The sequence below is a fragment of the Thunnus maccoyii genome, chromosome 6 (genome assembly GCF_910596095.1).
Source record: "Thunnus maccoyii chromosome 6, fThuMac1.1, whole genome shotgun sequence".
Classification (NCBI taxonomy): Eukaryota; Metazoa; Chordata; class Actinopteri; order Scombriformes; family Scombridae; genus Thunnus; species Thunnus maccoyii.
In genome coordinates, this window is record NC_056538.1 from 13,337,013 (window position 1) to 13,399,622 (window position 62,610).

The 62,610-nt window shown below is 38.5% G+C and overlaps 1 protein-coding gene and 1 non-coding gene across 4 annotated transcripts; both read left to right on the top strand.

The window, feature by feature from the left end:
* The first annotated feature begins 31,259 nt into the window (after window positions 1-31,259).
* scn2b (sodium channel, voltage-gated, type II, beta) lies at window positions 31,260-60,655 on the top strand. 3 transcript variants are annotated; one of them, XR_006096638.1, is made up of 7 exons: window positions 31,260-31,865; window positions 40,889-40,978; window positions 49,265-49,425; window positions 49,515-49,731; window positions 50,393-50,585; window positions 56,723-56,790; window positions 57,156-60,655. XR_006096638.1 is itself a non-coding variant. In XM_042414812.1 (4 exons), exons 1-4 carry the CDS (start codon window positions 40,897-40,899, stop codon window positions 50,587-50,589), a joined length of 657 nt encoding a protein of 218 aa, XP_042270746.1. In that variant the 5' UTR covers window positions 40,701-40,896. The 3 variants fall into 3 exon arrangements, 1 of the variants encoding a protein (XP_042270746.1); XR_006096637.1 differs by lacking the exon at window positions 31,260-31,865 and having other exon boundaries at window positions 40,701-40,978; XM_042414812.1 differs by lacking the exons at window positions 31,260-31,865; window positions 56,723-56,790; window positions 57,156-60,655 and having other exon boundaries at window positions 40,701-40,978; window positions 50,393-50,589.
* trnat-agu lies at window positions 43,707-43,780 on the top strand. Its single transcript has one exon. It is a non-coding gene; the product is annotated as a tRNA-Thr (tRNA).
* Window positions 60,656-62,610: the final 1,955 nt, after the last annotated feature.

Sequence of the window (62,610 nt, forward strand, 5' to 3'; positions counted from 1 at the left end):
TAATGAACGTCGAAACCTCTATGCACCACAAGAAGCACATGTTCAGAAACAACACAAGTAAAGTTTTCAGGCTTACTCTGACTTTTCAGAGGAGCAGCTTGCTCATAAGAGGTGTTTAATTAGACTGCGGTTGAATAAAAGATAGGGAAAAGGGCATGATTGTACTTTTTTTTAATGAAAAGCTCACTTTGCTGTTAAAGGTATATGTTGATAACATAATTAGAGCATGGTATTCTGATATATTTGTAGAGTTTATTAGCTTGAGTAGATTTTCCTAGACTGTGCATGACATTTGCCTTCATGGTTCCTTCTCCTATTTTGATCTCTTCAACTCATAAAGAGGTATCTTAATTGGAGCTTTTAGTAAACAGACAACACCCACAGTCTGACTTTTTCTCTTTAGTTTGGTGTAATGCTTTAGAACTGGAATATATCAGTTATTTCATACACATTATATGACTTGCACAACCTCTTCTTTTATATACACACTGGGAATGTATTCATGTATTTCAAGTTTTTTTTTAAAAGATGTGCTGCTGGTGACTTGGGCTATAGTTTCACTATTTCTCAGTGCAGCCTTTTGATTTCTCAAAATCTGATGCTGAATGGATTTTTATGGGGCAGCCTAAGTGAATGTCTGGTTTAAAACATCTTTTGAACCACGTTACAAGAACAGCAAAGTTTTCTGCTCATGGGCATGACATGACAAAGCTCTCTCCCCTAAATGTGTCGAACATTAAGTAAAGAACAAAGACAAAAAGGCTTTTTTTTTATTTGTAGAAGGTTTTAGAATGTTTATCATTTATGATAACAGGGAAGTGTTGCCTGAGAGAGGCTTCTCCTTCACCCTTTAAGCTAAATTTCAAGACAATAGATCAAGGTAGTAGATCAAGGGGGGGGGGGACAAGTTTGGGGCGCTGAAATATACTTTGAAAGCTCAAAGCACATTCCTTGCAAAATAACCTGGAGCCTCCAGAGGACAGCTCTGCTGACGGAGACCTGAGCACCTGCAAACACGCTGTTTGTCATCAATTATTATCGGCATATGTGTAAAATGGGGAAACGACTGATTGTCGAACTTCTGAGGTGGTGGCAGTGCAGTGTTAGATGTATTGAACTTATATTGACACATGCCATTTGCTGGCGCAAAGCTGTTGAGTTTTGTAGACATTCCATTTGTGTGATTCCCTATATGGGATCTTTAAGCTTGCTGTTTTGGTGAGGGCACAAACATAAATAAATAATTTAAGAATGTTTGTGTGTAGCTTTGTGTGCATGTGTCTGTGTGTGTGTGTGTGTGTGTGTGTGTGTGTGTGTGTGTGTGTGTGTGTGTGTGAGTGTGTGTGTGTGTGTGTGCATGTGCACACATTACAAGGTCTTGCATCAGTTTTTATGCCTTTGCAGTACTACAAAACAGACCACTTGAATTTGACTCTCACTCCTATATTTTTCCTGCCTTAAAAGTATCTTTCTCCTAGCTTGTGTAGCCCACACTTTAGCTTACTCTCTCAGTCCCACATGTCTCTGCTTCATTCCTCCAAAACTTGCTTTCTTCACTGTTCTTACATTACTAGTTTGATAAACCGACTCAAGACCTCATAATTCCTGAGCTCAGTAATTCTGTTAAAACAGGCACACCTGTCAAAGATGGCATTCACAAAATGTGGCTTACCCTCAGAGCAGATTTTGCTTCATTTTCAAACTCACAACTCCTGTATCTGACAGATAATGTTCTGCTTTAGTGCTTCATGTTTTTGTTTGGCAAAGTTGACAGAATGGTTGCCATATTTATGATTATATTTATAATTTGTGTGATAATAAATATATTTATAATAAAAATGTTGATCAAGAGTGGTTAAATTTGTCAAAAGTCACAGACTGGCTCACTGATCAAGCAAAGACAAATAATAAGAGACAAATTTGTAATAAACATGTAATTAATATTACACATTTGCAACACATGGATTCAACAGTTTCGACAGACATAAACAGGTCTGGTAAAAGGAGTCACACGTGCACATAATTGTGGCAGACTCAAAACAAAATACATCCAGTCTTTTTGCTGCGCAGAAGCAAAAGGGAACACCCTCTCTGGCAGGCAAAAATGGAAAAGCCTGAGTTCATGAGGAGGATACCACCACAGCGTCTTCAGCGATGGGAAACATTGCATCAGGATTGAGATAAAAGATCCAAACAGCCTCTCAAAGGCAAGCAGGGCACAAAATCCAGGAAAAAAAAGTTTATCTTAAGCTAATATGAAGCTGTCCAAATCAGTCAAATCATGTAGATATCTTTCAACAATACAGTCTTTTTAGTGCAAAAAATCCCTCTTTTTGTTACTATACTTCCACCACAGCTCAACAGGGAAACACTGTCTGAGGAAACACAAAGAGGGAATGTAATGCTAAGAAGCCTGTAAATGTGGCAGATATCCACTTGATATGACTAGCTCAGACTGCTGAAGCCTCATATAAGCTTCAGATAAACTTTTAAATGCATTTTTGAACAAAATGACTGTGTGGACACACTGTGGATTTTGGCTCCCATCACTTACATTTAAAGTGCATTTGAAGGGGAACTTTTTATAGTCAGTATGAACAGGAGGGATGATTACAGCGAGGAAAACCTCTTTCAGTGTTCATATGGGCACATGACTTGAAAATTTGTGAACCTGTCCTTTAACTGCATAACCAACTGTGATACAAGGTACATTTTATTTAGGTATTGTACCTTCTCCTTGGGACTTGTCATACTAGCACAGTGATTGGCTTTCAGACCTTGCTAAACGAGGAACACTAGCTTCTTTGCCATAACCTGTCTATGGGTCTCATATAAGAGTTAATTGGGCAGACTCTTGCTGACTGAACTCTGAACTGTGTATTCTCTTGTTTTTCCAGGTCTCTGTAAAACACAATACAAAGCAGTCCCCAAAGTCTTGTCTGTCTTGTTTTCATTCAACACAGATCATCAGAGTGGGCAAGTTAAGGTAATGCTGTATGGTGTTGTCACTGCCTAAGCCAAATGAAAACTCATGCTCCCCTTTCTCTGTTGCTTTGTATAATTTTGTTGGTAGTGGTGACTGTGCATCAGAGCACTCTTCACAATAAAATCTTCAGAGCAGAAAATTAAGTTTGGCTAAAACTCGTTCACACCATCCTGAGTATACAAAAGTTTTAGACTTTCATACATCCACTGGACTAACCTTGATACAAGTAAAAAACAAACAAAGAGAGGGAAAACAGAGGAACGATGTGTCACCAGAAGACAGCACCGTATTTAAAGGACCACATTGTGTATACTACATATGTCTGTGTAAACGTTTAGACAGTATGTGTGTATGGATGTTTTCGCCAGTGTAGGCAAACAAGTATGTCATTTGTATGCACCAGCAAGGCTACAATCACGGTTTCAGTTTTCCCACCACAGTAGCAGCGTTTTTATTACCTATCAATATTTCACAGAATCAATTTAAAGCAACTTCTACTCCATTATGCAGTCCTGCCTCACTGTTCAGATTTAACTCCATTTAGCATGATCAGGTATGTTTTCAATCGTTTAGCATGATCATGTATGTTTTCAATCAGCGATTGATGTTGTATTATGCAAAACAGGGGGATCAGGGAGCCTGGGGTTGCCAATTCTACCGTCATCCCTCTTCCTGGGGAATCCAATTCTGCTCTCTGTCTGTGCCAGCAGCATGCATTATAGATCAATATGCAATACAGCATAGCCCACAACCCAGTTAGGAAGTGCAGTATTGATATGGCTGTTATCTGTCAGCAGAGTCACTGCCTGTTGATGCTGTAACCAACAGGTTTCCATTTCAACAAAATGCTTAATCTATCAGGAAAAGATTCACTTTTTTTTTTTTTTTTGTCCAATTAGTGCACATGCAGTTGGTAAAGAGTATAATTTACTGACCTCAGGAAATATCTACTTTGCTTGCATTTCACATAATACAACTAAAAGAATATTGAACTGTTTTCTTCAGCCAGTAATGCTTAATACATTTTGATCTGCAGCCAAAATCAACGTATCCCATAAGCATCAAGGTTAATTAAAAGGCCAGCTAAGTCCATTTTTTAGAAATATTGTTGGCTTTGTCCATGCGGGGCCTTAAGCTGAATTTGAAATCCTCCACCTGCCCTAATACAAAACTGTAGATTGAAACCAGTATTCCACTCAAAATCTATCATTTAAGTTTTAAACACTCACTCCCAAAGACTGGAGGGCTTCTTTGATCTTTACACATGTTCCTCTTGAGCAGGCAAGTGCATGTTTTTTGGAGTGTGGGAGAACACCGGGGACCCAGAGCAAACATTCATACACTGGCATAAAGAAGGTGCTGGCCTGGTCTGAAGTTTGTCTTGCTTCAGTTCCTCCAGAGGACAATATATAGGTTATCCTTCTCTTTCACCACTACTTTCATTCAGTTCACCTTCTCTTGCCCTTTTCTCCTTTGGTTTTGTGGCTTTTGGCCTCCTCTCACATGATCCACAAGCTCTTGCATTCTTTTTTGATTGCTACCAGGTTGTTTTCAGATGCCGCTCTGATATCATTGATGTCCTCTCTCCAGGCAGCATTGTTTATCTCACTCTGATCAAGAAGAGTTTCCCAAAGGAAAATTTCCTTTTATTTGTCTTGATGTATCTCTTCCTTCTACTTGTGTTTGATGTCAAATTAGTCCTGTTTGCATTCTTTGTTCTCCAAAGCCTTCTCTAAGTTTTTGACATTTTGTTTAGCCAGTGTTCTCTAGACTCTTATTTTCAATCTCCAGTTTCTTTTTTTTTTCATCCTCCCTATTAAGCTCTTTGCTGGTTGCCAATTTGCACCCCTCAGGGATTCACTTTCAGAGACCAACTTCTTGTTTTTGGCTATAGGACTTCCTCAGTCCCTACATGACTATACTGGAGCCTGCTGGTCAGTGTGCATGAAAGCTGCTCTTGCCCAAATAACTGAAACACATGCCAACATCCTAACATTGGTTACACATAATAAGACAGCAGTTCTGTACATTTACCATTAAATCTAAGGTAACAATCACATCTGCTGTCAAAGACAAGGACAACATTTGGGGTCCTACTTTTGTAGTGGTGCAGAAACCAGTGCAAGCAGCACTCCAATATTTTGGTATTTTCCTGAGTTTAAAATGCACTTCACCCATCAATGTGGTATACCAGTGCCCAGCACTGCATGCATGGTACACAGATGGGAGGAGAGGCGCAAACAGGTGGGACGTTCATTCATGTGAGGTAGAGCAAAGAAAGTTGTTGGTATTTTGGCGGAAAATGGTACTTAGAAATACATTTTTATTATTTATTTCTATCCTCATTGTACTAATTAACTGCAAAAACCCACACCATCTGCCTTTGGCTGCTGATTTCTGGTGATGCGTGCTCTCATTGTGACGCTCTGCACCTTCCAGACAACAACAATTTCCTTTTATCTTTCCATTTGTTGAGCTATTGTTGTCATGTTTCACTTTGATTGGCTCAGCTGTGTCAGAGCTATGAAACCAGTGATTATACTAGCTGAGATTGTATTTATCAATCACTACACCCTCTGATTTATATTCCACTTTACCCAGCCCTTTTTCACTTTGCGTTGCTGCAAAAAACATGAACTAGCACTAGCATGATTAAAATAAGGTCCCTTGGAGTGCTCCTAAATAACAAGCGACATGTTGTTACAACTGTTAATTCTACCTCATACAAGAGTCATAAAAACCCATAGAGCTGAGCGTTGTCAGGCTACTGGCTTTACCAACAACACTAGTTCTTGAAACAACTGCTTATGTTGCTGATGATGCAGTTACCACCATTAAGGGAGAGGTCATGTTGTTTTTAATGACCAGAGAAAGTAGAAAAAGATGAAAACTGTAGACAAAGTAAACAAAAGAAGTAAGAACATGCACTAACAGATTTGAAACTATGCATCCATCGGTTACTACAACCCTTCATGTCACCTATCACTGTATTAACATAAAACCACTGCGTGTTACTAGTTGTCTTAGTACCATTATGTTTGGTGGCGGATACAATTTCATAAATGAAACACATTATATTACATTACATTTTTGGAGACCAGGCTTGAAAGAGCAAGGTGTAGAAAGGGAGACAGAGAGAGAGGAAGAGGAATCAATACTTAACCTGGAGGCGCAACAGAAGGCCTGTTCCTCTTCTAAGTGAACAGCACTGCTCATGATGTTACATGCACATCAAACCGTCAAGGAGAGTTTTGAGCTAGTGTGTGCGTGTGTGTGTAATGCTCTGCAATGCTCCTGGTGGATGGACCAGGTGGCCATCCAGGTGTGTGGGAGGAAGTAAGCCTTGGCAGACAGATACGATGGGCACACAGATACACAAACACACTTACATGCACACAATATCGTAGTCTATTGCTGATGAGGGGTACAAGTTCTTTAACCAGTTTATCAGCAGAGCCTTTAAAGGGACAGTCATGATATGTTTGTGACCAAAAAAACTGGAGAGCCTTTGAAGAGGAAAAGGAGATGGAGCATAGCCACAAAAAGCCAAATCTCAGGGCCTACTATATTTGTGTAACCAACTCTCAGAAACATTCTGCACATGTTCTTGCTGTCAGTAAACATTTTGCTTGCATGCAGTTTATTTTGTAGATAAAGCATTATGCTGGACTAGGAATAGAAAAATGTGTTTTCTTTTTGCCTTGTTATCCTGTGTAGCACTTGGTTTTTGTACTTCTTTTACTGGAAAAGACAGTAGACTTGAACAGGAGGTAGCAATGGCAGTTTTTGGTTTTATCTTACAACCATGGCAAGAAGAGCATAAAGTTGACTGTTCATGGCTCTGGGTTTTAGAAACCGGGTTGGCTTGCCATCGACTTCAAAAAACCTGACCGATGCGGGAGTTCCACTCTTCCACTCAACAGGATTCAGTGAGCATGGTCTCTCCAGCACAGCTCCTCAAGTGCTCAGCAGCAGGTCCTCTCCCTACAGTGTCACTCAGCATCTGACTAGCAGATGCTGTCTAGCCTGCTTACAGTACTATGGATATGCATTCTCATTGTATATAATCAAATATATCTATAATATTGTGTATGCTGTGTTGTGCATTAGGGCTGGACAGTAATTCCATGCTATCATTTACTGTAGAACACAGCCACAACAGAAATGTAAAATACCCCCAGGTTTCAAAACCCCAACATTCCTAGAAAAATGTCATATCATATTGTTACTTTATAAAATTGTGTTTCAGGTTTCAAAATTGCAGACTAACAAAATCAGTTTTTCGTTTTACATGCAAGAAACATTTCTCTGATGTAATGCAACAGTGGAACACCAAAACATCAATTGTATTATTTTAAATGTTAAAACATATTATCATAGTGTGTTATATACATAGACCGTAATAAAATATGGACGTAGTTACCGTGACGTCACCCATTGGTTTGTGGACTGCTGTTCCCTCGAGTTTAGTGATTTGACCATCAACATCTTGGATTTGAGCATTGCCGTCTTTGATTTTTGGAGCCAGAAGTGACCATATTTCGAGAGGGTGGAGCTGACTGCTAGCTTGGTTAGCACAGTGCATTTACATTCTATAGTAAACCATGATAATGCTAATCTTCACTAGCGAAAAACAGGCCTAAAATCATTAAAACAAAATTAACTTTCATGGGTTAGGCCATGGTTACATTACGTAATCAACATTGTCGCCAAGGTAGCAATTTGTCAATCACAAGCTAGCCATGCCCCAAAGCATACACTGCTTTATCACCTATTTTACTTTAAATGGGACCATAATTTACAAAATCATCATGTTGAACATGAACAATCATCATGAACATCATGTTGTGCTGAAGAAGACTTGAAACTAGTGATTGAGACCATTTTCTCATAGACTTCCATACAATCAGACTTCTTTTTGCATCCAGTGCTGGCCATTAGAAAGAGTGCAGGTTTAAGTCATTTCCGCACTGGCTTCACTTTTAATATCAGGAACTATCTGCTTGGTTATATATCAACAATGGATAAGTATTAATGTCAGGATATTGATTTCAACCACACTGCCCAGCTCTATTGCAGATGCAGTATGCAGAAAGGTCCTTTAGATTTTAATTGTACATGGACATGTTCATTTAGAAAGAGAAGTACATGTGTGAGACAGGCTTAACATGAAAGAAACACATGATAAATAGATATCATTTTCCATAATCAGACAGTTAACAGTCAGACATATAGTTCCCATTGCTGCCTCTTGATGTAATAACTGTTAGTGTTGCACTTAAGGAAAGAAAATACAATGATTTTATTGCACAAGGAGCTATATACTGGTACACAAACAAACATGATCTGATGACACAGTATATAAGCATCATTTTAAAAGTTAAAAATGTTTCAAAAGATTTCACCACTCATATACAAAGGCAAATGTTAATCTGCACATACAGACTTACAGTACATGTATTTTTAAGACAGATGTACAGTAAACACACACAAATGCAGCATAGTAGAATCATACAACTTGCTCAGAGCAAAGAAAGTACACAAGAACACTTTCCCTCTGTTTCTCTCTCTTTCATGCGCTCAACTGAAAATATCTGCAGGGCTTCCTCTTCCACTATCAAACAATTGTTTGTTCTCATTATCATAACTCATTAATCTTGATCAGACTCAATCCCACTATCTTTTTCACTGTCTATTTTTTTCTCCCTCTTTCTCGCTCTCTCTCACACACACACACACACACACACGCACACACACACACACACACACACACACATTTATTTGTAGCTCTATTCATAATTCATAAGTTTTGATCAGACAGAATGTTTGATAAGGTTTACAGTCTGGGCTTGCCCAGGCAGAGAAGGAGACAACAAAAATAAACAGTCATAAATATATACATGATAATACCCACCGGATGATGTAGGAGGCAAAGTTAATATAATGATACAGTTGGAGAGGGAGAGAGTGAATTTCGAGTGAGAGAGACAACTGGATCAGGGACTGTGTTCTTAAAACCTTTTCCAAAACAATTTAAAAAAAAACAATTTAAAAAAAAAAAAACTAAAGAAAAAAAAAAATCCACCTACATGAATATCTTAAGAACTGATTAAAGCAAGTGCACTGAATAATATACAGTAAAGTTAGGTTAACAATTGTTATGTTGCTTTTGATCAAAACTGAATTTACATATGGCTCATATGGCATACGTAATGATTTTCAATTTTTTTTTTTTTAGTCTACCGGCTGTGCACACACACACACACACACACACACACACACACATACAAACAGGTATATGTGCATCTAAATCATCTTCCAGTGTTTGATATCATTCCAATAATACACTGCATTTAATATTTGAAATTTGCCTGGGCTGCATATTTTTTAACTATTATCCTTAAACTACATTTTCATTACAAAGCAAATATATAGGGTTAATTTGATTAGTCAATAACATTGTGGCTGCAGTAGGACACAAAGGTCAGGCTAAATCTTCCTCCCCAAATGAGATGGTCAAGCCTAAACTCACTGCATTTTGGCCAGAAGTTAGAAGGGTTTCCAGGTTTACCAGCAGGTAGTTGCCCTCTAACTGTCAACTGAGGGACTTCAGCTCTGTTCATACTATTATAGCTAAGCACACACTTATACATACATACTGTACATTATGGCACCGATACATAGGTCAGAGGTTAGGGGATGTAATCATCGAATAAATTAAACCAATCAAAGGTTGCGTTTATCTCCATGTTTTGGTAGAATTGTTTGCGAACATTCTTCCAAATGAAAACATTAACGCTGAACACAGACATTGAGAGAGAGAGAGAGATGTGTATGAGTATGTGACAGCACAAGACAGAGATTGATAGAAAAAGTAAATCCATCCCCCAAAATAAAGACTAATCCAAACTGAGTCTGATGGATAAGTTGGTAAATTGAGTAAACAAACTCATCCCTCTCTTCATTATGAGGTGCCGGGAAATATCTTGTCATACAAATGGAATCCAGAACAAGTCGGTTAGGTTCAGATAGGGATAATGTTGGATAAATACGGGCTACAGAGAGAAGGAGCGAGGAAAGAAAGAAAAAAAAAGACTAGAGCAACAAGAAATCTCCCCGATAAATGATGATCCCAACTCAATTTGACAGACTTGTAGACAGGAGGTAGCAACAAAAAACAAGCCTGAAGTGTTTAGTTTACACCAGATAATGTACGAGAGAGAGAAAGAGATGATGAGAAAAGAAAAAGAATTAAATAAGAAAAGAAAAAAAAAAGAGTGTGCATGTTAAGAAGGTACAGTATGTTTTCAACATTTTGTCATATAAATAAATGTCCTTTCTCGTAATTCAGTGATTGTTTCGGTTTGTGTGAGTTTTATGACTGCATATTGTGTCTACACTCACTTTCTGCTCTGAAAATAATAACCAACTGTCTCACTGTGGAGCTTGAAAACACACAATCGCTGTCTGTCACCGACAGGTGTGATAAAGTTTGCCTTTAAAAAGAAATAGAGACAGAATTGCTAGAATGTGTGTCTTTGTGTTGGGAAACTAAATTAACATTCTCTGTCACCTTTATCAAAAGAAAAACTGAAAAAAGGAAAACAGGTGAACGAGGAAGGTAGAAGCTGGTTAAATGTTTGCATTTTTTTTGTTTGTTTCACAGCAAACAATTTTTAACTTGTTTTGTGGCTTTTTCTCTCTCCATTTTATAGCATCTCTTTCTATCTAACATACACACACATTGACATACCTGTATACCAACACTTGATCCGGAATATACACTGCATCACAAAAAGTTTCATCCCTTCAGTATGAGTAAGGATCATGATACATGCCTAAAATCATTTGCCTTATGGAAAAAAGGCAAATATGAAGCTAGGAAGCAAGTGTAAAAACAGGGTGCTTCACTATGAAGGGAAAAAAAAGAATGGTGATTTTTCTTCTTATTTATTTATTTCTGTCAAGACTGTTCTTTCCTAACTGTGCTGGCTTTTGAACACAGAAACACATTAGCAACAGAAAACTGAGGAAAAATCTGTTGATTTTTCCCTCATATACACTGGGTCCCTTTAAGGCGGAGTTGAAAGGGAAGGGGACATGTGGCTGCTGCAGAAAAGAACATATGGCATCTGCTCTAGTGGAAAACCTTAATACGGTTAGTATTGGCACCCATCGCCTCACTAGCATTAACATGCCGTCAGAGTTGTTCTGGCAGAACACTAAGTGGAGCACACTTGCCCAGCACAGTTCCCAAGAGTGTTGCAGTGTGTCCCCTTCCACTTGTCATCCATCCTAGACCATGTTATCAGAAAGGCAAGGATACAAACAGGCTGGAGGATCTCTGTTTATCAGATCTGCAGCCAAAGACTCAGTCGTAAGCAGTGCTCTTGTTAACTTGGTGAGAAGAAAAAGAAAAAATGGAAATCTTGTGAAAATGAGAGGCCTGACTATAAGATTCCAGAGAAGTGGCACTATAAGTAACAGGCACTATAGCAATATTAGTCACATTCACACTGTAATAGCCTATTTAACTACTCCTTTTTCAGTAAAGAGTAGTGTAAGGAATTACAATTTGGAATTCAGTAATTACATTATTGTTACTAATCCCAGTACTTTCACACTTGGGGGTTTTCATGCTCACTGTCCTAAGCCAGGATCAGATAACACAATATTTTTGTCTTCCATGATGGTCACCATGTCAGATTAGGCAATCATAGTGCCATAACTTCTTGCTGTCTTGGTTGGGAGACTGGCAACACACTGATCAATCATCATTCACAACTTTGCATGAGTTTATAGGTTGTTGGGGAGGAGGATCAGAAATTGTCAATCATGGCTGCAGAAGCATTATGTGTGATGCTGGTGGTCTTGTGTTCTGAAAAAAAAGAAAAGAAAGAAAAAAACAATTGTGGATCCGTTTTGGGGTGTCACAAAGAGGACAGTATGGGTTGTCTATCCTTCAAAGAGAACTTGAGATAAGGAATGTAGCTAGCATAAATATAGCTAGCTACCAGATTGGCTGTATGTACACGGAAGGTCTTGTGGAGGGAAAAATAATTAGGTTTTGGGAACTATATACTCTGGTAAATGAAGATACAATCAGTATAACTGAAGTGCTCTCTGGTGCACATTAGTAAACACCGACACAGAAAGTCAAAGCTGTCCAGCGGCTGTCCGGCTGAGCTGAGCCGTATTTAGTGGCTGACTCAAGCAGGAAAACCTGATCAAGAAAATGGTCACCAATGACTGATGGCAGGTTTTCCTGCCTGAATCAGCCTGTGGAGGAGGCAGAGATGAGCCTCTGCTCTCCCCGCGGCCTGAGATAGTAAATCTTGTTTGGGCACCACCTCCTATAAGGAACCTTTAATGTCCGCAGGAAACATTAAAGCTTGAATTTAATTCTCAATGTAGCTGGGTGGTAAATTGGTTCCGATGTAATTTTCCACTTAGGTATGATAGCTCTCAAAGTTGTTTAAATGTTAATACATGTGTTCTTTGTTTCTTTTGAGTGTAAAATTGTTTAAGTCTCATAAAAATGTGAAGTAAACTGTAAGTGGGCTGTGATAGTCTCAGTTGTTATTGCTGATTTTGGTCACAAGGTGGCAGCGTGGAGTAATATTATTTTCGCTCCGCCAAGTGCATCTTGGTCTTTTTTCCTGTTGACGTGCAAACAACCAGAGATTTGCAGAGTGAATGGTGCTGTAACTCTGTTGTGTAAAGTAGTAGGTAAACACATACATATCTTGTAAAATATTATTGTACAACTACTTGAAGGACGTTATCTGTCAATATTTTAACAAGATGGTTTGATTTAGACACTGCTGGAGTTCATGTCCTGGAATTTTGGCGCCAGACGTTGACTGCTGTGTTTTCAGTTGCATAGCAAGGTAATGTTAGTGTGTATAAAGCCACACCATGCTATTGTATTTTGTTAACAGAGAAATTGTGCAGGTTTTACATTAATTTGAACTCTGTTTGAAGGTAAACGACAGTGTGTTGAGTTATGCAGTCTCCAGGAAGTACCATGTAGGTTTGGTGAATCTTGAACATTGACAGGTTATTTTTGTGGGTTTACAGATGTTAAATATGTATTTATCTGGTTCTATTATATGTTTTCTGTCAATAGTCATAGCCCACTGCCGTATTTTGTTTTTGTTGTTTTTCTTTTAAATCATTTTTTGTGTTAAATCTGCCAAAAGCTGTGAAAGCACATGAGCTGCTCTCTAAAAGGACTCAGTAGCTTACACAGTCTCTTAAAATGCAAATGTGGCCAACAATAAAATTAGAGCTACAAGAACCCCTGAAGTAATTGTGTCCTGTCTGGCAACTAATTCCACGGGCTACATCAATTTTATCAATTAATCTGTCTTATAACCATGAGTCCTTTTCAAAACAGTGATCTCTGTCTGCTGCAGCCAAAGATAAAACAACAATGACATCTTAGAATAAATGAAAGCATTTATTAATAGCTAAACGTCTTAAGAGTACATGATAAAGCAGAATACTAAACAAAAATAATAATAAGGCCTTAAAATGATTATAGAAATAAAATTTAAAAAATCCTTCAGAAATAGTGGCTCAAAGTGCATGACTCAAGGCAACAGGAAATGCTAAGGGAAAGCTAACTCAACTTCTCTAAAGAAATTATCTTTTTAATTTTAACATTATTCGACATCAACCCTTGATCACAAAGCCTTGTGATGGCTTACTGTTGATGTAGATTTGTCGTAGTTGATGTCATCTCAGCAGGTCCGGGTTTGTGTTGGTTGAGCTGTAGTTGGCTGTAGTTAAACAGCTTGGGCATGTTGTAGATGAGTCTTTGTGGGTGCAGCGGTGACGAATCACTGGTGAAGCAGGTCCAACCTTGTCAGACTGACCACGAAACAGTCTTTGCTGTCAGCTTAATTCCCAGTTTGGCTGTACTGCTGTCAGCAAGCGCACCGAGATTCAGTTTAAGTGTCCCTGTCTTCTGCAAAGCGACATTTAAGTTTGAATTAAGGATTCAGGCTTTTGCTGGCTTCTTGTAATCTTAGTTTAATGCCAAATAAACTTTCCTGACTTCACTCAAATCTTTATTCAGTAGCAGCATAAACTTCAAAAATGAAATACTATATGTGGACACAAGAAACTTAATATTATAAATCAAATAAAAACAAACTGAATTTTTTTCAATAAAAGATTAAAATACAAGGTCAAAAAACAAAAAGAAAAGAGACGTCTTAATAGAAGAATTGTCTTAGCTCATGAGTCTTTTGGAGGCTCAGAGAAGATTCTCTTTTATCAGTTTGGACAAGACAAGTAGTTTGGATATGTTTAATCATTTTCATGCCAAAGTTTTGATGAATATTTAATTTCTTTATTTGGGACTTTAAGGTGTGGCTGACTTTGACTTGAGTTGGTAAATTACTTTTCTACACTGGGGAATTCAGTTTTGAGTTTTAAACACAAAATTCACACTTCAGAGATTGTCTGAACACTTCATGTCACATTGTAAACAATATATTGCAAAACCATTCAGAAAAAAAGTTCAGCATTGTACATTCATTTCATAATAAGTCAATCCTTCCTATCAACATACCAAACATTATCATTCATATTAACACTTCTCATGGTAATCAACAGGAGGAAAAAATGCAACTCACGGTAATTCTTAAATTGTCTTATTCAGATGTTGTGTGTTCTTAGCTGGCTTGCTAACGTTAGCCATGGGTACACCTACAGTCAGGAGACACCTGACACTAGTTTAGTTCAGAATTGGAGGGTATGTGAATCATGCAGCAGTCACTAAGGCTATGCTAATTCTAGCTGTTGGACGGTCAATCCAAATCATTCCAAACTATATCCTGCCTGCTTCTTAAACCACAAATGTCTCATTTTATATATCTACATGACTACAAAAGATGCATGAATTTTGAGTTGTTTAAAGGGAACTTTGACAGAACTGACGACTATAAAGTAAGAAGAATGTAACGCGTTAGTTTTGCTGCTGAGTAATGAGTAAAGTAATATAATTACATTTACAATGAGTAATGTGTAATCAGTAATTAATTACAGTTTTCAAGTAATTTGCCCAACACTTACGATCACAATGACAATGCTAACATGCTGGTGTTTAGCAGGTATAGTCTTTACCATTTTCACCATGGTAGTTTAGGGTGTTAGCATGCTAACATTTGCTAATTAGCACTAAAAACACCTAACCCCTAACCCCTAAAGTACATCAGAAGACATGTTTGAATGATGATGTCTGTAAAAGATGTTGCATCAACCCATGTCAGTATAGGCTTCCTCCTACTAAATGTCATGGCAATCCATCCAATGGTTTTTGAGATAGTGGACCAACTGACTGACAGACCGACATGACATGACCATCCATAAAGCCACACTTCTAGCTTGGCTAAAAAGGTAAACATGTATTTACATACAACTGTGCACAAATCCAAAAATATCCATATGTGGATGTTATACAACATGCAGAGAAGCAACATATGTTGAGCCAAGTATTTTTTTCTTAGCCAGTATTGAAGGGTAATGACGGAGGAGCCTGTAAAAAGGGGGAAACAGGACAAAAGTGACTTTAGCTCATCTCAGTCATGATATCAAAAGCCACTCGATATAGAAAGAACAAAGTATAGAAAAACAGAAAAAAAATGTAAGAAGCTATAATGAATATCATGTACAACAGTAATAGTATAATGGCAAGAGATGAACATTTGTATGTGGGTAAAACACAGAAGTAGCATGAATTGCAGAGCTCCTGCCTGCCATCTGGCTTGGCATTTCCTACAGTGTGGACAATTGGTCACAGAATTAATATTCTGGTCTGTACAGATGATCAGTCCCACAGTGTGAGGGGTAGAGAACACAACCTGTTCTGTTTGAAGGAAAAGCTGAATGGATTTTTGATCTGGCTGGTATTGTTCTAGAGGTACTGAATGAGGAATATGATCTGTCTTGGGGTTTCCATGCAAACTAATCAGTGTGTTTTGTAGTCTGCTCTTCCTCTTGGTTTCTTATTATTGTTATCATTATCATATCACTGCTGACAAAATGTTTGTGTGGGAGTAAAGTACTTAAGAGTCCTAATGCAATATTTGAACATTAGTCTGAAGTAAAATGATTGGTAAGAATGACAAAGCTAGCTTTCAGCTGCTCTACTTGGTGATAAAAAGGTAGAAAATGGAAAGAAGAATGCAGAACAATGAGCACTGGTGAGAGGCATTTTAGGTGCAATTTGGAAGTATGATGGAGGGTGATGAGGTGTTTTACAGAGTGTTAAAATGCAGAAGGCAAGTGAAGGTTAGACTGCTGTTATTTGGCTATCTTTGCCTCTCATTATATTTCTCAGGGTTGCAGACAACTGCAACCTTGGGACTCCAAGAACAGAGCACCTTTTTAATTACCGTCTGGCCCATGCCAGCATGTTGTGTATGTGTGTGTATAGAGGATTTGTGTGATTATGTCGACACCTCCCAGGTTCTTTGAATGTGCACATCTGCTTGTACATTTGTACATCTAAAAAGAAGAAGGGACACCCGCACACTGTCTTCACTTGCTCAATAAACATACTTTAATATATACAAAATGTCGGTCAACGATCTTCTTCAGGTATAATATATCATATTCCTGAAGAAGGTATAATATATCATATCATATAAAACATTGACTGAAACGTTATATTTATTAAAGTATCTTTATTATGCAAGTGAAGACAGCGTGCAGGTGTCCCTTCTTCCTTTTAGTACATGGCTACTCAATCAACACGTGTCACAAAGACTGCACAGGTATGCAAGAGATTTTTTGATTTAGATTTGTACATCTAACATAGATGTTTATGTGCAAGAACACACATCTTTAACAAGGTTATCTAGCCAAAGTAAACCAAAAGTCATTATCCAAATGACTGAGCCTGCTACCTCTACTTTCATGTAAGGCAGGAAAGCAATGAAAGGACATTAATAAGAAAAAGAAAAAAGCTTATTGCAAATAGTACATTGCAACAAATCTGGTCTATTCCAGAGCATTCACACCCTTATTTATTGAAAATTTGGAGTACATGGTTTCGAAGATCCACTGGAGGTAGCCATAACCATTTATTGGAGAAGCAAAAATTGTTTTGAACATACTGAACAAACAGAGATGTGTTTTATCCAGCAGGAGTGGTTGGATAAGTTTTTTATGGACAATATGTTTTGACAGGTCTTTTTTTTTCTTTTTTTTTCTCTCTCCATGACTCTGGGTCACCATTTGAATCTATTGCAGCTGTTGTGAATCCAAGAGGACTATAGCTGCTGTCCACTGCAAAATAGCAATCTATTTTCAGGGCCCCTTTTCAAGCCTACAGGTAGTGTGTATTTGATATTCAAATGACAGATTTTTGGTTAAGTATTCCTTGAGGAAAAGCCAGATTTTAATACTCAATAATAGTCTGAATGATTAACAGGCCAAATGGACATGGGGAGTTAAGGGAGAGACTGACATCCTTAAATAAATGATATTGCTTGAGTCTTGAATTCCACAGTGATGTCAGTATGATTGGTTGTAAATATAAAATACCTCAACAATTTGCTGATTTTGCTTTGGACTCTTTAACCCCCTACAACGGCTGAATGACGTGGCTCCCTAGGAAACAAATTGCATCTCTGCTTGTCATTATCACATTAACTCTGCATCAGCTGTCAACAAAGAGCCATAGTATACGCAGTACTTCTTCACACACATGCACACACACAATCGTCTTTCTTCTCCTTGACTAATCTCCAAACAAAGCTGTGAATGTTAGCTTCTAAAATCCTTTCACTTTGAATTTTGCTGAAAAAAAAATCCCTGGAGAAGAATAAAGAAGGACGATGGAGGCAAAGAAAGAGATGAAGAGACGAGAACCGGCCAACTCCTGCTGAGACCTCTTTGATAGATGCAGAGTTTTTCGAAGAGGGAGTTTGGTTCATTTGCAAATCTCTGCGCACGGGCTGTGGGCATTTTGTGTGTCTATTTGTATGTGACTGTATGTGTATGAGTCTATTTTTTCAGCCATTGTGTCTGTACTGTATGCATACAGTACATGCACAGGGCAGTGCAAAGCTTTCTTTGTATCTTGCATGCATCTTTATAAGGGATAAAAGGTACACAGTGCTCTTCTTTCATTTGCTTATTTTGGGTAGTCCTCATTATCTGAATGCTTGAGTCCTTATTGTGTAATCTGTCTTGTATCCTTTAAAGAGCCATTAGATTACCTTGATGTTTTACAATACAGCAAATGAGGCTTACTGGAACAACCACTAATAAGATTACGCTATCCTTTTCACTGTTAAAAAAGTGTAGAGAACGCGAGATTGTACAGGTCCTCTGCTAAACTGAGAAAGCTGGGGAGTCCTGGTTTTACCCTCACTTGCATGATAGAGAAGTAATTAGATCCCTCCACTTTGGGGACAGATTTAAAAGAATGGAGCACAAACATGGTGAGCTGCAGAGAGAAGAGAAAGAAGAGAAAAGACAAAATAAGAAAAGAAAAGAAAAGAAAAGCAGCAAAACTGTTAATTAGGGGAAAAATACAGCCATTAAAGGAGTTATGAAATTAGGAAATATGCATGAGGTGAAAAGAAATGGCAGTGAAGTTGGAAACAGAGAAAATGAAAGAAACTGGGTTTTATATTAGATACTTGTTCTGTCATGTTTGACCTCAGAAATTGTTTGGTGTAAGGCTATTATATATACTGTATAAGTATTTGAATGGTTCCATATTGTGTATTGAGTGGGTAACTATCACCATCCCTCTGCTTTGTTTTCACACCCACACAGGACCAGAAGTGCTGTCCTTGCATATTTTGCTGTAGCTTAATTACTTTCACACATTTGTACTAAAACAGTATCTAAATCTGAGGCAGACCACCTGAGCCTAGCTGAGGAAAAGGATCTTACATTATTACATTATTGCTGACTGGGCAAACTTCCCACACACACACACACACACACACACAAAATGAAGATTTTCTAAACTTGTCATGCTTACCCACCTGTTATGTGTCACCTTATTCTCGTGTTACGCCAATTAAAAATCTTTGAACTCACCTGAAATTATGGCAAGTTTAGTTTTCCTTTCAAATGACCCTTAGGGGTTCAGGTCTATAAATCTGTCACAGACACAAAGTCACAAGCATTTAAGCCTTGTGATGGAATGAGACATAACACATACCTTATGTGACTAAATTGACAAAGCTGGGGAGTCCTGGTTTACCTTCACTTGCATGAGAGAGAAGTAATTAGATCCCTCCACTTTGGGTACAGATTTAAAAGAATGGAGCACAAACGCGGTAAACTGCATATTTGATAACACCCTCTATCCCCTGCTCAACCCAGCACCACAGAGAAGAGAAAAGAAAAGAAAAGAACAGTAAAGAAAAGAAAAGAAAAGAAAAGAAAAGAAAAGAAAAGAAAAGAAAAGAAAAGAAAAACTGTTAATTAGGGGAAAAATACAGCCATTAAAGGAGTTGTGAAATTGTGAAATATGCAGGAGGTGAAAAGAAATGGCAGTGAAGTTTGAAACAGAGAAAATGAAAGAAACTGGGTTTTACGTGATATACTTGTTCTGTCATGTTTGACCTCAGATATGGTTTGGTGTAGGGATATTATATTATACATATAAGTATTTGAATGGTTTCGTATTGTGTATTGAGTAGGTAACTATCACCATCCCTCTGCTTTGTTTTCACACCCGCATGGGACCAGAAGTGCTGTCTTTGCATATTTTTCTGTAACTTAATTACTTTCACACATTTGTTACTAAAACAGTATTTAAATCTGAGGCAGACCACCTGAGCCTAGCTGAGAAAAAGGATCTTACATTATTACATTATTGCTGACAAGGCAAACTTAAAGTTTCCCCCCCCCACACACACACACACAAAATGAAGATTTTCTAAACTTGTCATGCCCACCCACCTGTTATGTGTCACCTTATTCTCGTGTTACGCCAATGAAAAATCTTTGAACTCACCTGAAATTATAGCAAGTTTAGCTTTCCTTTCAAATGACCCTAAAGGGTTTAGCTCTATAAATCTGTCACCGACATAAAGTTACAAGCATTTGAGCCTTGTGATGGGACGACACATAACACATACCTAATGTGACTACACAGCCAGGATTATCTAGGTCTACAGTAAAGACATAGGCTACAGAAATTATAAGTAGTGTTACAATGATGGCATCTGAGGTCTAATCACAAGGATGTCAAGCACTTAAACAAAGCTGACGAGACACAAGTTAGCAAAGGCTCAATGGCATGGCAGCCACAAAACATACAACTGAACTAGATAAAAAATCATGCAAATAAGAATGAATTGAACTTTTGTCTCACTCATAGTCCCTCCTTGCAAATTGTCTATGTGTTTTTGTCAATTGATGGATAGTTCTTAGCTATTATAGCAAGGTACACAGTATTGTTGTAAACTAAACTGTACAAGGTAGTCAATATTCAATATTATTATTATTACCACCACCATCTGGAGTAGAGTGGGGCCTCCCAGATTTGCATCTAGCAGGAAATGCAGACAATGTTCTATATTTTTCTTATTGTCAACGAATCTCATGTGCAGAGTCAAACCAACAATGAACTGATCTGACTTAGTATTGTGTGTGTATCCAAAGCCTGATATGTTATATTCCTCTCTGCTATAGATCTCTGTTGTTGTCCAAAAACTATTAAAGACACATCAACAAGGCACACCGTTGCACTGGTTGACATGTTCCTTCACCCCAAAGACAATGGCTACAGTAGTTTTCACCTTCCGGAGAGTAGGTCTGTGCAAGGCAGATGCGCCACTGCGCTGGAACGCTGTTACAGAAGTACTCTCCAAAGGGTGAAAATGAGATCGCTGTAATTAGTCTGTGGAGCCATTTCTAAACAAACTACCATACCCAAACTCTTTGTGGTGAAGGAACATGTGACCCAGTGCAGTGGTGTGGGTCATTGACATGTTTTTAATAGTTTTTGGACAATAAAGGAGGTCTACAGCACAGAGGAATAAGATATATCAGGCTTTGGATACAAACACAATACTTGTTAGTGGGATGAATTCATTGTTGGTTTGGCTCTGCACACAAGATTTGTTTACAATAAGAAAATCAGCAGCCATATCCTTTAAAATGATGAGTGTAAATGAGGCGTGAAAGATGGTCAAGACTGTTGTAAATCACAATAAGTTAGCACCATCATTTAAATGTGACAACTGGGAAATCGTTTACCGATACGGATAAAGGTAACACTTACTGTGCTTTTGTTAGCTTTCAGAGATGAGGGTGGAGATCTGGAGGTTTGGTGAAAAACAAAGCAGAAATTAGCATTCGAGCAATGGGAAATCATATGAAATATATGTATGTATGTAACTAACAACTGAAGGATGGGGTAATCTTTCTCTTCAATTGCATGAGTCAAACTACTCTCCTTCTCTCTTGTCATTCTTAGTTCACTCTTTACTAATGGATAAATGGATTTAGCTGTTTGTCCCTTATATTACTGTCAGGCCTAAGAGGTTGCTGTGTCATTGCAAGTAATTTGCACAGACACAATAAACATAGACAGGTATTAAGTTAAAATAAGGAATTTGTGGTGGTTCAAATGTAATTTTCCTAAAAAGCCTCAACAGTGTCATCCAGATAGGAATGTAGGAATGTACCACTTCAAACTCAGCAGTTAAACGCAATTTTAACCTTAGAAGACACACAGTCAACACACTGGCAGCAGTATCTTCTGTGAAGAAGACTGGCAGCTGTTCCTGTCACCTTGACAGATGAATGACACCTCTCCTTGTTATCACATTGAACATCTATACTTTTATCATTTGTTGACCTCTCTCTAATCCCCCCTTTACCTCTGCTCTCATTTGTCTTTATTTCTGTCCCTAGCAGTGTGTCTCACTTTACTATTTATCCAGCTCTAATGAATTCTTTCTTCTTTTACTTTTTGTAACTTTTTTCCTTCTCCTTTCTTTCTGTCACTTAAATCCCCTGTATTTCTCTTTCTCCCTTGGTTTTCCTCATTGTGTTTTTGTCCACACATCCCATTATTTGAGGGCAAGATATAGCATCATGTCTTAGGCCACTGGAGGTCTCTTAAAAGCCAATAGCTGTTTTTGGAGCAGAGGAACTTTTTCATAGTTCTAAGAACAGTTGGAGGACACCCTCCGCACCCCTTTTTTTATTGTGTCCACACTGCAGGAACTGGGAATGATCATAGTTCTTAGAACACTGTTTTGGGGGATTTTTTTAGCTCCTACTTCAGAGTAGGTACTCTTCCAGCATAAGAGGAAGCTTGAGTGATATAAGTGTATGGTGATTGGCCCAAACATGAGTGTACATTGATTGGTTGAACACATGAGCCAATGCAGCACTGGCAACCACCATTTTTAAAAACCTGTGTAACATGTTAGTCATGTAAACCATGGCTGGTAATGGTAGCCTTAAAAAATGGAACAAAACATAGACAAAAGGTTGACCAACTGGAGACAAAGCAGAAGGTATCGGAGCAGCTGGGCTCTCTCCTCTGTCCCCAGTAGCCTTCTCCTCACCAGCAGCAGCAGCAACACCAGTAGCAAAGCCAACGACATCACTGCCCTGGGAAGAGGCCCGTCCAGAGACAGGTCCACCACCAGCGTGAGTCATCCCAGAACTGTTCATGCCACTGCCTCCAACCAGAGACAGCACCAACCTTTTCAACGTTATTTCAATAAAGGGCGTAACTATTACATGGCCTCTGAGAGCGTTTTTCCCAGCACTACACACTCTGACACACAAGTTGTTTCAGGTATTAGTGCTACTAGCCATGGGAGAATAAGGCGAATAAGTGGAAGGTGGTGTGTGAGAACCACTCTTACATGGCCTCCACTTCATGAGCAGGGCCCCTACACTCCACTTCAGCAGCTAATAGGTTATTCATGTCCCACTGATTAACTAATTGCCGCTGTTTCATAGATGTGGACATTTCTTTTCTAACAATGCATTCTTTAAATAATTCCAATAAAGGACTTGATATCCCAAACATGTACATAAAATTCAACAGAAAGCCCATGGTGACTTCCCCTTTTTCATTGAGTGAATTACGTCCGAGATTTGGAGTTTTATAATGGATTGTTCACACTTATATGTATTACTTTAAAATGAACCAACATATTTTGAAATGTCTAAAGTGTTGGAAATGATTTTATTGTTAATTGTAAGAGCAGTAATATTGTTTCTCTTGCAGTTTTGTTTCTCTATATCAAAGAAGAGTTTCTTTCCCCTAGTTCCAACCATTTTGCTCTAGACCATATAAAGATGTCTATGTTCTATCTATGTTCTCCTTCAGTCTTCTCATTTTTATTTCTTCTTCCTCTAAAAGATTATCTTTAGTCATTAATGTGTTTAATTCATCCATAATACTAATTTCTTTAGCTATATTATGTTTTTTATTTTTTTGCTACATCTCATTCTAATTCCATAACCTTGAACTTGAAATATTCCCATTTCTGTGTGTGATTATCACCAAATATTCTTTTCACTGTTGTTTTCAACAAATTGCAAAATATATCATCATTTAATGAATTGTTATTTAATTTCCAAAATTCAAATAAATTACTTTTCTGTTGTTTGGTACCTACTAAATGGATTGTAATTAACTTGTGACCGTGGAGTGTACTTATATGAAGATTCTGAAACAAATTGTAGACAAGAGGGAGATATAAACTGTAAGTCAGTCCTGGATTGTAAAGATCTATTGGCATTGCTCCAAGTAAACTCTTTCAGAATTTAAGTACCGCCAAACATCTATAAGTGAAATTTGTCCGCAAATAAATGCAGTACTTTTGAATCTTGAGTGCTGGACTGGTGTTGCAGGTACTCTATCTATAAAGTCATCTAGAGCATTTTTATGATCTCCTCCGATGACCATGTGTGCTTCTTTATATTTGTTTTTAAGTGCTTCTAGTTTAATATAAAGTTGTGTAAACATAATCTTTGCCCGAGTTGTGTAATTATGGCTAAATAATTTACAAACTATAAAATATATATTATGTTATCTAATTTGAAAACCAGGATTATCCATCTATCCTAATCTGAAGTGAATGACTGAACAATGGCTCCTTAACTTGTTAAGGAGGATGGCGACACCTGCTGATTGTTGAGAGGCATCACAAAAATAACATAGGTCACCCAATTGTGCTTTCCAAAACTACATATCACTATCACCTGAACGAGTCTCTTGAGTAGAAATATCAGGTCAGCATTTTTTCGTCTACAGAACATAAAAACTGATTTCCTTGTAGTGCTGTCACGGATACTTCTGACATTAAGAGATAGATTATACAAATCTATCAATTATATAAAGCTCTGATATTTAAACTGTAAGAGAAAAAAAAAGATACTCTCAAGCTGAAAACTCTGAAAATTGAGTACCTAAAAATCATATCTATCTAATTTTTTAACCAATGACATGAACATATGGCTTATTCAAAAATGTAGGCATGAAAATAAAAAGTAGACCACCCAAAACGTAGGTTACCCAGTAAACCTAAAGTATTTGAAACACTATATGAATCAGATAACATTATCTTATGCAGTAAATATCACACCGTTGATAATGGCAACAGGGCCCTGCCATTTGGTCTTCTTTCCTTCAGTGGGCACTTGCTTGACAAGAGGCCAAAGTTTGTTTCTGTACTGTCTATTCGAATGATTTAAATCCTCTGCCATCTGAAGATTGTTTTTCTTCATGACATCAGCGTTGAGGGAAGCCCTCCATACCTTGTACGTGAAGGTGTGCATGGTAAACAATGCACAATGATGGGGCATGTACCTTTATCATCTGTTTGGCGCTGACTCAGTGCAAAGTTTCAACCATGAATCCAAGCTTGTTCTTCTCCTCCGCAATGATCTCCAGTACCTCCTTTCTCCCATCCTCCCATTTGCAAAGCTTTTTTTTACAAGCTAACAGTTTGTTGGCTATGTTCACTGACCCCAACGTGGTTAAACATTTGTTTTGTCTTTGTTTCGTAGTGCAAGCCTACTTTCTATACATAGGATGCAAATGCAATACGTCACTCCTCAAATTATAGTCAAATAAATCTTAATAAATCATTTTAAACATCTGGTGCCCTGTAATGTCTAAGAGCTTAAAATAAAGCCTCTGCACAGGTCGCCATTTTGCATGACCCCTGCCACCATTTCAGTTCAGCCACCTGCATGTTCACATGTGACATCAGAGGTGAGAGGGTGAGAGACGTGTGCAGGCTACGTCACTTCAGTGTTCCTACTGGCAATGCAAATGCAAACAGAAAAAAAAGCCCTTGAAGGTATGTAGTGCTCGGGGGAGCTCCCCAGTGGGCAGTTCCTCTCAGGGAGTCCCCAGAACTGTTTGGTCCAAAAACACCTAATAAGGGAAAGAGACTGTCATGGTCTCCCGGGTTCCTGCGCACACACACACACACACACACACACACACATACACCACTGTTAAGCTCTCAAATTCCCCTCAAAGAGCTTCACTCCCACAAGGCAAGATGCCACAGAGAGAAAAACAAAGAGATGGCATGTTTTTTCTCTATCCTCCTTCCCTTCTCTTTTTCTCCTCTCACTGTAGTCTTCAGCAGTTCTCTGCAGTGCAGTACAAACATGCAGAGTGATCAAAGAGTCTGGGGTGTCAGAAGCAAGTGACAAGAAGGACGTGTGTGGAAGACAAGATGAGAAAGGGAGGCAGAAGAACAGAGCTGTCAATCAAAAAATTCTAACATTCTAACTCAGCGGTGCCTGTATCCCAGTGGCATGCCAGTGGACTTCTGAGCTTACCCAGAGGACCAAGGACTATCAGTGTACTATCATACCTCCTGCTTTATCATTCCCAGACTTCTTTATGTCTACATTCTAATAAAGAATATGAAAAAATATTCATGAATAGTGGAAGATGTCAGCCTGATCATGCTTTGTCCTGAAAGATTACACTTCAGGAAATGTTGACATGCCTTATCTAGTTATCATTAGAATAAAAATGTCTTTAAGCTTACTCTAATGGGACAAATTTAAAGTGAAATGTTGGTTTAAAAAATGGCATGGTGCACTAAAAGTACATTCATTAGGAAAACTAGATCAGACAAATTTTATTCGACCATAACTATCTGACTCTGTAAAAAAACTTTTTCTTTCTAAAAGAGCATTTTATATTTGGCTTGAAAACTTATAGAGTGAGTTTGTTCAGAAAGAAGTCAAATTGTGGTGAAATTATGACAGATTTATTGCAAAGGATTGCTGTCTCATTCATGGAGTCACAGCACCCTCTTCTGGATCCAGAGAGAAATACATTTTACAGTAAAACTGTTTTTTTTGTTTGTTTGTTTTGTTGTTTTGTTTTGTTTTTTTTGTATTTGTGTGTGTTTTCTGCATGTGTGGATGCTGACTTTACATACATACTAAAATGTGAAAGTATCAAGTCTTACTCTTACTGAAGACAAAGTGTATTTTAATATCCATGTCAGAGTTTTGAATAATTAAGGTAGATTGAATCCAGGTAAAAATATCAATCAATTTTACTTGTGCAGTAGCCAAGGTACAAACTACATGAAACTTTTCAAAAATGATATATGTCTATTTACATGGAGTACTAACCTTAAATGCTATTCTTAGATTACAATTTTATACCAGTAATATAGAAAGCTATCCTTGGTTTCTCACTCAACATTTCTCTTAATTAATCTCTCTCTCTCTCTCCTTCCTAATTTCCCTCACTCCTATATCTTTCTTTAACCTTTATATCTCAACTCCTCAGCTGCAGTCAGTAGGGACAGTTATGGTGATGAAATACCAATATCTGTGATTGACCAGTCCATTTAGCCGTCCTGGTTTAGGTTGAACAGGAAACCTTTCAGTCCCAGCCACTGACTTTCATAGTAAATCTGTATTAATATCAGTATCTTCTTTGTCCTTGTCCTTTCCCCCATGGACAGAAAAACAATAACACAACAATGATAAGTGATAGCTTGTCAATACTTTATTATTAGTCATTCCACAATCTGTATGTACACGAGTAAAGAGCAAAATAAGTGGCAGTGATTGGCAACGATGTACAAATTCAGCAGGGCATTGTGTTTAAATTGAACACTCTAATAAGTGTGGTACAAAAAAATTCAATCATAGTCCATTATCAAAGTCAAGTATGAGGTGAGGCGCCATAAACTGACAATGATTGTTACCATACAACATAATGTTGAATTGTTACACTCTTTCTTTTCCATTGTAAGTGGGAGATTTTTTAAGTGCCTTTGTATGGGATTGGGCTTTAAGCCAGAGGGTTATACAGAGTAGCGTGGCTTGCCTCATATACTTACTGTATCTCAAAGCAGTCACTGGATCTGCCACCTTCTAAGATCAGTCAATGGAGATGAACCCTCCCCAAAGAATACAGTCTAAACACAAAGACCAAAACTAATTGTGCATTTAGTATGTTAGATGTTAACCTGTAGAGTCAAACACTTCCAAGTTTAAGCTGCCCTCAAACAGCTGATTGTAAATAACTAGGGCAAATTTCATGACACGAGTTTACAATAGGAATTGTGATGCTTTAAAAGTACATGGCAGGCAACTGAAAATTGGTGTACCAAGTTACTGTAATGTTAAATATAAATTCAGTTTATCTGTAAACTGCAGACTCAGACAGGCTGCTACAAGCAAAAAGTGGACTCTATGCCTACAACTTGTGGTGGGATTTTGACTGGTTTAGTTCAAATATAACATTCATTGATAGATGACTACTTGAACATACCGTAAATATCTGATGCAGTGGTCACATATTTCATGCCTTTACAAACTGAAACAGACTGTTCAACCAGTTGGTTTGTAATATGGGAATTCTGATGGCGACACAGGATACACTTGTTGTGATTTTCAAATTCAGGCAACATCAGGCTCCATTTTCCGGCCTGCTGAACCTTAAGTGACATGGGTGGTAAAAGCTTCTGTACAGCGTCTGTAACAAATCAAAAGAATTTTCTCTGGTTAAAATTTTATAATCAGCAGACCTACCTGACATAGTGGTTGATGGATGGTAATTTGTATATTCGTGGCTTGACATGGCATATACTTTAATGTGTGTTGATGGGTATGAGTAAGGAGATGCCCCTTTAACCTATCTATCTATCTATCTGAAACTGCCAAAAAAGTCCCACAAATAAAATAAATAAAAGTTCTTGGAGACCTTAGAAGTCTATTACCTCAATAGACCTCTTACCTCTGATTGTCTTTATAGAATCAGCTACAGTCAGTACAGCAGTGATGCACTCTTGTACAATATCCCTGCTGCCTAGCAACAAAGGTACACTCTCTATGGCAACATTTCTTCCATCTGCAGAGATATAGGGCAGAGAGACACAGAGAGAAAGAGAATAATTCTTGTGTTACTCTATTGATTTCCTTTACTCTAATAAGTGTTGGGTGTAGTTGATTTGGTTTCAAAAGTTCTTCACTAATTACATTTTGTCGGTAAACAAATGTGTGTGATCAATATTGAAAGCTGAATGCTTGTACGTGTAGTAAGAGTTTTCAAATTGATCAATATTCAGTGGTTGGGATTGTTTTACCCTATCATACAGAAGTGTTAGAAGGAACTTAAAATATATTGCTTTACCAGTAATGAGGCTATAAATATGATGTCTGCAGAGTGTCTAAAATAAAAGAGGATTCACTCACTGGTGAGCATGAAATTGATGAGTAAATTGCATGGCATGCTTGCCATGCCATGCAATTTACAACATTTAACTCTGTTAGTAATGAATTTCAGAGTCACTAAGTTGGCAAAGCAAAGTACAATATGCACCTTCTAGTGATGTGCTTGTGTGATGCTCTAAATAGTAATTAAAGCACAATAATATATCAATATAATAATATAGAATTGCTGCATATCATTGTGTCCTTTGCATAAATTTTAGTAAGAATAAGATTTGTTTAAAAAACTGTTGAGTAAACACACACACCCACGCACACAGTTTGGTTCACAAGTTTTGCTTCACAAGGAACAGCTGCTTCCTGACCAGCACATTCTGACAAGACTGTAGTTTTGTTTTGTGTGTTAACTTTGTTTTGCTCTTGCAGAATACACTGTCCAGTAACTGAGGGTGGGGGTGTTACATGCCACCCTCTGCTGGATATGATGTGCATAATGGCCTTGATCTGGCTTGATCGAGGGAGGACCAAGAAAGAGGAGGCAGGAATTTGGCTCGATCTCTCTTCTCCCAGCCTTGGCAGCAGCTGCTGGTTTTGTGTGCTTTTGCTATGCTTTAGTTTTTTTTGCCTCTATTAGTCTTTTGTTTGTTTGTTTGGTGGGTCCAGTAGTCCCGTTTTTGCAGCTTAATTTCTGTTAGGTTTAGTTTTCTTGTGGGTTTATGTTAGAGGGGAGAGCCCAGATCCTACAACTCTTTGTGGGTTGGTCTGGGTGTCTTCCCTTCTTTTTGTTCATTTTGGCCAGCCCATCAGATTTTGTTAGTAATTGTTGGTTTTTTGTTGATAAATTGATTTTACTTTGCTGACACTCCTGACTCTTTAATTATGTTGGGCCTTTAAAATGAGCTGTTTTAGAGGGTCGTAACATACACAAAACAAAGCACATACCATTGTGTGTGTATGTGTGTGTGTGTGACAGTTTCTTACTAAGAGTCTAGGTTGATTCCTTAGTTTTAGCCCTGTGGTACAATCCCACATCAGCTTCATTCTGGTATTATGAGGGGAAAGAGATGCTTAGGTCTGCATGCTACTTCGTAAAATTAAAAGTTGCTTTATATAGAATATCACTGCAATACCTTTCCCATCATGTATATAAGCTTCTGTTGTACTTGGTAGTATGAGTTTCCTTGTATGTTGATACAACAACTTATATAGTATAATTGTACACAGTTTGTCAACTAACGGTAGACATTGTTACATAAGGCATTGCTTTCAGACACTAAGGTTGACATATACAATATAATCTCTTATGCATTATCTAATTAGTTAATACAAAAACTGAATGTTGTAGTTTCATAATAAGTAATATTTGTTGCAGGGTTATTGGATTAGATTTGGTGTATTTCTATCGTTGTGTCTCATGCTTGCATGTTTTAGCCTGTAGACCTGCCAGTAGATGGTCTAAAAGCCTGTGACAGTGAATTTGGAAGCTCTCATGTAGTCAGGAGTGTTGTTATGCTAACTGGCAATCAACCCACCCTCTTCTTCTTCCTCCTTTTTACCCCTAATGGCTTAATGTCTTCAAACCACTCTTCTGAGGTCACGCTTGCCTCTTACTATCCCTCTCTTCCTGTCTACACATACCGCCTACTCCTCCCTCTAATTCTTTTTCAGTTCCTCTATCCTGACATCACCCATTTTTCTGAAAGCTGAGATTATCAGTCTGCTCAGAGGAATCACTACGTCTTCTCTTTTGCCTCTGACAGAAAAATCCATGTATTAGTTAAGTAGGTATGGTCATATGTATGTATATGTTTGGCGGCAGGGCCTTGAGGGGAACACTATAATAGACATATGGACATCATGGTCATCATGTGAACCGAGAGCTCTGTAAAGCTTTGTCTAGGTCTGTTAGAAGGAATCTGTAAATAACTAGAGGTGCCTCCCCAGGGCATCAAGGCCGTCAATATATACTAGTGACTTTCCTTTGTCTTGTCAGAATTCTCCACGGAGACTCTGTGTACTCTCCGTGTCTACAATATATGTTTGGTTTGGATTAAAGAGACGCTTGACTTCAACCAACCTCAGTCTATTTGGTAATTTTTACCTATCATTTTTGGTCCTTCGAGCCGGATTCCTGGATGTGCTTCTCGGCCCTCTTTCCAAGCCGGAGCGGAGTAGAGTGCACGACATAGGTTACAAAATCCTTTTCCTGCTACGTTCAGAGATAAAGGCGCTTGCGGGCTGGAGAGGGTCGGGAGCCCCACGGATTCCTTTGTGAGGTGAGAAGTTTGTCTCTTTAATCAACAATTGAGTTGTGTGAAAGGCCTGAATCTGTAAGTCCAGCCTCAAGCTATGTGGGAGAGAGTTTAGTGGTGATTTTAAACGGCTGTATAAGACTGGCAACCCTTGGGAGAGTGAAGGGAGAATAGGTGTGTCTACCTAGGTTAGAAGTGTGAAAAGTGTCAACCTAAAAAGACATATATAAAATATAAAATACAAAAAAAAAAAGAGGGGGGGGGAAATAAGTAGTAGCTTACATTAAAACAAAACAAACAAAAAAAACAACAAGAAACAAATAACAAAAAACAAATAAAAAATAAAATTAAAACAAAATGATTGGGCTGATTGATACTGTGGTACAGGAGGAAAAAGAGACAGTAGCACAATATGCTGCCAGGCTCACGGAAGCATTTAATGGACACAGTGGGCTGGAGCCGCGAATCGGAGGTGGGGTTAATCCACGCTACGAGTCACAGTTAACATCCCGCCTTCTGAAGGGTTTAAAACCACAGATTGCAAATTGGATAAAAAAAACATCTGGTCGGATGGGAAGGAGAGCAGAGAAGGGTTATTCTCGCACATGCTAAACACGCTGAAAAAGTTCTGGAAAATAGAGACAAGAAACATAAAAAAGTAGAGGTGTTTTATAATGACGGTGAGAATGATGATGGTTGCTTTTTCTCTTCTGATCCCCGCAGGAAGGAAATTATTTGCTATCGCTGTGGGAAAAGAGGCCACATCGCCAGAGAATGCAGAAGTCTCATGCCAGTTGCGGACACCGGGCGGGGCGGAGGTCAAGGCGGTGGACGGGGCAGGAGAGGACGCAGGGGCCGTGGAGGCGGTCGGAGAGAGAAAAGAGAACATGATGACAGAGAGAAGGATGAGGAGCAGGACTTCTGACTAGCTTCCCCTGCAGAATCAGGTCATGCAATCACACACGCACATACAGAACAGAAAACAAAACCTGAAGATGCAGCCTCTAATTATTTTGGCCTTCTTTCGTTGACTTCATGGTAATTTGTATTTGTAGCCAGGTGTACTGTGTGTTGCCTTTTATGTTTTTGGGTGACTTTGATTTTGACAGTTTTGTTGGTGTTGTGGAAATTTTCTCTCGAGAAAGAGGCACATGGAGACATAAAGAAAGCATTAAACATTGTTACTTGTTGAAGCAGTTGTAAACACTGTACAATCCATCACATCATCAGTAACAATTATACTGTAGCATACCCCACCGAAAGATGGTCTGACACTTGAACTGATGATTTTAGGTTTAATGACAATCCCAAAACCAACGTAAGAGCTGGGTACAAATCACAAAACAAACAATATATTAGCCACCTTACATAGCTTAACATTAGCTCGTATTAAGCTAAAGCTAACTCAATTAGTTAAATAAACAGTAATATAACGTTACGTAAATTACTTTAAGAACTAACCACACATTAATATTACACTAAATACTAACCTTGTGCCTCTTCGGGGGGTGCTAAAACATTGCATTTTTCCTTCTTAGTTCTTTCATCTTACTGTTTATCTTTACTGTTTATCTTTACTGTTGCGTGAAGCAGGAACTGGGCGAGTACCAGGATGCTGCCTTCAAAATAAAAGCCCTTCTAATCAAAATAGGAAATAAGGCACTACAAACCTGAAACAGATCAAATATGTAATAAAAACATATTGTAACAAAATGATGTTCAACAGGGCTATCTTTTCTTTAGAGCTAAGACATAAATTGGGTTATTTACATATACAAATGTCCAAACACAAACAAAAATACAATCATCTTGTATTTTTGGAGAGAAAGCATGTTGTTCAGCTGGCCCTTTCCCTAAAGCCAGCCCTTTCTCTAAAGATTGTGAACCCAAACTAGACAGCTTTATACCTCTCCAGGAGCAAAGCTAAAAACAGTCTGGTCCCTAAATGGACACTTCCACAAACCGTTACACCTTCTTACAAACAAGTATGGTCTCTAAAACAGTAGGCTTAAGACAAAGATATCTCTAGCTAACTCCAGAGGTCAGCAAGCAACCCTCAGATAGAAACAGGTTCAAGAGTTCAACTAGCCTAGGAGAAGGATTTCTTCACCAACATGTGTCCCCAAAATGACAATGACATTACATCACATTCAGTTGATAACAAACACCCACTGTTCCTGCGGAGCCATGCTCCGGTTAAAACTGTTCCTTGCAGTCCCGCACTTGTGTCCCACAAACTTTTCCCCACTGTCCAAACTCTTTTCTTCACGCTAGGCGTTCGAGGGTGCACACTCGGCGCTGGCGCGACACACACACACTTACCTGCTGCTGCTGCCTCTGGTTGCCTCCGGGCATGGGCCAAACTGAGGCACTTCCTGGACACACCATAAATAGCGCTTGGTGGCGCGCTTAAGAGGGCCATGTGACCGTGGACTATACCATCAACATTGTATGGACTGATATTTTATGATTTATTTTGGTTTGGGGGTATTTGGCCATAGCTGTATGGAGGGCGATTAGTGCCATTTTTCCTTTATGCGAAGTATATCATTGATTTTGTGTTGTCAAATTTGACTGTAGGATGCTATAATTTGGTAATTGGTTTGCCCGGGGGAGGGGCTAAGAATATATAAGGGGAGCTCTGCTCATTTATGGTTGGTTGGGTTTTTGGTCATGGCCGAGTAACAATGTGGGTGATGAGCTGCCAGTGTGAAACCTGTCGTGTAAATACTTTTTTTTGTTATTGGGTTTTTTCCACTCCTGCACTGTAAATATTTTTGCCACTCTTGTTTGGGGAACTTGGAATAAAAAATCACCACGCTGAAGTTTCTCGTTGTCTGAGCCATCATTGAAAGCGAACCCGCGACACAGGAGTTTACTGTTTGAGGCTGTATGCTGCAATGTTTGTGCTGTGGCTGGATTTTGTTGGCTCTACTGAAGATGGAGTTTAAATTGGAGCAGTTTGTTGAATCACTTACGATGGAGGGGTTTCATTGGTGTACTAATGATAATCTGCTGTTAATTGCCGATCGCTATAATGTAGCCATTTCTAAACAAACTAAGAAACAAGTGGTTAAGGCAGAGTTATACACTGCCTTGGTGGATAAGAATACTTTGCCGCAGTTGCAGAGTACTCCAAAAACTCCCAAGCAGTCAAGTCAAACTGTTGACAAAGCGGTAAGACTTAAAGAGCTGGAAGTTGTGTTATAGTGTTTGGCTTTAAAAGGGAAGGAACTGCAGTATTTGAATGATCTTGAAATGAAAAAGCTTGAACAGCAAATGAAAATTTGTTGTTTCTCGTGTTTCTGCTAAATCCACAGATTTTGATGTGAGCAGACACATTCGTTTGGTCCCTCCATTTGATGAAAGGATGTCAACAAAAAATTTCATCATGTTTGAGAGGGTGGCTTCTACACTTAGGTGGCCGAAACATGTGTGGACTTTATTATTGCAATGTGTCCTGAGTGGTAATGCGCAGAGGGTTGACTCATTGCTTCCGGCAGAAGACGGTCTTGATTTTGATGAAGTAAAAGCTGCTGTGCTTAGAGCATACGAGCTGGTACTGGAAGCATATCATCAAAAGTTTCGTAGGTTGAAAAAGCAAGGACATCAAACTTATGTTGAATATGCTCGCAAGAAGGAGGCTCATTTTGATCGCTGGTGTCCATCTAATGACGTTGATGATTTTGAACTACTTAAACAGTTAGTGCTGATGGAGGACTTTAAAAACTGTCTCCCAGAGAGGATGTCAACATATTTGAATGAACAAAAAGTTTGTGATGTTTTTAAGGCTCCTGTTTTGGTTGACGAGTATGTCCTCACTTATGAGGCTGTTTTTGTGGATCACCCTTTCAGTTCTGTTAATAACCGTTTTGAGAGCCTAAATGGTAATGGGAAGGATGGTGCTAAAGGTTTGGCTGGGGTGTCTCAGGGTGGCAGAAGTTCTGGTCTTAGAGCCCTTTTCTCTTAGAGCTTGATGTTAAGGCTGATAAGGAGGATTTGAAGAGAATAATGTAATGTGCTTCTACTGTAAGGAAAATGGGCATATTGTGGCAAGCTGCCCTGTGCTGAAAAAGCGAAATGTGTGAAGCCAGTGGCTTTAGTAAATAAACTTGACTCTCTGCTGCCTCCCAGTCTTTTATTCTGGAGGGAGTTTTGCCACTCAGTAATGAGTCTGCTGTGGGTTCTGATGTTCCGGTGTTGGGTTTGGGCATGGAGAACATAGGCATACCGTTGGAAAAAATCTTGATTGAGTTGGACCTGGTGTCTGGTGAAGTAGCTGTGGGAGTGTGTCCTGGTTTCCCGATTAAGGGGGTTGCCTTTCTAATGGGGAATGATTTGGAAAGCGGAAAAGTGCTTGTTACGCCTGAAGCGATGCCAGTCCCTGTTAGGCAGTCTCCGGAGTTTCCTAAGGTTTTTGCAGCTTGTGCTGTTACTCGATCTATGGGTAAAAAGGATCAGGAGGAGGTTGCTTGGAGTGATAGTTTCCTCTGTTATCCTGGTGATGGTCGCTGGTTTTCTCTAGACACTGCTGAGAGTAGTGGCACGAGTATAAAAACTTTCCCTGATGTTGAACATTTGTCCTTGTCCCTTGAGCAGTTAATTGCTGGGCAAAGAAATGATGCTATTGTGTCTTCTCTGTTTGAAGCTGTGGTAGCTGGAGATAAAATTGAATCTTTGTCAACAGGTTATTTTGTGAAGGACGGGTTGCTCATGCGTATGTGGGCACCATTGAATGCCTCTGCTATAGATGCCTGGAGTGTTGTGACTTAGATTGTAATTCCACTCCAAGATTTATAGTTATTTTCATGCCACACAAATAAAGATTATAATGGAATGGACCAATGATGACACAAAACCTAATAATATATATAGAATTATAATTATAATAGAAAAAGAGCTAGCTCCCCTTTCAATTTAAACCAAACAAAATGGATAATGTATTAAAGGTCTGGTCATCTAAAGGACTGCTCACAAATGCTAAAAATGATGTCAGTTCCTTCAAAGTTATATCAAAGAGATTTGATTTAGCCCAGTCAAATTTTTATAAATACTTACAACTTAGAAACTATGTCAACAATTTTCACAAAAGAGAAGGAAACCAATATGGACACCAAGAATACTCTTTCCAAAATATATAAAATACAAGATAATATTGAAACACAAGATACAATAAGAACAAAGTGGAACTTAGAACTAGGTGGACAGTTAATAGAGGAGGACTGGGGAAATGCTTATAAAGCAACAACAAATTCCAGATATTGGAGGGAGTACTCATGGAAAATATACACAAGATTTTTTATTACACCAAAACTACAATCAAAATTCACAGTATCCATTAAAACAGACTGTTGGAGAGGGTGCAGAGAAAATAAAGCCAATCATTCACATGTTTTCTTTTTCTGCCCATTACTAAAAACATTTTGGCAACATATCATAACATCTATCATGAAAATTCTCCAAATTAAGCAGGTACCTGAACCAAAATATATTATTTTAGGTATATCATCACCTGAACTTACATTAGAAATAGACAGATATCTATATAGGATACTTAGAATTGCAGCTATGAAACGGATAACAAGGAACTGGCTAAACCCCACTCCACCTTTACTTAACAACTGGAAGGCAAATGTATCTGTAACAGTATCTTAGAAATGGAAAGAATAACTTATAGAATCAGAAATCAAGAACAGGAATATTTGAAACAGTGGCATAAATGGACTAAATATTAGGGATGTGCAGAGATCCCAGTATTTGTATTTGTATCTGTATTTGTTGAGGCAGCAAAATTATTTGTATCTGTATTTGTATTCACATAAAAGCGGAAAGAGGCTTAAAAATCCTGTTTTTGTTTTTATTACACTTTTAATTTTAGAAAATTATTATGATAACTGAGCTAAAACTTTACTCATCGCCTCATTGCAGCCAGACCTATCTATTTGTACACCCATAACACAGAGACAGCACACCATGTAACATGTAGGGAGGAACTTCAAAAGCAATTATTGCTTTGCACTTTTCATTTATTTCCTATTTTTTACAACCTAACTTTGTGGAAAGGAGAAGGGGAACAACAGTTTATGGCGAGTCTTTAAGAGCACTTTGCTTGTGTCAGTAGCTCAACTTTATCTCTGGGGAACACCCCCAACAAATAATTTTTAAAATATTTGTATGAAACAAATATTCGTATAAAACCCACTATTTGTGCTTTGCCGAATAATGTATTTGTATTTGCGCACACCCCTACTAAATATGTGGACCATTTCCCCCTTTTTTCTTTATTATTAATATTAAAAACATATAAATGTTGTAGGAATAATGTAGGTATGAACAATATCATATGTATAACTTTTGCACCCCTGCAATAAGGTATATTAAAAAAAAGAAAAGATTGTAATTCCAGGTCCAGATTGAGCAGAAATCTTCAATCTGGCACATGACAATCCTCTTGCCGGTCATTTGGGTATCAGGAAAACATACAATCACATTTTATGGCATTTCTTTCGGCATGAGTTTAAAGAGAGATGTTGCATGCATTGCAAGTCTTGGCACATATGTCAGGTAGCTAAAAAGTCAAACCAAGACCATTCTTCCTACTCCACTGTATCCAATCCCAGTAGTATATGAACCGTTTGAACGTGTCTTGGTTGATTGCATAGGCCCACTTCTGCATACAAAAACTGGTGATAAGTTTTTGTTGATGGTGATGTGTGTGTCTACTTGATTCCCAGAGGTGTTTCCTGTGTGTGAAATCAAAACTCCCATTGTTCTAAAGGCTTTCACGAAGTTCTTTTCATTGTTTGGCTTGCCAAAAGTTGTACAAACAGACCAGGGTTCAAACTTTATGTCACTTGTGTTTGCTCAGGTGCTGAAGCAGCTCAAGATTAAACACTGCTATTCCAGTGCATACGACCCTGAGTCAGGGCGCACTTCAGTGCTTTCACCAGATATTAAAAACTATGTTACACACTTATTGCCTGGAGTTTGAAAAGGAATGGGATGAGGGAGTTCACATGCAAATGTTTGCCATCAGGGAGGTCCAGGAATCACTGGAATTTAGTCCATCAGAGCTGGTCTTTTCCCATACTGTACTTGGTCCATTGAAGCTTTTGAAGGACAAGTGGTTGTGTGAGGGGAGGGAACAAAACTTTCTGGACTATGTGAGTAACTTCATGTTCAAACTATGTCTGTGAGATAGCCAAGCATAATCTTGGGGCAGCACAGGCCAGAATGAAGGGCTGGTATAAGTACGCTAAAAGCAGAGAATTCCTGCCTAGTGACAAGGTTTTAGTGTTGCTGCCAGTTCCTGGGATTAGCTTGCAGGCTCGCTATAATGGACCTTACTTCAGGAAAATGACCAATAAAAGGACCTAAAAGGTCCAGGAAAAGGTTGGTGATAAAGACTATCTTGTAGCCACTCCTGATCGGCGGTGTAGAACTCATCTCTGTCATTTTAATATGATGAAACCTTACTGTGATAGGGAGAATGCATGGCTGGAGATGGAGTCCAGTTCTGAGGCATGTGGAGCTGTCCGGTGCTGAAGTCACTGCACTGCATGTTAGTCTTGTTGCACTGTCTGGTGCTGAAGTGAGTGATAGGGTTTTGTCCCAAGGAAAGCTGTCAAACTCAGATCTTGCAAAATCTCCCTTCTCATTTGTCTCATCTCTCTGAGCTGCAGCACTCAGACTCAGTTGAATTAATTGAGTCCAATACAAAACTGTTTGCTGATGTTCCCTCTCAAACACACCTGTTGAAGCACAATATTGATGTGGGGACTCACAGCCCATTAAACAGCATCCGTATCGAGTGAATCCAGATGAAAGCCACTGGCTTAAGAAGCAGGTGGAGTAATGGTACAGCATGGAAAGGTCAGGTTCATCCTGTTCAGGCGAAGGTGGAGTGTATTGTGGATTTTCCTGTTCCAACCACCCAAACTGAGCTTTGTCATTATTTAGCCATGGTTGGTTATTAGAGGGGCTTCTGTAAACATTTCTCCGCTGTAGCCTCACCTTTAACTGACCTGCTGAGTCTGAAGGTGAGCTTTAAGTGGTCTGATGCCTGCCAGTCTGCCTTTGAACAGATCAAAAGTCCCCTGTTAAACGCACCTGTCCTTCTACAGGACAGCGCCCACGCCAATGTACAGCTTTTGTTAGTAGTTGTTGATTTTTTTGTTAATAAATTGGTTTGACTTTGCTGACACTCCTGAATCAGTATGGGGGAGTTTCCTTGTATGTTGATACAGCAACTTATACAGTATAAACGTACACAGTTTGTCAACGGTAGACATTGTTACATAAGGCATCGCTTTCAGACACTAAGGTTGACATATACAATGTAATTAGCTCTCTTATGCATTATATAATTAGTTAATACAAAAACTGAATGTTGTAGTTTCATAATAAGTCATATTTGTTGCAGGGTTATTGGATTAAATTTGGTGTATTTCTATTGTTGTGTCTCATATTTGCATGTTTTAGCCTGTAGACCTGCCAGTAGATGGTCTAAAAGCCTGTGACAGTAAATTTGGAAGCTCTCATGTAGTCAGGAGTGTTGTTATGCTAACTCACCCTCTTCTTCTTCCTCCTTTTTTTTACCCCTAATGGCTTAATGTCTTCAAACCACTCTTCTGAGGTCACACTTACCTCTTCCTGTCTACACATACCACTTCCTCTCTCCTCTAATTCTTTTTCAGGTCCTCTATCCTGACATCACCCATTTTTCTGAAAGCTGAGATTATCAGTCTGCTCAGAGGAATCACTGTGTCTTCTCTTTTGCCTCTGTCTCCTTCTGGCCAATTTCTTCACCAAGCGCACACCACTGTTGTTTATTAGCATCATCTCTCTTTGCCTCCAGTAACTACCAAGTGAAATATGGATGGAGAGGTGATACATGTGACTGCCAGTTAGCGTTTGCCTCTTTTATTTCCCAGTATCCTCTCCTGCTGCCTCCCACCTACGATGTATGGATGGGGGAATGGATTTAAGGAAGGAAGAAAGGAGGGAGGTTGGGATGGTCTCCGTGTTAATTTTTTGTTTGTCTGCACGGCATCGTCATCCTTATGACCCCATGCAAACATTATTTTCCTGATGCTTCAGTGCAACTATAGTAAAACTTGCATGTTGAATTTTGTTATTGTTACTTAATCTTTGGATCAGAGATTGCAATAATTTAAAGTTTTGCTTTAATAAAATTCCAACACACAGCAGCTGTTAATCCCCACCTGATCGTAAAATAATATGAACATGGTTTTCATCTTGATTTACACATGTTAAATTAATGGACAAATCAAAAAAGTGTTATAGTAAAAACAGCTTCAGTTCATGTTTGCATGGATAATGTGTGGATGGAAGACCATTTATTCAAAATATACCTCCTCATTCTGTGTTTTGATGATGGCAGTGGTGGTAGAGCGCTGTCTAACAGGCTGCTAAACAACCTCATATAGGTGTTCAGTTTGTTTATGATTCAGTGATAGCCATATCATATTATACACATTGTAATTTGAAATTATTTTGCACTCATTGAACCATTCAGGGACCCCTTGTGTCTTGTATAGATGTATATTATATATATATGCATATTCAGGTTTTCCCATTGTCTGATCTACGTGTGTATTTAACTTTTTTTGCCCTCTTTATGATTTATTGGTCATTCTCTTGTATATTTCTTAGTGTTACAAATAATTTCTTCAAAACCTGTGAGGGTGGGGCTCTCCATTTAATTATACCGTGCGTCCTCCATGCCTCGCCCTCTCGCCTCTACCGCAAACAAACCAACAACCATGAGATCAACCCTCATAAGGCTACAGACACTGCCAGCCATGTCCTGCCTCTAAAAAAAAAATAGCTTATACAGTTTTTAGCATTTTAACGCACGTACCAAAAGCAGACTTGCTGCTTGTTTTCTATTCATGATTTTTTTCTAAAGTTAAAAACGTCATTTTTTGTTTTGTTTTGTTTTTTACAGGAGAGAAAATGTCTTCCCGCGCGCAGGAGAGGAGCTCTGTCGTCCAGCTGGTGAGCTCGGTGCTGCCGCTGCTGCTGCTCTCGCTCTCTGGTAAGAAACAACACAGCAAAACCGATCAATGATCTGATACATTGATACGTGGATCAACAGTTCGATAGATTGATAGTTCCCGCACACTGCTCCATCTTTAGGCCTTTTCCCTCTTGTCTGACTGTGTGTGCGTGTGTGACAGAGATGGGAAGGGGGGAGAGAGAGATAATGGGTGTAACGTGAGATAATATTAATTGTTATTCCAGCATTTTCGCAGTTTGATTAGGTCATCCGTGAAAACAAGATTTGTGTGTCTTTCTTCGCCCACTTAAACCGGTTTCTGATCAGCTGTGTTAGTTTTGCATAAGGACTTAATGCCTTCTACGTCTCCATTTACCCTCTGGAGATAGTTAAATTAGTGGCCGAGTATATCACAGCCTTTAAACAGGATTATGATGCACTCTGTAAAAATAAGTATTGGCTTAGTTTGCAAAAATGATAGTGAACAGCAGGTCTCTTTGACTGTGTTGCTGTGAGTGCTGGATAGAAATAGGCCTATAACCAGGTGCTAACAGTGTGTTATTGATATTTATAGATCAGTAGCAGTGGTATAACATGATAAAAGGGGTATGAGGTTATCTAATAGGCCTTTTAATCCATCAGAACATGAATGCATAAACAGAGCAGATGTGGACAGGATGATATCCAACCCCAACTCTAATCTGCTTTATGATATAGCCATCAGATCAAAACACACTTTTACACAACGTGGCCCACATCTGATCATTATTTAAATTGAGAATGATCAAATGTGCTTAAATAAAAACCCAGTGCTGTCCAGCTGATTAACAAAAAACAGCCAATTTAATCCTGCTTTATTAAAGCTAGTATTGTGGTGAGGCATATCAACATTGAGCTTGTATAAAAGACTCCCTTCCTGTTGCTTAAATGCAAAATAAATGCCAAAGTAAAGCCACTTCTCATCAGTGACAAAATTGCAACATGTAGGCTACTGCGCTAGTAACACTCAACAAAGTAAAATCTTCCTCATTCTGACTTTGACATATGTATCAATTTAGTGAAGGAAATCCATAAGCGATCGTGGTTTTTGATGTGTAGCTATCAGCATTTGATGATTTTTTAATTACAATTTTCAAACAATGAAAACAGAATTAAACTGAACCATTGGCATCCATGTGGACCATGTTTTTATTTCGTGTTCCCGGCCCTCATCGCTGGGGCATTACACCCAAGCCGATGGGAGGTTAACAACCCGAACAGGAAACAGGATGTTAGGCATCAATCAATTAGATATCAGGGAGAGGAAGCAGTTTTCTTAGTAGAGGCAAATGAGTATGATCATTCTAAAATGGTCTTAGTGTCTGAATGTTTAGTTATTGGTTGAATATATATAGCATTTACATGATGAGACACTGAAGATGATGTTTTCCACAAAGTAAAAGCAATAGGGAGAAATGCATACATATATATATTTTTATTTTATTTATTTTTTTTTTTTTTTAAGGTTTGCGCAGTTTCATGGACAATCACAATTTTCCCCAATTTCATCAATTCATAGTGACTTTAAAACGATACCGAAAGGCTAAACTTTGGTTTGAGTGAGACAGTTTGGAAATACTTTGCTCAGTTTGACACCATATAAGCCAAGAGAACAATGAAGTTGAATTTTATCTTCTTGTGTCATCAAATGAAACAGTTCAGTGATTTGGAAATTACAGAGAACTCACTCCAGTGTATTTTTAGTTGGTGTCAGCTGTTTCACCTATGCCAGCAGGAAAACAAATACCCAAAAGTTGATTGTTGCTATGGAGCTTGTGGCATGGAGATGCTAAGGTGCAGATGCTCTTTTCTTTCTCTATCAACAGGATGTAGCCTTTGTCAAAGAAAACTGAAAGATTGCAGCATTCCTCTTTAATCCTTAATTATATGTAGGCTGGTCAATAGTCTATGTTTAAGGATATTTATAATATAAAAACACACTTTAGGTATGTCATTCAGAGTTACCAGATTAAATTAGATGGAACACAATACACATGCTCAAATACCGAACCCATACAGCAAGTATAAATTCTTTGAATTTTAGTTGTACAGATGTTTGTAATATTATCCTCAGTTTAGACATATAAGACTGTAACATGTTGACATGCCTCATGTGTTGAATAACATATGTGGTGCCACACCCTGACCTGGCTCATGAAAACAAATAAGGTCACTAAAGCTACTGCTACATGCATTATAAAAGGTTGTAAGGCTGTATTAACACTCAGAATGCAGTTTTGCTGTAATACAGCTAGAGTTTTTGTATTATTTTGTGTTTCCTTTTGGAAATACAGCAACTGTAGAATATGCCAATAAAAAGTTTGTCAGTATAGTATTTCTTATGCACTTTAATTTCTGCTGCAATTTCCCACTGATGTTCTTTCCATCCATCAGAGCTATAACTTCAAACAGCAGCACTACAAGTACAGTTACCACACAGAGGCACTAGAGGGCAGCAGCTCGCCAAGAAGAGGATTCCTGTACTGTAAATGTACTGACATGGACTTTAAACAGGCCAAAGTGTAACCCATGTCTGACATTAGTAAGCACAGAGGAATCACATGGCAACATTTTCAGTCAGTATTCTAATGTAACAGTAATTCATTCTTATAGAAAAGAGAAAAAACATACAAATCTTTACTAAATGATAACTACTACAAACAGTATACTTGTGTACCAGGCTCCAGCCAGCAGGGGAGTATTTCTGTAATGGAGGAGTGCAGCTACTGGTGCTGTGGCTTAGTTGGTTAAAGTGCATGTCTAGTAAACAGGAGATCCTGGGTTTGAATCCCAGCAGTGCCTTTTCAAAAAAAAAAAGGATATGAAAGACTTTAGTCATCATTATTAATTTCTCAGTATACCAATGTATCACAAAACGTTACTATGCCCACTAATGCAGTGATTTTAGTACAGTCATAACCTATGATGTATTTGACATAGGCCTAATCTTTGAAATTTTTAGCATTTTGGATGCCGAAATTTGAAATTGCGGTGCATTTTTCCTAAAACAGGCTGGTGAATACTAAGTTATCTTTGTTTTGGTGTTGAATTTTATTTTTGCATGAAACATATCAACATACAGGAGGCATTTTATGGCAATGTTTGAAACACAACATTCAGATTAAATGTGATTTCTTTGTTATCCAAATTATATTAATCCTTGTCTATTGTTAAATATTAGGTAGTGCAATGTTCTGGAGACAGAGCCACTGGCAAGAAATATTGTTTTCAAAAAGGAAAAAAAAAACTCATACAGTTTTATGCTTTTGATTGCTAAAAGTAGTAGTAAGAGTACAACCTTAGACTATTCAATTCCCCTTTAAATGCCATCTATTGCTTTCTTTTTTATCTGAGTATACATGTGTACAGTAGCTGTAAGTTCCACTCAAATCCTGTAAGTGCGTTTTTAAAGTTAAACTACACAGGCAACCAGACTTTGCAACTCTAATCTGCAGTAAGTAGACATGACTGTCAATAATACATTACTGTGAAAGAGTGGAGGGGAGACAAGGACAAGGGATGGAAAGTACCTTTCAACTCTTCAACTCTCACTCAATCCAAAATATAATAGTCAATATTTTCCATGTTGTCTGGTATTTAGTAGTGATCATAACTGAGATCAACAAATGGGTATGGGCTTGTGAAGTTATTATGCCTGAATACACTTCAGTAAAAGGTCAGCACACTGGCTAATGTGCCCCTGTCTGAGCTACTGTGTTTTTGTCTCCCATATGTAGTGGTGTTCAGATTGTGATAATATTACAGAAGCATATCACACAAAGATGTTGTTGTGTGATTCAATGGAGTGCAGCAACATTGTCATAATATCACACAGTACTGTTTTTTGTTTATGACTTTCTAGGTTTCTGAGACTGGTTACTATCCCAGTCTAGTCATGACATAATCTCCTCCCCACAGGATTTCTGCAACTCCTCCACGAATTCCTGAAAAGTCATATTTTTGCAGTGAGCTGTATTGACTGCTGACTGCCCCCAGATCTAGCTCCTAGAGTGTAGAGTGCTGCATTGTGCAGTATGGATTTTTCCAAAACAGGGGGCACTATAGAGCCTGCGGTATAGAACAGAACTGAATCACTGTTTAAAAATACCACACTTACAGGAATGTAAAGGCAGCATGGTGGGGTCAACATATCATCCACTAAATGCTTATATACTTTACAGGCTTTGTTTTGTTGGCTTTGCTTGGTGTAGCTGCAAAAATAACTCATGATTCACCTTTTCATCAAAAGAAAAAGCAAAATAATCAAACTACCAAACAGGCTCAAGAGCTAAAAAAGCCTTAAAGCCACTTTGTCAGCACGCAGCTCCGCACCGTGCACACATTACCCTCAGACACAACAACCCTCAAACACACTTGTCGACTCTAACAACACTTGTCTAAAACAAGGAAGATAGACTTCATGACACAATCAAGTGTTAAAATGCTAAGCAGCAATATACTGTGGGTGGAAGTCAAGCAAATGACTAATAATGTCCTACCTAAACTAACAACACTCCAATGCACAACATGTTTTGCATAGAGGAACAAATAACCAGCTCATGATTGCAGCAAGCAATCAGAGACCAGATATGGTGTTATACCTACTTGTGATGCATCATCATAAAGCTAATATTGCGCAGGGGACATATATGTTATTTACAAGTGCTCCAAGTTGAAGTGTGTTGTAGAGGATTTATGGTGAACTCATTGGCCATGCTATGAGGAGGTGGGAGTCAGAGGCCAGACCCCCCAAAAAGGTATGGGGTTTCTCTCTAAAGCTTCTGAAAGTGGCAGCCAACAGCTTTGACTAAAGACAAAATATGGGACATCATATAGTGTTCTTTCCTTGGTAGATAGTTGGCCCCTAAACAAAAAAAAATGAAATGTCAACCCACTCAAAACCAGCAACCTCTCCAACAAACCACTCAAGGCCAATCCCTACTGTACATACACTCCAGTAAGAACCATCTTCAACACCACAATAAATGAGTGCAGATGATATTAGGATTTGCACCACATAGTACTAGTAAATGATCATCATGAAAACAGAGCCCAATGTCTAAATATTTACATTATATCATATTTACGGCTTTACATTTAGAAGAAGCCTTTTAAGGATGCTGTCCGCAGTTTTGTCAAGTTGGTCTTCACTGGGTCTTTACTTTGAATAGCATGATGCCATCCCACTGATGCCTAATTGGATTGGGATCTGGTAGAGGTAGAGTTTAGCCAGTCTACTATAAAAAAGTTTTATTCACTGATATATTTATTGAAACTTTCCTGGATAATCCAAACATTTAGCTTGAGGCATAATCCTGTAAAAATGAAACAAGTTTGCACATATTCTTCAGCCATGAAAAGATGCACCTGATCAATAATGCTGCTTAAATATGATGCGATAAATATGAAAAAAGACTCAGCTGTCAGTGTTTTCATCACTTGTTTGTCTTTAAATAATAACACTGAATGGCTTTCATCTTTATTCTTGTGGAAATTTAAAGTACATTTTGGATTGTTTAAGGGGTCTTTATGCCCCAAACATGCTATATGCTATAGACTCCCTGTTTACAATGGCAGTCCCATGTTTTTGTCAGTGTAGTGCTTTTCAAAATGTCAGCCTGTAACTGAACTCATATCAAACCAGTGGGCCAATCACATACTATTATTCATTGTTCAAAGACAATCATTCATTTTCTCTTTTTCATACTTTGCTAACTGCAGTCTCTTTCTGTAGTCTGTGTCCTTACCTCCGTTTACCCATCAATAAGACAAGAAGACATTAATACAAATTGATGCTGTCACCTAAGCACACACCTATATGCATACATAAAACCTAATGAAAAAATAGTCAGCTGGAGTTGGATAAGAGAGATGGTGAGTGCGAAGGAAAGATGACGTAACAACACTACCTACGGTTTACTTTTTTTTCTGCATTGACCTTGCAAGCGTAGGGAACAATGGAGGAAAACAGAAGGGAGTAAAAGAGAGAAAAGCTTGGAGTATTGGCAAGGGAAGATGGGGGGTGGGGTGGGGGGAACAGGGAAAGTGTAAATTTAAGGGTAGTAGAGGAGTCGGAGGAAAACGGGCTTGGAAAAAGGCGTGAGAGGAGGCAAAGTGAGGTGGACAAAGATGGGAGAGGAAAGAGGGAGGGGCAGAGAGAGGGAGGAGTCGCATGAGCCTGCTTTACTGCAGTATTTCATTTGTTAGCAAGTCTGTGTCTCTCTCTGTTTCTGCCTCTCTTTCTCACCATCCACAGGACTGCTGAGTCAGCAGGAGCCTGTATCACACTGATTCTCTAAATGTATATCTGTGTTTGGCTTGTAGTAGCAACGGGACATGTGTGTATACAGTGCTGACCATATGTGTGTGTGTGTGTGTGATAGTGACAGCGGCTTGAATGTGTCAGGGTTGTCTGTGTATAAAGATAGGTCAGTATGCAGGGATGACATTGACAGAGCACAGCTAGCATGCTTAGTTCACTGCTGACAATGCACACCTTGTGTGAAGGAGTGTGTGCATATGTGTGGTGAAAGAGAGCAAGAAACGGTTTCTGCGCTGCATCACAAGACACCTGACTGTGGTGGATGGTGTGCATGGAAAATTGTGTGTGTGTGTAAATTATACATATGGACGGTGGGTGGAGATGTAGAAAGTGCATGGGTGTGTTTGTGTGGTGCAGAGAGGCAGGCCTGTGGAGTGGTGCAGCAGCAGTGGGAAGGGAGCCAGAAACACCCGACTGCAGAGGAGAGAATGGTGCAGAGTCCCATCACACACATACACACACACACACACACACAGAGGCACACGCACTCACACACACACACATACACACTGAGAGAGAGCACAGATTCTGTCTGGGGAGTGGAAGCCCATGCTGTGACATTAATGTTAGAAGGGAGGAGGAAATGTGAGGAAACTAAATGATACTTTCATTTCATTTCAAGTAACAATATGCATCATTATATACTTTTTTAATTGTAGGATGTTAAATGTAAGATACTTCCTAAAGCTGAACAGTATAAACTACAGTAAGAGGAAGATTTTGTAGGCAAAACCTATCATGATCGTGAGATTTTATTTAGTTGTTGTTTTTTTAATCAGGCTTTTTTTCTCTTTCAGTGTTTATGGCCAAATTAAAGAATATGCTGTCCTGCTAACTTAATCAAGTGAAATGATTGTAATTACTTTGTACACACTTTACACAATTAATAAATTACATTTCAGAGCCAGATGTCTACAGCGCATAAGTAATATTGACTCATTTCACTTAATTGCATTGTTTCCATCAAGATAGATTTGTAAATGACAGAGCATGGTGCCAAAATGTATCATCCCCGAGTTTCATCAAAAGCTGACCAGTGATATCTGAAATATTAGTCTGATGGTCAGTGCCGTGGTTCAAAAACTAAAGTAAAAGTTGAACATCCATCACTCATTCACAAGTGCACATAAAGTGATACGAAGATGAAAATATAACAATCAAAATATGATTTTATCCTCAACAAAGGATTGAACCCTCCTACAGTGTGGACAGTTGTGTTGAAGCTGTTGTTTATTTGCTACAGTCAATGCTTTAAAAAATACAAATCCAATTATAAAGGTGTGATATTGCAGGATTATGTTAAGATGGATTAAAATACAAACATGCTGTGCTTCTGTTTGCTGTCTATGTTTTAAAATAGACTTCATTGGAATTGTTTAAGTATACATCAGGCATATTGCTTGATCTACAGTCACTTTATGGAAGCTACCCACATCTAAAAATCAGTTCTGTCACTTGAAAAACAGGCAGGGATTCACATCAAATAGCTGTCAGCATGAGAGACAGCACTCTCCAGATGGAGTGCAGAGGAAGAGTCAGCAGTTACATGGAAAAAAACACATCCTCACTACATATTGGCAGGGTGAAACTGCTGAGGAATGGAATGGCGCTTTTTTAGTTGCTCACAGTTAAATGAACACACTCTCTGTCTCAATTTACATGTCTTGGACCCGAGTCAGACTAAAGACACAAATCTGATGTCTTTAGATGCAACTTGAAAAACACAAAAAGGACTTCCTACTCGCAATCTACTAGTCTACTGTTCTCAGTATTTATCATTTCAGTACATTTGAAAGATGTATTAATTATCCTCATTGATTCTATCCAGAATTGTTCATAGTAAAATAGTTAATTATAAGGAAATCCAGTAAATTATAAATGGACACAAATCTCTTTCAGTTCTTACAACTTATATATTCTATTGTTAATAGCAATATTAGCACTGTTGTTGTTTTTATTTACAGGTTGTTCAAGCATGGATGTTGTTGTGGCCAGTAACATAAATGCACTGAATGGAACAACTGTGAAAATCACCTGTACATTCACCTCCTGCTATAAGATGGATATCAACAAGTTTGCCATGAACTGGACCTACCAAGAATCACGCAACGATACAGAGGAGATGGTAAGATGGCTGGTTCATATGCTTAATACCCAAAACTAAGGGGGTCTACATTTTAAAACTGCAGTTATGAGCTCTCTCTGTCCCTCTAGTTCATGACGTACTATAAGAAAAAAGGAATGGTACCTCTGCGTTCAGATCGGTTTGGAGAGAGGGTGACGTTTGCCGGGAACCTGGATAAGAACGACCTGTCAATCACCCTATCAGATGTTCAGCTGGAGGATGAGGGGATTTACAACTGCTATGTGAGAAACCCCCCAGACCGCATCCAGGGACGCGGTATCATAGAGCTCCATGTTGTTACTGAACGTAAGATACTGACTCTACCTTCTAAAGACAGAAAATTGTAACTGTCTATAAATCCTAACCTTCGCCTATAAAATACACCTCCTGATATCTTACAATAGCATCCCTCCAACCCCCACATTCCTTAAGAGTGCTATTCAGTGCTAGACCAAAATCAGGAAGTGTATTTCTAAGGGTGTGTGCTCCTGTGTTGGTAGTTAGTTGTTAGTTGCAACAAAATGTGGCAAAAAACACTCCATTTGTAGATTTGCACAGTTAGCTGTTTATGCTGCTAATTGCACAAGCAAGAAATGGGTGAAATGTATTAAGTCTCATTTGCTTGTTTTGCAGTGTACTGAACTCTCTTCGGCCGTATATTAAGGATAAATGCCATACAATAATGATGTATAACATACTGTGTGTGTGTGTGTTTCCCAAAGCGTGAAGACCTACTGGTGATGAGTCAGCTTTTTACTTATTGATGACCAGCAAGACGTTGAACTGTCCCTCAGCATCTCTCTCACACTCACTCATGCGCACACACACACCACAGGCTAACTCAGCAGCACTTTCATTCTTTCCACTCTGTTTAATCAGCCCAGTAGAGCTTTTAGCCAGCATTGCACTTGTCTCCATCCTTTGTCTACAAAATACTTAACCCTCTCCTCTCCTTTCTTCTCCTCAGTTCCCCCTCCGAGGGACTCAACCATTGCAGTTGCGATTGGGGCGTCCGTGGGCGGAGCATTAGCTCTGTTGATTCTTTCCATGGTGATAGTGAAATGTCTTCGTCGACACCGGAAACAGGAACTAATTTCGGAGGAAAAGATGGAGGAGGAGGGAAAACTGGAGGCTGAAGGTGTCGCAGAGGAGGGAACCAAGTAAGAAATTTCACCATGGCATCTTTGATTCTCAATCAGAAACTCCCAGCAGCACCAAGTTTAAAAAGTGGCTGAATGTGTAGATCTGCAGCTTATACCATATAAACAAACATGTCATTGTAGTGCTGCCACCCCATATAAAGGGCAGAAGACGGTATTTTGGCCTGGAAACCTTTGACGGGATGTTGCGAAAAAGCAGGTCAGCAGGCCAGAGTATGTGCACAAAAAGTGATATTCATTAATAAAAAATATTAACGAAACAGGGCAGTATGGTGGTCAGTGGTTATTATCATCGCCTCACAGCAAGAGGGTTCTGGGTTCGATACCCATTGGACAGCTGGGGCTTTTCTGTAAGGAGTTTGTATGTTCTCCATGTGCCTGTGTGGGTTCTCCCCGGATGCTCAGGCTTTCTCCCACAGACCAAAAACATGCAGGTTAGGTTAACTGGTGACTCTAAATTGCCTTTTGGTGTGAATGGTTGTCTGTCTTTATACTATATGTTAGCCCTCTGACTGACTGGCAGGGTGTACCCTACCTCTTGCCCAATGTCAGCTAAGATTGGCTCCAGCTCCCTTGCAACCCTCAAGTGGATAAACAGTAAAGAAAATGAATGGATGGATGGATGAAATTCAACCAAAATAACTTAAGCCATAGCAACAAACAAATAAAATCTGCATAAACTTTTTGCTTTAGCCCCTTTCATACATGCACTCTATCCCTTAAATGTTCAGGAACTTTTCCTGCTTGGGCTGATGGCGGCAGGGATCAATATTCAGGGAAATCTGTACCGCCAATTTTTCACCTCAAGACCTAGTAACATTTCAGGGAAAATGCTGGTACAACTGTGTTGTGAATGAAAGTAGTAACATAGCAGGGACAAGTATGTAAAGGGTTACATACGTCTGAAAAAAGACACTTTCATGTGGAGTGAGTGAACCAATCACAAGACTCCATTGATGACGTATTTGAATCCACAACATGTTTATGGTTGCCTTGCCAATGCTTTTGCGGGTGATTTGATAAGCAGTATAAGTTATTTTGTTTGCAAACAAGCTCCTCTTTTCAAGAGTGGCTGTACAACAGACAAAAAACACTCCTCACCGCCATATTCTTGAAAATTATAAGAGGCGTCTACAGGTAAATCCAGCCTTGCCCCATCTTCTTCTTCTGTTGAGTTTTATGGTGGTTGGCATCCATAAATGTTGCTTAACACCATCTGCTGGACTGTCCCTCACCCCATCTATTTCGGCATTCTCATGGCATGTGTGAAATGGCGTGAGACGGAAATGTTCCTGAATGTACAGTAGCTGCATGTGTGTATAGTGAAAATCACCAGCGGTGCCAGAAAAGTTATCCCAGTAATTTACTGGGAACTATGTGTGAAAGAGGCTTTAGACTCCTCTGTGTCTGTAAACTGTAAACTTTAAACTTTTCACCTCTCAACAGTAAAAGTGTCAAGATTGACACTGGCCAGACAAGGCACTGGTACTCTCCACCCCTGAGAGACCTATGTTTTGTTTTTGATAACAAGATTAACAGCAGGACATGCCACTTAACGACTCTCTTTAGGTTCATCTGGCTATAGACCACAGGAGAAGGGTATGAACCAAACAAGCTAAAAGGATTACCTTCCCATGAAACAGAGACTGATGCTTTATTTGAGACTGAATACACATCACATCAAGTCGGTTACTAGAATTAAACAAATGGCAGTCTCTCTCTCTCTCTGTCTTATATACACACACACACACATACAAACACACGCATACCCCCTCTCTCTCTCCCTGATGTGGCCAGAGATAATATTTAACAGACCCCTGCCATCAGTTTGAGATTGTATTCCTGAAGAGACTTAACACTGGTATGTTCCTCGTTTTAGCCCAAGCCTAAATTAATGTGAATTAGCTGTCCAACTATTCAGTAATGGAGCCATTACTACTCAGTAAATGTTTTCCTGAAGAATAGTCTAGCTCGTATATCTGTACGATATAAAATGAAAGAATTATTCAATTTCAGATGTAATGCATTGTTTACCGTGTGGCCACACTGCCATCTAGTGACCATAGATAATGGGTCCCTGTGCACTAAAGTGCGAATTCACAGAGAATGGATTGTGGCCGCTGACAGCATTATGAATTGTGCATCATTTGCAATTGCTATCTTCCCCGTCTCAAGGTCCTATTCACAAAAGATATTGTGCTAATGCTTTGGCATTAGCTTTGGCGGCGTAAACATGCCCATAAAGTTTTGCAGCTAAGTGCAATTTGCCCTTGTTTTGTGTCTGTTTGAGTGAGCAGAGCGGTTTCCAGGCTTTTTTTTCCAGTGTTACAGGCTTTTCTCCACATTTCATCACACAGATTGGTCCATAATGGAAACTGCAGAGAGCACAAAAGCTTCAAATTGTGTGTCTTTAATTAGCAGAGGTGCACACACAAAGAGCTCTCCACAATCACAAACCAACTTTCATGTATTTTGCTTCTTTTACTTCTGTAGTATTTCACATCTGTAACACAATCTGCTCAAATTTCAAATGTCAAATATAGCTATTAATGTGACTCAGGCAGGTCTGATGTGTTAGATTAATGTCTGAATCTTACAACAGTGTCGTTCAAGTGTCACTGACTGTATCCGGGATTTGCAGAAACATCAGTACTAGTATCAGCTGGCTGCAGAGTCACACAGCAGCTGAAACGATAGCGTGTCTCTAAACTGAGCAAGAGGTATTTATGCACACGGCATAGCAACAGTAACTTCATTAATACCGGACCCCCCCCCCCAATGTCTGACTGAAGATTTCGCCCTTGACATCATTCAATATCAATTCAATATCATTCAATGCCTCACAAGCTTGAAGAATTGAAGAGAGAGAAGGAGAGCTAATTTACCACCAACTCTCTGAAGACGCTAATAATTTAACTCTACCTGCAAGTGGCTATTAGCACTGGACAGTTTCATATATAATACATGCCAAGACCCAACGGTGAAGAAAACTGTTGGACGTCTGACACCTTTTCACCTTCTCTTCGCTGAGTCTTCGCCTTTCGCTTGTCCCTAAGGAGCCCCCATAACTGCTCACCTAGAGCCCTCTTCACTTTATGTCCCATCAGAGTTTTCCTGCTCACCCAGACTTTTTCACTAGTCCTAGTTTACTTTTTCTAGATTTCTTATTCCTGTGTTTTCTTCTGCGCCTAAGTTTTAACCTTTAGTGGAAACAAGTTTAATATTCCTAGATATTTTTGTACTTCCACAAGTCTCGCGTTGATAATAACTTTGGAAGTTTTGACACTTGGTCAACAAAATTACTTTCAAGATGATTTAAATGCACAATATGTAATTTCAGCCGCTAGGGGTCTCTCAATCAAAACAATAACAAAAGACAAGGTATGATGACGTTGTGAAGTAGTGTGGGATCATGGGAGTTGTTGTCTTCATTTAAACAACCAGCTTCTTCAGGTTAGGAGTACTCCAGTGTTCATCGTTCAGGATGTTTTTACTGGAAGCTGAATTATCCGCAGAGGTCTCCTCCTCTCCAAATGGACCCGATGATTAAAACAGGTAAAAACACTGAATAAAGCAGTTTCACGTAAAAAAAAAAATCAGGCTGGCATTGGACGTCCGGTAGGGGCTGTTAGCTGAGCTGCTGCTAACGTTTGCTCAGCTTGTTTCTCTGATAACTTAAGATCCAGACGTTCAGCAGGTTTCTACCGGGAGCCAAATCATCTGCAGAGGTCTCTTCCTCTCCAAAAACAAACGTACACAGGGATTAAAACCGGTAAAAATACTGAATAAAGCTGTTCCATGTAAAAAATCAATGTTTCTCCAACCATGTTCGCGAGCACTGGACTTCCAGGAGGGGCTGCTAGTGGAGCTGCTGCTAACATTTGCTCAGCTTGTTTCTCTGAACTTGAGATCCAGACATCCGATAACTAAAATCCTTCATCCAGATAAAAGATCAAAACAACCAAGATCTAGAAAGTTTATCATGAAAATATGGCTTAAAACTGAATAAAAGTCAATTTATAACAGTTTCTGTTGAACAACCACAACGCTGACATATTATCTTGTATGCGTATACTCTTTGGTAGATGCCATTGTGGCAAACAACCACAACGCTGGTGCATGCTTCTTGTGCACATATACTCTTTGGTAGAGGGGTATGATGCCGTTGACAGGCGACCAAATGAAACGGACCGTTACCTTGACTAAAATTACAGATTTCTCTGGGTTTGAAAATTGTTGGAAACATATGGGATAATGTAAGTACACAACTCAACAAAATATATAATATAGGTCTAGTTGTTTTTGGACATTTTAAGCCTGAATAGTCACATAGCTTTAAGACGAGTATAATTAGGTAATGTCAGTGTATTCAGAGTTCTATTCGACATTCAACTACAACATATCAAGACTCAGCAGAGACTGTATCAATGTCCAACATTTGACTGCTTTTAAGAACAACTGTGATGGCAGTATCTGCCACAAAAATCCTCTTCATCCCTACAGTAGTGGGTTGCCAAGTACCAGCTGAGAAACCTTGCTGTCTGATGCTCTCTGCTCAATGGCCACTGCCTCCGGTGAGCTTCACCTTGCTGGAGAGCCGTGAGTACAGCCAGTGCTGAAACAGTAGTTACAGGTCTGACTGGAAGACTTTCAGCTCTGCTGCAAAAAGTAAACTTTCCATCTGCTGCTGTGATAAGAGTTGATGTCAGATAGTGCTCTGAATTTCTAAATTTAAGTATTAGAGAGGTGTGATTAGTTCCCTAGCATTTATTGTTCTCTGGTAACCCTGAATTCACATACTCCTTTTTCACTATCGCTAAACCAAGTGATCAGTTTTATTTTGCCATTTAAAAGATCCATTTCATTTATGTTTGATTCTGATCTTCTATTATATGTTCATCATTAATACCTCATTTATTCAGTTGTTGATAGACATTTAACTATAAATAAATTTCCTCATTTATCACCAGTCATTGTCTGTGTATATTCTTCAAAGCAGACTAGAGATCAATGTATCGAGAATTCACAATTTTGATTATGAGATTGATTAATCTAGTTTACTTATTTTCCTTCAATTGGGGTGCCCCAATTCTTAACAAGTACAAAATTTCTTTGTACTTCTAAGTGTAGTCATACCACTACAGTGTGCTGTTTTGCTAACAAGATAAGTCAAATTGCCATAAAAAAAGACCTACAGTACACTAATGTAGTTTAACCTAATCCAGCAAGTGTTCATTTGGCGTCAAATTAGTAGCATATTTCACATTTAATTGTTAGTAACTACTAACTACCTGCCAACTATCAGTTGTAAATATAATCAAATGTAAAAATCAAAAATAACAATTGTATTGTAGGGTATCTATGCTAGCTGTACATACCCCAATGGTATGAGCATCATAGTGACAGTTGACAGTGACAGCAGTGGCCTACCAAGACTCAGCAGTGGCATATGGCAGAAAGAATCCGTATATGGCAGTGGTAAGTGGTTTCTGCCAATGGAAAGAGTGACATAATGTCTTTAAATAGCATATGCCAGTAGAACAACAGTGGCATTCATTAATCATCAGTGACATACCACTACATATTGGCATACTCAATTAAAAGTAACATACCAGTAGCCACTTTTAGTAGCCCTAATTAAACTTAAGCACACATTTACACCCACATTCCTTAGTCCTTAAATCCTACATTCTATAGCTCAGACCATGAGTCATGGGGCTTCATTTTGTATCGTTATATCTTCTGTATGGTCTAGCCTATAGTACATATCTTTATGCACACACATTGTCAAATAAACATGTACTTGTTTTCCAAGAATCAATGTATGCTGGTTGCAGTGTAATGAAAACACACAGATTCCTAACACTAACCCTGGAAAATAGGCTTTTAGCCCATTCTGAATCATGTATAGTGAAAGTCCACAGCATTGGTTTTATCTAAGGTCTCCATAGCTTCCCTCCAAAATCTTATTTCCGTTAAAGAAGAACAAGACAGTTCAGACGTAGATGTGTCTATGGCAAACACTTAACCTAGCATAACTTATTCTCTCCTATAATGATTTTACAAACCTCAAACCTTCTCCCTGGATTGATCAAAAGCTAACCTGTTGTTGGGCATCTCTTCTCTTTCATTTACAGACAGCCATAGCTGGGTCATCAGATTGAACCAGTGGCCTGTGGAGCTCTCAACCCCAACACCTCCTCTGGTAAATTCCTGTTCATGTCAACCAGTCTGGATTGTTGTTGTCCTCCATCATAAACACCATGTCTACTAGAGAACTATTTGTACATTACACAGCAAAATATGAAATCCAACACTGATAAAGACCACTGTACCAGCCAAAGTTAAACCAAACTAGGACACTGCTATCATAGCTTACCATAGCATGTTACTTGCTACATTAAGAATTGCATTTAGCTATGTAATTACAATGGTGATGTAGTGAACAGAGTCAAAACCTGGACTTACTAATGAAAAGATTAAGCAAAAAAGGACTGTGGATGTGCAGCATCCTCAAAAGTGGTATAATCAAAACAGTGTTTGTCATTTTTTTTCTCTCGTTTCTTACAGACGTATGAACCCCCTACCTGAAGATCTATAGTAACCACTGCTTGAACCATCGTCCACTGATTCTATCCATCCCCTTCTGCATGTGTATGTGTGTGTGTCAGTGGACACAGGTGTGCTTTTATGTATGTATGTGTGTGTACTGAATGTGTCTATGTGTGCCTGTGTGTTTATATATGTCTGTGTGAGACGTGTTTTTTCTCCTTGAAATAAGCCAGGGAACATTTCTGCAACTTAACCACCAAACGCATATTACGTTATTCATAGCTACAAATAAATATTAATAGCATTAGAAGTCTTTCTCATTATAAGCAACAGCATTTCCATAGCACACTATATGACACACTAGGGCTGGGCGGTATGACCTAAAATTTTTACTACAATATATTTTGAATATGGAATGGTTTCAGTGCTTCAGCATCAGAGTATCTAATGGATGCTCTCATATTTTCAATTGAATGTGATTTTAAATGCAATACAAAAGCTATTTATTGCCTGAAGTTAAAGCTATTATCAGTTAACTATTATGATTCACAGTGGTTGTGGAGGCAGTTTTATACATGATGGTGTTAAAAAAGTTCATCATGCTGTGCTGTGTGATGGGAATCAACAGCTTCAGTCCAACTTTAGGATTTTGTTTTGGGTGAAATGTTTTGGTTTAACATAAAGAACATTGCCTTAAATCATGTCTCTCAACTGCCTGTATAGGCACCATGTCTTTACAATGACACACAGCTGGCTTTTCTTAACCTGACGCGCCAGATGGTTTTTATACAGAACCATCTGAGATGTCGTCCTTGGAAACTTGTTTGGAAAAGGGCAGGCACTTTCAATAAATACTTGGCAGGTGATTGGATGAAGCATCTGTCGATCACTGTCTATCATCGTCTTACCTTGCAAGGCAGCTGGCTTTGTGAGATCACAAGATCGAATCCTCATAGGACACTGATTGGTCCAAACCACTGGTGGTTCCAACACAATTGCATAACTTTAAGCCTGACCAGATGGATGCTCACGTGATCTTGTGATCTCATGAGTCCAGCTGCCTCGCAAGGTAAGGCTTTTCTAATTGAAAAGATAGCAATTACTCATTGACTTAACCAAACGATGTTTGCATTTCTCAATGACGTCTACTTGTGTCTTAGGATACTCAAACATTCCTCATACCTGTGGAGGTATTTGCCAAAACTGTTGCCCTACATAGTCCATGTGCCCTGCAGGAATTTAAACTCTATTCTGCTCAATGTCCAGGTGAAGGAACTTGTTTCCCATCAATCTCTTTATTTATTGGTTCTGCCACTGTTTTCTTGCTGTCTCCATATTTTTGTCCACTTTTTGTCTTTGCATGCAAAAGTGTTTTTAGTTTTAAAGGGAAGTGGTACACTGATGTTTTTATTGGCCTGTCAGTGACATTACCAAAGTTAATAGCGGCACTGGTTACCATGCAGTGAGTTGTGCTGATGCTTTCAGAGCACTTGGGTGTGATTTTACAGCAAAATTTTATTCTATACTAAATTTGACATTCATACATTTGTACTGTATGCCGTTGCTGGTTATACCGTCCATCCCTATGACACTGCTAGAGAAATGGCATGTTAGTGTGCCTGAATACAGAGGCACAGATTTCATTTGACAAAGTCATAATGTGTCTTGGTATTAGATCATATGACATTTACAATATTTGTGACTGCATTACAATGTAAAATTATTTACATATGTAAACACGTCTGTGAATGTGTTGAGCTTTCTTCTCAGAAACCTTCCCCACAATACAAATAAAGCTAGCACTGGTTGTGTTGTTGGTAAGAGAAATAAAACTTTTTGCTGAAATAGTGTTGGCTATATGACAACATTTCCATCAAAGATGAAAACAAATCAAAGACAACTCAAAGTGAAAAACCTACATTGCACCCACAATCACGTGATTTCTGTAGCTGCCAACCTTTATGAATATTCATAGAAATGAATAAAAGAAAAACTACAAGACACAGTTATAGAGTCACACTTAAAGACAGTAATATAGGAGATAATACCAAATGATCCAAATTACAATATGAGATGTTTATATCCATGACTGACAAAGAAGAGCTTCCTGACAAACTTATGGTGTGGTTAGGGTTTAACTACAAATTGTAGTTCTCCACCAGAACGGGTAGAATTTGTTATTTTGGAAATTGAAGCATGTACAGTGTACTATACTGCCCTGAATGCATGTTAAACAGTGCATATCAAAAAGTTAAATGTAATAAAATAAAGTAAGAAACTTAATTCTATTCTGTTAAGAACGAAAACCACAACGATGTGAGTCAGTCAGAGCATGTTTAAGCTTTCACTCTATGTAGCAACTGGCACCATTTATCAAATATTATGCTACCTGTATTTCATTTTGATTTGTTTGAATACATGGATATATATTTTGCTTGCATATTTGAGTGTTAGAGGTATTTGGTTGTACTTGACTTTCAGCTTTCACCTGTAAAATCTCAAAAAACAACTTTAACAACTTTAAATATTTCATCATTTCATTAAAAAAAAAAGCTTCCATAAAAACTCTTATAATCTATATCTTTTTATTCTAATTCCAACTGGAACCCTGTTTTATAGAGATTTTAAAAAGACCTGGAGCCATTGCACCTCAATACAAACAATTTTAGTGTGTACTTTAAAGCAGATAAATATATCAAAAGGTTTAAAGATTTTAAATGTAAATCCTATCTCTGTCTCCAAAGTAATGCCTTTACCTTAACAGTGGTGTTTAAAACTGTAAGATATTGTTTTGCACATTAACACACTGACACACCTATTCTAATATAATCATATCGGAGAGCATGTGCATATAATGGGAATGAGAAAAGCATATAAAGTTCACGAGTTATCAAGATGGTATATTGGAATGTGTGGCTGTTGTAATAGATGGCATGGTGAAAATGGAAAAAGCATCAAATGTGCATCTATTTGGTTTGAGCACCTTGAATGTTAAAAATTCTCTTAATTAGTAACTCGATCACTATTAATTGCCCATTTTACATGTAACAGCATGTGAGCTTTGTTAACCTCTGAATGTCCAATTATGATTTAACTATGTTGTGATGACAAGCCAGCTGTGTCACAAAGTGATGTCTCTAAGATGCCTGTAATGACTCAAGCTGGTTAGCTGTGTCATCTAGCAACTACATTGTGGTTAGTTTTGCCAGATCTTGTGGCTAGACTAGATCTGACGTAAAGAAAAATGTGTACAGGTCTGTGTTATTTATTTATTTATTTATATTATTTTTAATATAATTTGGGTCTTAATCACATTTTTTATAGATTTTATCATTTCTGATTTTTATAATTTGTTTTCCAACATTTTAGGTGATGTATTGTGTGATTTCCTGAAATATTAAAAGCACATCTTTTGCATCACAATAATATAATAATTACAATTGTGTGTTGTTCTGTGGTGAATAAAGCTAAAATGGTCATATAACACAGTCATTTAACAACAATGTCATAAACATGAAGTGGTGATTTATCAATAAATTAAAATTGTTGACAAAATGTTTATAATTGCAGAGTTGTTTTGGTTGGGGAAAGCCCTAATCCTGTCACATGTCCTGGGACACTGCTGTCTATGTGTGATCATGCATGTTTATGTTGAAGGGTTAACATGTGGGGCAAATTTAGTGCAATTTTTACCAGGAAAGTTTGTGGGAAATATTACATCATATACACTATTCTGTATATTGTGTATATATATTTCCCAGTCAGAAAAAAGCAAACAAAGAAGAACATCAATATCTTGTAACAGACAGATTTATCGTTGTGCATCAATATGTTTCCCACCTCTGGCTATGAATTTGCCCTGAACAGTTGCTCTTGTATCACTTTAAATGTAAGTGAACACCAAACCAATGCTTGCACTGTGCTGCATCAGCACAAGCAGCCATCATTACATTATGTATTTTAAATAAAGGTAATTTAGGAAAATATTACAGTATTATGTACTTAATTATCTCAGTCAAGCCATAATTTGCACCACCTTATCCTGTTCAGGTTCAAGAGCCAACACATACAGACAGACAACTGTTCACACCTATGGGCAATTAGGGTCCTCAGTTCCCTAACTAGCATGTCTTCGGACTGTGGGAGGAAACCAAAACACCCAGAGGAAACCCACACAGACATAGGGAGAACATGTAAATTCCACACATAAGGCCCAAGCAAAGGTGGTACCATAGTACTCCTTTATTTTACAATAACCTCTTCATATCTATGACCTCCCACAATGTCTCATTCAGTTTAACAAAATGTCCTCTGATGCATTAGGGTAAGCCCAACCATTGTCTCTCAACAGTAGCTATATTATATATCCTGGTGTACCGGAACAGTGAGCTATATAGTGTATCATGGAGTACTGGAGTTTATACTCGCCAAGAACAATTTGCATTTGATACCCACATACTGACGCATAAAATGCCTGCCTTTGTTAATTTCTGCAAAAAAACAAAAAACAAAATAAAACCCAGCATGCATGTGCTTTGTCTTTCACGTCAGGACAGCTCATGCACTGCGTGTGAACAGTCTCAAACCCAGAAGGATCTCATCAGCGAGGACAACCTGGAGCTGCTCTACTGAGAATCAGTCAGAGGTGACTTTGTGGATATAGAGTATTTATTTTCAGCAGCTTTTGCAGCCAAACACGATTCATGTGGGTTGACTAAGAAATGTGCCAGATTTCTGACAGTATGTGTCACACAACATAGGTGCGACAATAAAACAGGCCACAGTACACAAGGTGTAAAAAAAATATCAAACAATCATGACAATACATTACTAATCATTACTAATTACATTAGTAAGACACAATTCAAAATACATTACATATATGCACTCTAAATGTATATATTATACTATCATATACTATCAGATTAGATAATTAAGTGCAACTTTCTTGTGTGTATATTAGGCCAGTGAAACAGTACGCAATACATGGAAGATGAAGATTTAAGAGAGCAAACAAGTTTATTTTAACATTCTTGTTGCAGTTCCACTGCACAAACAGCCCACAGTCCTTGCAGTAATATTTTACTAATTAAACCTTTTTCACACCAAGCCAACATCATGCAAATAATCACAGCCAGTTTCAAACTACCCTCTTCACTTCCAACTCATACCATGAGGCTGCACAACACAAAATCTCCACCAAGAGGCCAGATGCATGTTTTGCACAGGTTTCATTATATATCAGCACTGAAGTGACTCTAAGTTCCAAAGCAGATGTGTGTGTGTGTGTGTGTGAGAGAGAGAGAGAAAGAATGCGTATGTACCGCAGACCACTCTTAACTTTAGACAGGACTCACCTTTAGATGATCCCTGTTGCCCACTGACAGACGGATGGACGGACAGACATAAAAACAACAGGAGCACAAACCGCAGGACAAAAGAGACAGGAAAAAGAGAGAAAGGGGGCGCAAAG

Coding starts and splice junctions, on each gene's coding strand:
- scn2b (XM_042414812.1), top strand. CDS start 40,897: ATGTCTTCCCGCGCGCAGGAGAGGAGCTCTGTCGTCCAGCTGGTGAGC. Junction 40,979..49,264: donor GCTGCTGCTCTCGCTCTCTG/GTAAGAAACAAC, acceptor TTTTATTTACAG/GTTGTTCAAGCATGGATGTT. Junction 49,426..49,514: donor GCAACGATACAGAGGAGATG/GTAAGATGGCTG, acceptor CTGTCCCTCTAG/TTCATGACGTACTATAAGAA.